Source organism: Rhinoderma darwinii, chromosome 2 (assembly GCF_050947455.1).
Source record: "Rhinoderma darwinii isolate aRhiDar2 chromosome 2, aRhiDar2.hap1, whole genome shotgun sequence".
Lineage (NCBI taxonomy): Eukaryota > Metazoa > Chordata > Amphibia > Anura > Rhinodermatidae > Rhinoderma > Rhinoderma darwinii.
The window spans coordinates 35276943-35349031 of record NC_134688.1 but is presented as its reverse complement, the minus strand read 5'-3'; the positions used below and the strand labels follow the sequence as shown (position 1 = coordinate 35349031).

Sequence of the window (72089 nt, the reverse complement as noted above, 5' to 3'; positions counted from 1 at the left end):
TTTGCTAGAATGATACCATTGAGGATACCTGCCTTGCTTCCTTGATGCCATTTGCTCCAAACAATCCAGTACACCCCATGTCCAGGTCCTTGTGCTGCATGACTTGTGGGGGCTCTATACGTGGCAATATCCTGGCACCTTCCATTGCTTTCCGCTTGAGTGCTGTAAATATAAAAACATTCTGCCAGTATCCATTATCACCTATGCCTGCAGATTATGACTGTGTAATGAAACTCACTTAAGTCCTTGTCTATTGCATCCAGGCCTTGACACATCGCAAATGTTCTTGGCAGACCAAAGCTGTCTAAAATCCCCCTACACTCCCTCACCCAATTACCTTACACCTACGTTCAGTCCCAAACCGAGCCATGTGGCCAGCATTTTGGACAAAGATACCCCTAACTTACATTATGCCTATTCCTACCAACTATCCAAGGTTCCCCACTGCTACGCCTTTCTTGGCATTTTGCCGCTCATTACTTTTTCAATGTACAGAGCTACTGGTGGATACTGTATATAGTAACTAATGATGGACATACCGCATATAGATGAAATATTACTTCAGAGAGTCCCCCTGGCAGCAGGCAGCCGATCTCAAGAAATTCTGGAACAAAAGTATAAACTGTGAAGATATTATGACGTGCGCTTAGTATGGTTCATCATATCAACAAATATATGTTCAGCCTATTGAAAACATCAGGGAGATTGTTCCCACAGTCTTGTCATGTGTCTCTATAGGAACATTCTGGATGACATCACATTATAGAATTTCTATAGGTTGTTATTTGCTATAATACTTACATATATACAGTGGATCTTCTAGCATGTCGGCTGTCACTGGTGCCACATATTCAGATGTTATAAATGTCTGTAAAATACATAATGGGTTTAATGCACATACATAAAATAACCCCATATCTATAATGAATAATAATATATTTACTTTCACACATTTCATTTTCTATCACAGGGCGAGTCCAATGCCCCTCTGCCACACAAATAACACCAGCAGTATAATGGCACATAATAGTTGGAGGACCCTGGTATAGATTTTGTATCAGGGACCAGGAGCTTATTGTTATTCTTCTATATAATCTTATCCTTAATGGAAAACTTCTAATTTGTCTTTTGTGGAGTCTTTTGGACTGGAGTAGAGAGAGTAGAAAATGGTAAATTGGATTTCTGGATTCAACAGACAAAATAATTATTAAAGGGGTTTTCTGACAGTTTCATAAACCTTAGTCTAAGCCGCATATGGCTAAAAATAACAAATTGTCCCTACTCATTTTTTAAATTCCCTGTGGCTCCTGCGCTGGTGGTTCTGTTGTCTTTAGTTGCTAGGCCACAGCGGTCATGTCCGTGTGGATGGCATGTCACGTGGCAGCTATTGTGTCACATCCAGGGCCGGCCTTAGGTTTATTGGTGACATGTGCAGTATCTGTGACGTCCTCCCCCTTATGATGCACCATGTAGTGTCCAAATAATTTAATCATACAGTGCCCAAATAACATCACCCAGTCAATAAACTAGGGATTGTATCTTTCTGTTTTTTTATATTATAGGTTTGGGCCCTAAATGCCGGATCGGCAGTGTAAGTTGAGGGTGCCCAGGCCATCTATGGTGGTAGTGCCCTCTTCAGTATTGACCAGTAATACACACTATGTGATCATTTAGAGATGCAGTTAATAAAATACACTGACCTTGGACTCTCCTACTGAATACATCCGACTGAATGTAGAACGTTATGTGATGTGAGGTGGAGGGCTCTGCTTAATCTTTGATCTGCCCTCCTGGGACGTGTGGTTATCATTAACTCTTATGAGGAATTAATTCTAAGAGAAAGAAAGACAATGTATTAGGACAAATCTCAATCAATGGCAACATTTCTATCTAGAACAGAGTCCAGTCCCCAACCAGTGTAAAATTACCAAAGGGGTAAATAGGATGGCCGGCTGGGGTCCAGGGATTTGGGGTGGCCCACAGCTCTGGGCCTCCATACGCCCCTGAAATTGGACAAACAATAACGGCGCAGGGAGGAAGCGAAATGTCTGACCCGGTTGGTCGTCTATTAGGTGAGTATAATTTTTTATTTTATAGGAGCAAAGGGGGAACTATTAATATGGGGGATAAAAGGACTGAGTGGGGGCTTAGAAAAGGGGGCTTCATTACTGTGGGGCCATACAAAAGGGGCATTCTGACCCAGGACATACGAAAAGTGTCATTCTAACTGTGGAGGGTATTGGTGGATACTGCATATAGTAACTAATAAGAGACGCACCTTGATTAGATGAAATATTGCTTCAGAGAGTCCCCCTGGCAGCAGGCAGCCGATCTTAAGATGTTCTGGAAAAAACAATAATTGTGTCGTTTTATTTCTCCAGGCAGACGTGTGCTCAGTATAGACCACCCAACAATGAAGGAAATGTACATTAGGGCTCATGTACACAGCAACTTCATGTGGACTGACCTGTATGGTGGCGCACAGACTGCAGTACTGGTAATGTAGACACTCTGTGTGCGCTGTGTGTTCCCCTATAAGCCAAATGTGTATTAGGAAATTACATAAATAACAAGTCCCTTATATATTACTAATACCATAATATCTTCTTTATGGAGCATTTCTATAATAATAATAATATAAAGCTGCAGCAAAATTCCCAGCGTTTACTTTTGCTACATGTGGATGAGTTTTTGAGACTGTAACTATTCACCTGTAACACTTGTGAATTTTGCCGCGCAGCAAATCTGCAGCGTCTGAATTCAGCTTTATGGCGTAGAATATAGTACTCAAATACTGCAATCATACAGTGCCCAAATAACACTGCCAGACAAGTATTGTCTGCCACACTGTAATGTAATCCATTATCAAGGAATTGTATCTGCATCCTGAGCAGTGCCCTTTACTTTTTTTACATGAAGAGTGGGATTGAGTGTTCAAGCAATGGGTGCCCCAGACATGAAGACCAGTGGCGCCCCATTCATTAGTGACAGGTGATGCACCCAGTGTAACCGCACAGGTCGCACACCCCTAAGACAGGCCCTGGATGAACAACATTGGGGAATTTGTTCCCACAGTCTTGTCATGTGTCTCTATAGGAACATTCTGGATGACATCAGATTATAGAATTTCTATAGGTTGTCATTTGCTATAATACTTACATATATACAGTGTATGTCCTAGCATGTCGGCTGTCACTGGTGCCACATATTCAGATGTCATAAATGTCTGTAAAATACATAATGGAATAAACATAAAATAACCCCATATCTAGAATGAATAATAATATATTTACTTTCACACCTTTCATTTTCTATCACAGGACGAGTCAGACATTGAAAACATTTTGTAATGTTAGTGTAAACCCAGGGAACATAACTATAGGGGTGAAGAGGTTGCAGTCACACCCAGGCCCAGGTGTCCATGACTGACATTAGGGGGGGTCACAATGTGGGCAATTTACAAATGCCAATCCCCAATGCCCCCATCTCCTAGAGGAATACCGATTTTCGCTGCTAGAAACGCGATGTCAGTGAGAGAAGCACCCAGGCGGAAAGGCAGCTGCTGAGTTGCCCGGCCGCTTCTAAAACACAAGCAGTGGAAGGGAGCCAGCGCAGCGCCCCGTTCCACCTGCTGGAGGGATGCGTCCCTATGTAATGGCACAGGTCGCACACCCCTAAGGCCGGCCCTGGCTACTGCTGAGCCTTATTAGGATAATATACGGTAGCTTTTTAAGACTATTTAATTAAATTAAATTAGACATCATATTGAAAACGACTGAGAAGTCACATTCCACATTACTGACAGCTGCAATTCTCAGACAATGGTAAGGGTATGTTCACACACTTAACTAAAAAACGTCTCTAAAATACAGAGCTCTTTTCAAGGGAAAACAGCCTCTGATTTTCAGCCATTTTTTAAACCACAAACATTTTTTTTGGCGTTTTTACCAACGTTCTTGGAGCTGTTTTTCTATTGAGACAATGAAAAACGGCTCCAAAAACGGCCGAAACTGTTTTTCCCATTGAAATCAATGGGCAGATGTTTGGAGGCGTCCAGCCTCCGTATTTTCGGCTGTTTTTCGGGGTGTTTACGGCCAGGAAAACGGCTGAAAATAGGCTGTGTGAACATACTCTGTTGTACTGAGTTGTAACTTTAATGAGAAAATATGAAACATTGAAATCTGAATGTAAAATGTTCAGTTGTTACTTGCATTAATAGAAACATTTTACTGGAACTTGAACGGTTTGTCTAAAAAAAAAATAACCCCAACTCCTGACAATCACCAGAAAAAAATCCTTCTACAGTCTTTTTAAATCGGCCATGTAAAAAACGCCTCATCGGAACAAACCCCCGTTTTTCCCATTGAAATCAAAGCGCAGATGTTTGGAGGCGTTCAGCCTCTGTAGTTTTAGATGTTTTTCGGGGCGTTTATGGCCATGAAAATAGGCCATGTGAACATACTCTGAGTTGTAACTTTAATGAGAAAATATGAAACCTTTAAATCTGAATGTAAAATGTTCAGTTGTTACTTGCATTAATAGAAACATTTTACAGGAACTTGAACTGTTTGTCTAAAAAAAAAAAAACAACCCCCGACAATCACCAGAAAAAAATCCTTCTACAATCATATAGTTGTGGTGAGGTGTTGGTGTGGTTAGAAATTGCTGCAGTAATGTCCAGTGTGAATCTGGCCTTATATGAGAATTCTAGAGCGTATATATTTCATGTGTCCAGTAACATGTAGAATTAATGATAAAATGCTGCATCTTACCTGTCAATCACACAGTCAATCACAGTCCCGGTCCAGACGTCATTGGCAGAAATTGTAAAAAATATGTAATCCAGCTGCACATAGAACCTAACGGCTAGTACTGTCTATGACATCATCAGTGACATCATAAGCGGCTGCAGTATCTGTTACATCATCTAATTATCTCCTACTGCCTGGATAGACTGTCTGTGCATACACTGGGTATAGGCGTTACATGGGACTGCTGTTTATAAACATGGAAGAAAGATACATGTGTGGTTATAGGGGCTACGACTAAGAACATGTAATGTATGAAACGTGTAATCTGTTACTAGATGGATTTTATACTGTAATACAGATGTAGCCATCTTTAACTTGACTCTGATAACTTGTTGCAGCGTGATACTTTCTTGATCCCGCAGCACTCCGTGTTTCAAGTGTGCGTGAGTAGGCTTCCACGCCAATGTGTAAAAATGGGAACTCAGCACTCCAAGGTATTATGCAATAAGTGATATTTGATTTCACATATAGCGAAAAGTAGTAATCCAAAAATAATGGCGCCATTACCCAACAGCGACCGAGGTCACAAGCGCCGCATATCCGTGTCTAAAGAAGGTTGAATGTATAGACCGAAACGTTAAAAACCTATTTTTGGATTACTACTTTTCGCTATATGTGAAATAAAATATCATTTGTTGCAGCGTGATATCACACAACAAAAGCCATTGAAAAAGTCAAGATAAGGGATTGTTTATTTAATGCGTTAAAAGTCAAGGTAAAGACGGCAACATCTGAACTAATAAAGGATACATTTTATTGAATTTCGTTTTAGGCTACATTCACACAACAGTAAAAAAAGTCCGCTTTCAGAACAATGATGTTCTATGGGTATATTCACACGCCCTTTTTTTAACCACCCGTGAATATTGGCCATCAAAAAATAGAACATGTCTTATTTTTGGCCGCTTTCACGACCAGACGGCCCCCATAGAAGTCAATGGATCAATTTTTAACGGCCGTCAATACATGTAACAGCCGTTAAAAACGGTTCTGTGATTTGGGGATTCAAGAGCCAAGGGAACTATTGGCTCCCTTGCTGGTAATCGGCGGCGCAATGACACATACTCACCGATGCAGCGCCGTCCTCTACAGGTGTGGTCTCTAGTCTCATGGGATCTGCGAAGGTGACGAGATGACGTCCTCGCGTCACCTTCGCAGAACCAGTGAGACTAGAGATCACTCGTGACGTAGACGGTCATGCATCGGTGAGTATGTAGGGCATTCAGGCGGACAAAAATTACGGATATTGTTGCGCTCACTACTATGGTAGCATGGCGCTAGTACAGGGGACATTGTTGTCTACTGTAGCAAATTTTTCGGCACGGTCCTGAATTTACAGAGAGAGTCCCGGAAGATTACCACAGGGAGGGGGGGTGTGGTGCTTTCTCCGGAGAGGTGTCTGTGTCATCATCTACAGGGGGGCTGTGTGCCATCGTCTACAGGGGGCTGTGTGCCATCGTCTACAAGGGGGCTGTGTGCCATCATCTACATGGGGCGGTGTGCCATCATCTACAGGGGGGCGGTGTGCCATCATCTACAGGGAGGCTGTGAGCCATCATCTACAGGGGGTCTGTGTGCCATCATCTACAGGGGGTCTGTGTGCCATCATCTACAGGGGGTCTGTGTTTCATCATCTACAGGGGGTCTTTGTGGCATCATATACAGGGGGTCCATGTGCCATCATCTACAGGGGGGCTGTGTGGCATCATCTACAGGGGGGCTGTGAAACAATCACGACAATGACCTTTGTTTGGGTGTTTTCAGGGGGTTGGGACAAAAGAAGCCAGACAAATGAAATTCATCAGTTTTTTTAATGGCCATGAAAAACGGATGCAAAATGGATGTCAAACGGCCATTAAAAACGGACAGACGGACTGGAAGTGTATAAAAAATTGCAGACACAATGATGCAAAACGGCCATGAAAAACTGCCAGTTGATCAGTTTTTAATGGCCATTTTTTTTCACTGTCGTGTGAATGTAGCCTAAGTTCTGGATCGTCTCCATTTTAATGGATAAAGTTACCGGACAATTATCCGCCCACCGAGAGTTTATTGGACACATGGACGGCCTCGTGAGCAGATGAACTTCTTGTTTCTTTGTTTGGAGTCATGTACAGATATAGCAATCCTTATCCTGACTCTGATAACTTGCTGCAGCGTGATAATTTATCACTTAAGTCACTGAAAACCATTTAAAAAGTGAAATTAAAGTTTCTTGACACTGTGTATTCAATGTATTTAACCCCTTCGAGCTCAGCAACGTAATATTCCGTCGCGCTGACCGCCCCGTTCGCGCTCAGCGACGGAATATTATGTCGCAGGGAAAATGCATCGCCATTTTCCACCGGCGCGTGCACGAGCTGTGACAGCTGCTGTTTCCGACAGCAGGCTATCACAGCTCAATACGCCGGGACCTATTGCGATGGTCCCGCCTCCACAATCGCCACTATTGGTCAGTCAGTGAGTAACTGTCCAATAGTGGCGATCGGTCTCTTCACTTCCTCTCCCTGACATCACATCCTGCCGCACCCGCCCTGAGATGGAGATAGCGAGGCGTTCAGAGCGGTTGTGAGTAGAGGGAGAGAAGAAAAAGAGTGAAATAAAGTGAAAAAAAGACAACTTTTTTCTGCTTCCCACCTCCCCAATCCACTACCCAGTCCTTTACCCTTCCTCCTTGTGTTCCCCCCACATTTTTGGTCAGTTATCTCCTATCACTGACCACTTCTTAGTCTTCAGGACCAATTTCTTGGTCCCTGGGGATTATTTTTTTCTTTATAAAACATATAAAATAAAAAAATATATAAAAAAAAACAAAACGAAAAAACCTGTTAATTTAGACAATTTATCTAGTTCGTTTAGTATTAGTGTTAGTTAGTGTCAGGGAACCGTCAAAAAGCATAGTTAGGTATAGCGTCAGGAATCCATCACCATAGTTAGATCTAGCGTTAGGGGTCCATCACAGTAGTTAGGTTTAGCGTCAGGGAAGCTCGGAATAATCTAGATAGGTTTAGTGTCAGGCACCCGTCACCGTAGTTAGGTTTAGTGTTAGGGAAGCTCAGAATAATCTAGTTAGGTTTAGTGTCAGAGAATAGTCGCCGTAGTTAGATTTAGTCTCAGGGAAGTTCAAATAAAATCTAGTTAGGTTTAGTGTTAGGAACCCTCGCACTTGTTAGGTTTAGTCTCAGGGAAGCCCACTCGTTCTATAAAAACACCAATTTTTTGAGCTGGTTTAGGTAGCAGCCTATTGCTCCTAGTTAGGAAAGCAATCAAACATGTCCCAACGGACATTTAGTGCCGAAGAGGCATATTCATTTCTTGCCTCCGACACAGAGTCGTCGGATGGTGAGACTCTGTTTTATTTATCCACCTCCTCATCCAGTGATGAAGAAGAGGAACCTCCTAGGAGATGCCCCTTGACCACCAGTGCAGTTGAAGCCCCGAGCGAAATGACCCCGCCGCAGTTCAAGCCCCCATTTGGACCCCCACACCAGACATTTATGAGCCCAAAATCCCAGAGTTAAAATTTAATACGGCAGGGCTCAGTGAAATGGGCTTTTTCAAGTTCTTCTTCACTGATGACTTTATAGATCTTATGGTCTCCCAGACAAATTTATATGTCCAACAGTATATTACTAAGAACCCTACATCATTTTATACCCAATCCTACAGGTGGACCCCTGTAGATGTAGCAGAATTGGGCAAGTTCTGGGGACTTCACTTGAACATGGGGCTTCTGAAAAAGCCATCCATTAGGACCTACTGGAGCATGGACATCTTATACCATACCCCCAATGTACCGTATGGCCCTGTCCAGGATGCATTATGAGGCAATATTTCGCTTCTTAAATTTTAAGGATAATGAGCAGTGCCCACCCCGAGATGACCCCAGTTTTGACCGTTTGCACAAACTGAGACCCCTATTAGACCATTTCAGTGCTCGGTTTGCCCAAGCATACACCCCCGAGAAGTGTATTTCTATTGATGAGTCCCTGGTATATTTTAAAGGGAGGCTTCAATTCCGCCAGTACCTGCCGAGTAAGAGGGCAAGGTATGGCGTAAAGATGTATAAGCTGTGCGAGAGTGCATCAGGGTATACCTACAAATTTAGGATGTATGAAGGGAAGGACAGCAGTATTCAGCCCCCAGAATGCCCCCCCTTACTGGGAATTAATGCAAAAATTGTGTGGGATTTGGTGCACCCACTGCTGGACCAGGGTTACCACCTCTACTTGGATAATTTTTATACCAGCGTCCCACTCTTCAAGTGCCTCGCTTCCAGAAGTCCTGCGGAATGCGGCACTGCTAGAAAAAATCAGAGAGGCCTCACTAAGACTCTGCTTGGGCAAACACTCAGAAGGGGTGAGAGCAGGGCACAATCTAGCAGCAACATATTGTGTGTCAAGTACAAGGACAAGAGAGATGTCCTTGTATTAACAACAATACATGGCCACACCAGTACCCATACGAAGTACCAGTATAGAGACCCCCAAACCAGACTGCATCCTGGACTACAATAGGTACATGGGAGGGGTTGGATTGTCAGATCAAGTCCAGTAAGCCCAGCGTAATGTAGGCGCAGCCGTAATGAAGGAAGCGCATGACTAGGTGTTTGGGAGTTTTAGGCTACTATGTTTTAGGCTACTATGTTTTAGGCTATGTTATAGGGATTGGAGGGCTAAGGGAAAGGGGCATGGGGCAAATGTATCTATATGTGGTGGGTGGAGAGTAAAGTATATAAGTCCATGCGGGGAAGAGGCAGCCCTCTTTCCCGCTGGACAACAGGAGAAATATTTGTCCTGTCATTATATTAAAAAAAAAAAAAATATAATAATAATTTACACTTACCTGTAATGGATGCGGCGATAGAGATGACGATGGCCAGGATCCGGGATGCAGCGATGCAGCACGGCGCAGGCTGGCTGGATTCGATGATTGCCTGGGCTCTTCCTCCGGTTCCAGCGGCTGGAGAGGAGAGCGAGGGACGCAGCAGTGGGCGTTCCAGGCCTCAGGAGAGGCCTTCATCTGCGGAAACGCCTCGGTCTGGTCGGCGCCGAGGGAGCCCCTCCAGGGACCCTCCTCCTCCTGCTGGTCCGGAGCTGCACCCTGGCGACGGGCCGCGGAGGTCAGGGAGGAATCCCATCAGGCGGGCGAGACCGGAGGTGACAGGAGGGGGGGGCGCGGCGGCCATCTTGCTCCCTCCTGTCTTCAACGACAAGACCGGAAGTGGAGGCGGGACCGGAAGTGCATGCGGGACCGGAAATGCACGCGGGACCGGAAGTGACGGCTTTCTCCGGCGCCGATGTTCCAGGTGCCGGAGGAGCTCTGCAGGCAGAGGTAAAGAGACCAGGCCCGACCCGCAGGAAGAGGCGGGCGGGCTCCAGATGGGGAGTGAGATCGCCTCCTGCTGGAGCAGGGAGGCGTGCGGCGGCGGCGGCAGCAACCGGAGGTACACGGGCAGCTTCAGGGAGTGACGCCGGGCCCCATCCGAACGAGGGGGGGCAGCGGTCTGCTATACAGGCAGCGACACGGAGAAGATTTATTTTCGTCAGCCCTGCAGAAGGACTGTCGGTCTGAATATGTCGCGCCACCAGCGGGTGGCAGGACCGTGGACGGGCCGCGTTCCGCTGGGCCTAGAACTTCAGCGACCGAAAGTGCGAGGAGCTACGGGGAGCGTGGGGTGCAGGAGCACCACTCCACAGGACCGTCAGGATCGATGCCGGGCTCATCCGGAGTGGTGGACGCGTCCGCTGGGAGGTCACCTCAGGGACGGCCGGGTGAGTTTACCACGGATGTGGTGCTGGGGATGTGTGGGGGGATGTTGTCACTGTCTCAAATGCATTTGATGTTTAGAGGGATGCAGGAATATTTTTTAAGAATTGTGCCAGGTGTAGAGCAGTCGCCAGCGAGAGTATGGGGCGCTGCTAGTGAGGCGCCTGCTAGTGCGGCGGGGAGTGCGGTTGCTAGCGAGGCGATTTCTAGTACAGCTGCGCCAGGGATTGCGGGTGTTAGTGAAGTAGTGCCGGTTGTGGGTGCCGTAGTAGCGGTGGAAAAAGCGGTGGATGCGGCGGCTAGTACAGCTAAGAAAGTGGTAGAAGATGTGCGTTTGGCTGACGCGGCTAAAGGCGAGGTTTATGTGTGCTTTGAGGGCCCGCTGGGGGCGCATTTGAAAGTGGAGATTAGGGAAAAGATCTGGAAAGATGAATATGTGGAGATTTTTCCTTTGCTGCCTTTAGAGAAGTTTAATTTGGACCGGTGGAAACCGGATGAAAGTAAGAAGGAGGAGGAGGAGCGGCGGCGTTATCGCTTGATTCCTCTGACTTTTGCGAATTGGCTGCAGGCCTTCGCTATCTTGGCTAGTGTGGTGGGAGAGAAGGCGCCGGAGAACTGTTCGGCGCTATTTTGTTATATGGATTCAGTAGGGGAGGCGTATCGCGTATACGGTGGTAATGCATGGCTGTGGTATGACGAACAGTTTCGTCAGCGGAAGTCGGTGCGCCCGTCGTTGCGATGGGACCATAAAGATATTAGTTTGTGGATGCATCTGATGTCTGCGCCGAAACAGGGGCAGCAGCCCTTTCGGGATGCGGCCGGCGGTCAGGGGTCAGCAGCGGGTCGGTCAGGATCCTCAGGAAAGGGGTGTTGCTGGCAGTATAATGAGGGGCATTGCAAGTTTGGCCCAGACTGCAGGTATAAGCACGAGTGCTCCGGTTGCGGAGGCGCCCATGGTTTGTCCAAATGCTTCAAGAAGCATAGGGGCAGGCAGGGAGATACTGAGCAGAAGAGGGGCGACGCCGGTGAGGGTGGAAAGGATGCTCCCGTTTTTAAGGGGCTATCCAAATAAGAAAGTGGCAGAGTTGTTGTTGTTAGGTTTTTCAGAAGGTTTTCGGATTCCTTGTACGTCGGCGGGACGTGACGGGGTGGTCCATAATTTGTCGTCTGCTTTGGCGCGGTCTGATCTGGTTACGGATAAGCTGCTGAAGGAGGTGGCTTTGGGCCGCATGGCGGGTCCGTTTTCCTTCCCGCATGTTCAGAGTTTGCGGGTTTCCCCGTTAGGTTTGGTTCCAAAAAAGGAGGTGAATAAATTCCGCCTTATTCATCACTTGTCTTATCCGGAAGGCGAGTCGGTGAATGACGGCATTGATCCGGCATTGTGCGCGGTCAGTTACACTTCCTTTGATGCGGCGGTTGTTTGGGTTCGCCAGTGTTTGTAAGGGCTCTCTGTTAGCGAAAACTGACATTGAGGCCGCTTTTCGTTTATTGCCGGTGCATCCGGATAGTTTTTGTTTGCTGGGATGTTATTGGCAGGAGGAATATTTTGTAGATTGTTGCCTCCCGATGGGCTGCTCCATTTCATGCGCTTATTTTGAGATGTTTAGCACGTTTTTGGAGTGGGTGGTCCGTCGGGAGGCGCAGGTGCAATCTGCACTACATTATCTGGATGATTTCCTGTTTATTGGGCCGCCGGGTACTTATGTGTGTGCAGGATTGCTACATACTATGGAGCGAGTGGCAAAGGATTTTGGGGTACCTCTGGCGCCCGAAAAAACTGAGGGACCCACGACGGTCATTACGTTTTTGGGAATCATGATTGATTCAGATAATATGGAGTGTCGCTTGCCTGATGATAAGTTGCTGGAGATGAGAGAGTTGGTGGCGAGTGCGCTGCGCAGGAAGAAGATCCAGTTGCGCGACTTGCAATCCTTGTTGGGGCATTTGAATTTTGCTTGTAGGATTATGCCCATGGGGCGGGTGTTTTGCAGGCGATTGGCAAGTGCTACCGCAGGGGTGCATTCCCCTCATCATTTTATTAGGTTGTCGGCGGAGTTGAAAGCTGATTTGTTGGTGTGGGGGGAGTTTTTGCAGAGCTATAATGGGCGGTCGTTGCTTATGTATCAGCCGGTGTCTAGTGTGGAAAATGCGCAGGCAGGTATTGCAGATCGGCCGGCGTGTTTGTTATATTATATAGGAAATGCGTACAGTGAAGGGGCGTCTGCAGCAACGGTTGCTCGGAGTTTGTCGGCCTTGGCTTTTTGGTTTAAGAAAAAAGGTGAGGAGGACTTGACTAAGTCCTTTCTGGTTCGGCAGGCAATGAAGGGTTTCAGGAGGGGTTCCGCAGTTAGGGACCACAGGAAGCCGGTGTCATTTGAGCTGTTGGTAGCGATTTGTGATTTGTTGAGGGATGTTTGTGTTTCGGCGTTTGAAGCGCGGCTATTTACACTGGCCTTTTCTTTGGCGTTCTTTGGGGCGTTCCGGATATCGGAGTTGGTGTCGGCCAGTAAGAGTGTGGCAGGGGGTTTATTGTACGCTGATGTGGATTTGGATGGCTCCTGCCTTTCTTGTTTGCTTCGTAGATCTAAGACAGATCAGGAGGGGAGAGGTTTTGTGGTGCGTTTGTATGAGTTACCTGGGTCGCAGGTGTGTCCGGTCCACTGTTTTCGGGAGTTTGTTGCAGTGAGGCCTGGGGGGCCGGCATCCTTGTTGGTTCATTCAGATGGGTTGTCATTGTCTAAATTCCAGTTTTCACAGGTGTTCAAGAAATGTATCCTGTTGTCTGGCAGAGGTGGAGCAGGTTTTAGCTCTCATTTTTTTTAGAATTGGCGCAGCTACGGAAGCAGCTCGGTGGGGTTTATCCCCGGCGATGGTTAAGAAGATCGGTAGGTGGGAGTCAGACCGATATAGGTTGTATGTGCGGCCTCACTTGCTTTGAGGAGGTGGTGATAAGATGTGCTGGAGGTGGATATGGTGTTGTTACATTGCTGTTTTGTGTTGTTTTAGGTGCAGGTCCCTGCTTGATTTGGATTATTGGGCACTCCTACGTGCACTGGGGAGGTGTGCGTGCAGATGTTCGTCCGGCCGGACGACAGTTGGGCCTGGATCACTCAGAGGTTCAGGTCAGATGGTTGGGTCTGCGGGGCATGCTGTGGTGTAGGTTGTTACCGGAGGTACATTTCTATGCAGGTTTGGACAGGGCGCCGGATATTTTGGTGGTGCACCTTGGCGGCAATGATTTGGGCATTCGGTCGTCCAGGGATTTGGTGAGGGATGTTACGATCGATCTGTTGCGGTTGTGGTCGTCTTTCCCAGGAGTGGTGATCGTCTGGTCGGATATTGTGGCTCGCAAGATGTGGCGGCAGGCCCGTTCCGTCCATAGTCTTAATAAAGCACGAGCGAAGGTGAATAAGTTGGTTGGCAGGTTTGTGGCACGCAATGGCGTGGTTGTGGTGCGGCATAAGGAGTTGGAGGGCAGAGAGGTAGGTTCCTTAGGGCGGATGGCGTTCATTTGAACGAGGTGGGTCTTGATATGTGGACCCTGGATATCAAGGAGGGCATGGAGAAAGCCCTGCAGTTGTGGAGGGACAATCATGTGTAAGGGCTCGCACATGATTGTCGTGGGGTAGGAGGAGGGGTCTTTGGAGGCACGTAATGGCAAGAAGGAGAAGCAACAATGGAGATTGTTGAAAGAGAACTCGGGGCGTTTAACCCTGGATAGTATTGGAAGGGCTGGGGAGTGGTTACCCAGCTGATATGGCATATATTCCTGTTGGGCAGGGTCCCCAGGAAGGGAGAGAGAGGTCTTGGATATGATTGGTGCCCTCGGGTCAGGTGCAGAACGGCTGTAGGGTAAGAAGTCCAGACCTAGTAAGGAAACGATGGAGTTGTTATTTAATGATTGAAGTGCCTTCAAGGATCCTTTATCTGGAGAATGTGGGAAATAGAGCAGGATGTTATTATGGAGTGTTATGATGTGTTTTATGGTTATGCTCTTTTATCACATAAAAAGGTGTGTGTTTAATAAATGGCTGCTGTGGCCTTTACACCAAAATTAATGTGTGGTCTCTTATTGGGGTTTGGGGTGTAAGATCGTAGATAGCGAAAGTCATCAAACATACCTTAAGTCATGAAGCCCTACAGCGCCATGCGGAAATCGAGGGTGTGGTATAAGAAGCTGGCCGTGCACATCATACAGATGGCATTGTACAATGCGTATGTGCTACGTCGATGTGCAGGCCAGAGGGGAACTTTCCTGGAATTTCAAGAGGTGATTATCAAGAACCTAATCTTTAGGACCAAGAATAGGGAGCATCCAGTACTTCCGGAAGCGAGGCCACACGCATCGTACCAGGGCAACACTTTCCAGGAGAAGTTCCCCAAACTGGCAAGAAGGGAAAAAGTCAAAAGAGGTGCAGAGTCTGCTCAAAGAGGGGGATAAGGAGGTAAACAATATACGAATGCGACACGTGTCCCGAAAAACCAGGGCTCTGTATGAAAGATTGTTTTCGAATTTATCATACATCCCTTAATTTTTAATTTACCCTGATACACTCCGCACAGCTTATGCCCCTCATCTTTCCCTTCTGAGCCCTGCCGTGTGCCCAGGCAGCTAATAACAGCCACATGTAGGGTATTGCCGTACCCGGGAGAACCCACATTACATCTTATGGTGTGTATATCTCCAGTGGCACATGCTGGGCACACTATATCGGGCACGGACATGCCATATATATATAGAAAATTGCAAATCTCAATCTGCTGCGCATTATCTTTTACACAGTACCTGTGGGGTCAAAAGGCTCACTACACCTCTAGATGAATGTCTTAAGGGGTATAGTTTTTAAAATGGGGTCACTTCTCAGGGGTTTCAACTGTACTGGTACCTCAGGGGCTTCTGCATACATGACATAGCACCAGAAAAACTCCAGTAGGCCAAATGGTGGTCCTTTCCTTCTGAGCCCTCCCATGGGCCCAAACGGCAGTTTATCACCACAAATGGGGTATTGCCGCACCAAGGACAAATTGGGCAACAAAATGGGGTATTTTGTTTCCTGTGAAAATAAGAAATTTTGATAAAAAATGACATCTTATTGTTCTACACACAGGTATCCAGGCTACCAGGACTACTATTATGGGTAAGGCTATCTGAGTTATTAATGTTGGGAGTATTTTACTCTAGAAAACACCCTTTGGACACTTCTGTCCTTAACAAAACAGCTCACACTCAAACAACTAACGTTATATGCGATAGCACACTGCCCTATTCATATGTCCTTAATATAAGGACTTTAAACACACCATACACTTGGTTTTCCTACTTACCTGTGTTCATATCATATAGAGTCTCTCCACTCATGTACCTTTTTAACATGTATGTTTTTATATGTATTTAATAAAATTTTTTATTCTTTTCATATATACTTGGCTCTATACTCTGTTTCTTGTGTGTGTATAGGGTTTAAGTAGAGTATAACAGAGAGAGTTCCCAGCATTATCATTCCCTTACCCCCCTACAACATTACGAATTATATTCACTTGGGACTGGTGTTGTTTTATTAAATTTCTTTTGATTCTCTTGATTTTTTTTGCTGTTTTTGACATTCCACTATGTTCTGCATAAAGCTTAGTGTCAGCTGTACTGTGACTTCTTTATCATAACGGAGCCATACCAGGCCCTTATACACCCTATATGCTTCCCCAATAGAATCCATAAAACATAAAAGGGCCGAGCAGTTCTCCGGGGTCTTTTCGCAAATCACTCTAGCTAGAATCGCAAATGAAAACGTTCACCATATTAACCAATTGGTAAACATTTGCGGAATCAGGAGATAACGCCTTTTCTCCTCCTCCTTCTTTTATGCTCTAGCCCCTCTTCCCCTGATCCAGATAGAACTTCTCCAAGGGGAGGAGGGAGAACATCTCCTCATACTCATCCTTCCCTATTTGTTTCCTGACCTCCTGCTTAAGATGGGCACCGATCCCTCGAAGCAGACATACACAGCCAAGTTATCCCTGTTTACCTAATTAGGTGTCTCAGTCTGGACTGAGACCGCAACCGCCTCATAACTCACCGGAAGAGGGTTAACAAGGGAAAATGTTTTACAGGACCGCCCACACGAAAACCTGGGATGGACCCGCACCCTTCACCAGGGAACCGCCCACCATGTTCAGCAGGCACACCACTGAGTCCCTCATGCATCTGCACACGCCTCCTGCTGTGTTATCCCACAGCCCCTAGTGGCAGGGGGCAAACCTGACCTAAACAATAATGGCACCAAGCACAAATAGTGATGCTTTTGAAAAGTATCAAAAAACTTTATTAAATATAGAGGACAAATGAATAAAAAGTGTCACACAATAGATATAGCAACATCTCCAGAGTGAAATACACAGGGTGAACACATGCCCATAACAATACGGATACATCTTATTTATAAAGTGTATAGTGCTAAGCAATATATATGAAATAAGGATATATATACCATATATAATATAAATTGTCTTTAAAATACTGCAGGATGGACAAGGACATGGACAAGAAGCTAAATACAAGTAGTGATGGTCCTAGGATAGGTGCAACACATGTTCAAAAGAGTACAGCATATGAAATAACATGCCTCAATATATACCCATCTATATGACACAACCGGGATGGCGCCAACCACGACGCACGTTTCGGCACAGCCTTCATCTGGGGGTGACATCATCTCCTAACAGGTAAAATATAATAATATATATATTATATAAGATATTATTATATTATATATTATAATATAAATTTCGGTATAATAATGATACAACAGTAAACTGGAGATGACCGTCCAACACTGCGAATTTAACCCCTTAATGACAATACGCCTTTTCACGGTGGTCATTAAAGGGGTTCTCTGGAAAAAACTTTATGGTCTCATGTTTACTTGATAAAGTGGTTCTGTTTCCACTAAACGCGTTGTACCTCAAGAGACCCTCTATCTCTCTTTTTTATGTATGTTTTATTATGATCTATTGTTTTAGACAATTAATTATATATATTTTTTTTCTCAAAAAAGTATTGCGCCTGGATGGTGTCTCTTTTTTACAGTGGATCCCACCTGGTTCCCACTGTTTTTATCTACCTGCTCTTACTGAAGATGTCCTCAAAACTGGCTTAATGAGATGGTAGATCGGAGAGTGACTGAGGCAGTGGAGGCAAAACAGGGCGGACCTGTTGCAGGCAGCGGCTAAGGCATCTTGGCCCTCATTGGGGGACCTCTCCAGAACTCCAGTGAAGGACCTGGGCATGTAGACGAAGCCAAGGCAGACCCAGCAGAACCGGGTTGATGGCTTTAGGCAGGACGAGGAAGTTGATCTGTTCTGAGTGAAGGACTCCGATTTGTAACGTAAGTGGTTTCATGATAGCCACAATAGGATCGGGCAATGGTAGTCCATTTACAGAAGCAACAGCAAGGGATCTCTCTAGAAGAACTGTGGGTAGATGTAGTCGGTCTACTAAATCCTGCTGGATGAAATCTGCAGCTGCCCTGGAGTCAAAATAGGCAGAGGAGAAGTGTGATGTCTCTCCCGAGATGATGGTCACAGGAATAGATCATTTGGAAGAGGTTTTGATGTTTGGCATCATCCCACCTAGAGTTGCCTCTCTAGGAGCTGGAGTTTCCCGGCTTTTGTGGACATTGGCGCACGAAAGGGCCTTTAAGGCCGCAATACAAACACAGACCTGAAGAGAATCAGCGCTGTTTCTCCTGCTCGGACAACTTGACTCTGTCTACCTGCATTGGTTCCTCAGGTAGAGCAACAAGAGGGGGCAGTAGTGGTCTCTGGAACGAGGGTGCTAATCTGTGAAAACGTCTCTCCACCGAACCTCCTCATCGCGTTCTTGGATCCTCATGTTGACCCGGGTAGCCAACAGGATATGGGCATCCAAGGTAGGTGGGAGGTCGCGGGCTGCCAGCTCGTCCATGGTGTGTGAGGACAGTCCATGCCATAGGTCGCCACCAATGCTTCATTGTTCCATGCCAACTCTGCTGCCAGGGTACGGAAGGAGATGGCATACTCTCCTGCTGTGGACCCCCTTGCTTGAGGGTTAGCAGAGTGGCTGCTGCTAAGGATGTTCGACCCGGCTTCTTGAACACGTCACAAAAAGTCTGTAAGAACAGGGCTAAGTCCGAAAATTTGGGCCCCTGTCATTCCAGGATGGGGTTCGCCCATGCGAGGGACTTGCCAGCGAGGAGGGAAATAATGAACGCTACCTTGGCCTCATCAGAGGAGAAATGGTGAGCACGCAGTCATAGCGAGGAAAAAGAGGCAGTGCAACTGTGGATCCGGAAAACAGACAGTAGGAGTATTAGGCAGTGGAACGGCAGCAGTCTCTGGGGAAGGAACAGGGAGTTTATCCAGTCGGGCGATGATGGAGTTTACAGCCACGAGGAGTTGATCCTGACGTGCATATAGATACAATATATACTATTGGGGTCCACCCCTTAGTAATTGCTGACGTGCATATAGGTCACGCATATCCGTCTGTATGACCTGAACTGTGGTCTTAGGCTGGCCAGCGGGTTCCATGGCCTGAGCGTACTGTCACAATCTAGGGAACATATGTAGCTGACTTTAGCTTGACTAATAACGCATTAAATACACAGTGGAAAGATCCCTTATCTTGACCTTTTCAATGACTTCTCAATGGTTATTTTTGTGTGATATCACGCTAGAACAAGTTATCAGAGTCAAGTTAAAGATGGCTACATCCGTATGTGGAAACACTGGGCCGTGGGCTCCGGCTCAGATAGGGCTAGGTGTGGCAGGTTGCGCCAGACGAAGCGGATGGCACCAGGAATGGTAGATGACACACAGACGTGGCATATCCAGCCGGCGGTACCACACGACTCTGATAAAAGGCAGGCACAGTTAGGAAACAGCAAGGGATACAGGAAATAGGATGCAGGGAACGGGAACTCTGGGATCAAGAAGGAAAATACTAAGGGATCCTTTGCAATACAAACATGGGAAAAGTACAAACAACGCTCAAGCAAGGAGTGGAAGGGCAGAGACCTTTTTATAATCCAGGGTGCACTGGGGTAGGATAGAAAACTTTTAGGAAGTGCGCACGCTGGCCCTTTAAGGCACTCCTCGCACACTCCAGGAAGGGAAGGCCGCGCCAGCCGTGGTCTCTGGGGAGGTGGCCAGGAAGTTGCGTTCATCACAGGGTGAGCGACAGAGGTCCGCAGTCATAACACTTAGATTTTTTTTGGTGTTGTATATATGTACTGAGCAGTGGCGTAACTACCGCCGTAGCACGGCACGGGCCCCCACCATGGCCGGAGGCTCCGCTGGCAGCCGCTATGGCTGCTACAGCGGGACGCCACTGAACACTACGGCAGAGCAGTGAGGTATCTCCCCACTCTGCCATTAACTGGTTCCCGACCGCTGGCTATATTTTTACGGCCAGCGGTAAGGGTCCTTAAAACCCGAGCCATAGACTTTTTACGACTCCGGTTTTAACTTACTGCCCGCGCGATCGGGCTGCTGAATGTCGGGTCTCCGGCTGTCAGTGACTGCCGGGGACACTGAGGAGAGGATAGAAGCAGCTTTCGCTGCCAGCGATCACACATGTATCCCCTATCCTGTGGATAGGGGATACATGTATTTTGTAGGACACACTGTAGGTCGCATTTTTTTGGGAGGGGGGACGCTGTATGGCGTTCCCTACAGGGGGGAACACTGTATGGCGTTCCCTACAGGGGGGGCTGTATGGCGTTCCCTACAGGGGGGGCTGTATGGCGTTCCCTACAGGGGGGGGCTCTATGGCGTTCTCTACAGGGGGGGGATGTATGGCGTTCCCTACAGGGGGGGCTGTATGGCGTTCTCTACAGGGGGGGCTGTATGGTGTTCTCTACAGGGGGGGCTGTATGGCGTTCTCTACAGGAGGGCTGTATGGCGTTCTCTACAGGGGGGGGCTGTATAGCGTTCTCTGCAGGGGGACTGTATGGCGTTCTCTACAGGAGGGCTGTATGGCGTTCTCTACAGGGAGGGCTGTATGGCGTTAGCACTGTCCAATAAATATACAGTAAACAGAAGAAAATACGGTCCAGCGATCCTCATGACAATGTGATGACTTTATTAGAAAAACATTTTATAAACCACACGACATGTTGAAGTGATGATACAAGACTGCTTACGCTCTTCGAAAGCCAACTACATTCTTCGCAAATGTACGCCATCTCCTCCAAACAGTCAATTACATCAGAAGTCCAGTTCCTTGTGCTGCATGACTCGTGGACGCCCTATCCGTGGCGATATCCGTGTCCTTTCCACTGCTTCTCATTTGAGTCCTGTAGGCACAAAAAACATTCTGCAAGTATCCATTGTCATCCGTGCCTGCAGATTCTGCTTTAATGATGCAACTCACTCAACTCCTTGTCTATTTCATCATTTACTGATGCCTCTTTTAGATGCGACAGATGTATTTTTTTTATACTATCCCCAACATCAGACCACTTATTATCATCTGACAGATCAGAATCAGACTCAACCAGCTACTGTTGCCTTCTTCTGCTTCTCTTTACATCCAGATGCGCTGCTCCTGTAATTACAAACATTGTGCCAGTACCCCGTGTTCTAAACATTTTAGCAACCCCAAGGTGTCCCTCTCCCATGTTGAGATTATAAGGCCCTACTGGGATATTGCTGCCTTCATCGACCCTGGATCCCTGCGCAAGGATCCTGGCACTTGGCCCATCATCGTGCCATGTTCCCTCAAATTTTTGCTAGAATGATACCATTGAGGATACCTGCCTTGCTTCCTTGATGCCATTTGCTCCAAACAATCCAGTACACCCCAAGTCCAGGTCCTTGTGCTGCATGACTTGTGGGGGCTCTATACGTGACAATATCCTGGCACCTTCCATTGCTTTCCGCTTGAGTGCTGTAAATATAAAAACATTCTGCCAGTATCCATTATCACCTATGCCTGCAGATTATGACTGTGTAATGAAACTCACTTAAGTCCTTGTCTATTGCATCCAGGCCTTGACACATCGCAAATGTTCTTGGCAGACCAAAGCTGTCTAAAATCCCCCTACACTCCCTCACCCAATTACCTTACACCTACGTTCAGTTCCAAACCGAGCCATGTGGCCAGCATTTTGGACAAAGATACCACTAACTTACATTATGCCTATTCCTACCAACTATCCAAGGTTCCCCACTGCTACGCCTTTCTTGGCATTTTGCCCGCTCATTACTTTTTCAATGTACAGAGCTACTGGTGGATACTGTATATAGTAACTAATGATGGACATACCGCATATAGATGAAATATTACTTCAGAGAGTCCCCCTGGCAGCAGGCAGCCGATCTCAAGAAATTCTGGAACAAAAAGTATAAACTGTGAAGATATTATGACGTGCGCTTAGTATGGTTCATCATATCAACAAATATATGTTCAGCCTATTGAAAACATCAGGGAGATTGTTCCCACAGTCTTGTCATGTGTCTCTATAGGAACATTCTGGATGACATCACATTATAGAATTTCTATAGGTTGTTATTTGCTATAATACTTACATATATACAGTGGATCTCCTAGCATGTCGGCTGTCACTGGTGCCACATATTCAGATGTTATAAATGTCTGTAAAATACATAATGGGTTTAATGCACATACATAAAATAACCCCATATCTATAATGAATAATAATATATTTACTTTCACACATTTCATTTTCTATCACAGGGCGAGTCCAATGCCCCTCTGCCACACAAATAACACCAGCAGTATAATGGCACATAATAGTTGGAGGACCCTGGTATAGATTTTGTATCAGGGACCAGGAGCTTATTGTTATTCTTCTATATAATCTTATCCTTAATGGAAAACTTCTAATTTGTCTTATGTGGAGTCTTTTGGACTGGAGTAGAGAGAGTAGAAAATGGTAAATTGGATTTCTGGATTCAACAGACAAAATAATTATTAAAGGGGTTTTCTGACAGTTTCATAAACCTTAGTCTAAGCCGCATATGGCTAAAACTAACAAATTGTCCCTACTCATTTTTTAAATTCCCTGTGGCTCCTGCGCTGGTGGTTCTGTTGTGTTTAGTTGCTAGGCCACAGTGGTCATGTCCGTGTGGATGGCATGTCACGTGGCAGCTATTGTGTCACATCCAGGGCCGGCCTTAGGTTTATTGGTGACATGTGCAGTATCTGTGACGTCCTCCCCCTTATGATGCACCATGTAGTGTCCAAATAATTTAATCATACAGTGCCCAAATAACATCACCCAGTCAATAAACTAGGGATTGTATCTTTCTGTTTTTTTATATTATAGGTTTGGGCCCTAAATGCCGGATCGGCAGTGTAAGTTGAGGGTGCCCAGGCCATCTATGGTGGTAGTGCCCTCTTCAGTATTGACCAGTAATACACACTATGTGATCATTTAGAGATGCAGTTAATAAAATACACTGACCTTGGACTCTCCTACTGAATACATCCGACTGAATGTAGAACGTTATGTGATGTGAGGTGGAGGGCTCTGCTTAATCTTTGATCTGCCCTCCTGGGACGTGTGGTTATCATTAACTCTTATGAGGAATTAATTCTAGGAGAAAGAAAGACAATGTATTAGGACAAATCTCAATCAATGGCAACATTTCTATCTAGAACAGAGTCCAGTCCCCAACCAGTGTAAAATTACCAAAGGGGTAAATAGGATGACCGGCTGGGGTCCAGGGATTTGGGGTGGCCCACAGCTCTGGGGCTCCATACACCCCTGAAATTGGACAAACAATAACGGCGCAGGGAGGAAGCGAAATGTCTGACCCGGTTGGTCGTCTATTAGGTGAGTATAATTTTTTATTTTATAGGAGCAAAGGGGGCACTATTAATATGGGGGATAAAAGGACTGAGTCGGGGCTTAGAAAAGGGGGCTTCATTACAGTGGGGCCATACAAAAGGGGCATTCTGACCTAGGACATACAAAAAGTGTCATTCTAACTGTGGAGGGTATTGGTGGATACTGCATATAGTAACTAATAAGAGACGCACCTTGCATAGATGAAATATTGCTTCAGAGAGTCCCCCTGGCAGCAGGCAGCCGATCTTAAGATGTTCTGGAAAAAACAATAATTGTGTAGTTTTATTTCTCCAGACAGACGTGTGCTCAGTATAGACCACCCAACAATGAAGGAAATGTACATTAGGGCTCATGTACACAGCAACTTCATGTGGACGGACCTGTATGGTGGCGCACAGACTGCAGTACTGGTAATGTAGACACTCTGTGTGCGCTGTGTGCTCCCCCATAAGCCAAATGTGGATTAGGAAATGACATAAATAACAAGTCCCTTATATATTACTAATACCATAATATCTTCTTTATGGAGCATTTCTATAATAATAATAATATAAAGCTGCAGCAAAATTCCCAGCGTTTACTTTTGCTACATGTGGATGAGTTTTTGAGACTGTAACTATTCACCTGTAACACTTGTGAATTTTGCCGCGCAGCAAATCTGCAGCGTCTGAATTCAGCTTTATGGCGTAGAATATAGTACTCAAATACTGCAATCATACAGTGCCCAAATAACACTGCCAGACAAGTATTGTCTGCCACACTGTAATGTAATCCATTATCAAGGAATTGTATCTGCATCCTGAGCAGTGCCCTTTACTTTTTTTTACATGAAGAGTGGGATTGAGTGTTCAAGCAATGGGTGCCCCAGACATCAAGACCAGTGGCGCCCCATTCATTAGTGACAGGTGATGCACCCAGTGTAACCGCACAGGTCGCACACCCCCAAAACAGGCCCTGGATGAACAACATTGGGGAATTTGTTCCCACAGTCTTGTCATGTGTCTCTATAGGAACATTCTGGATGACATCAGATTATAGAATTTCTATAGGTTGTCATTTGCTATAATACTTACATATATACAGTGTATGTCCTAGCATGTCGGCTGTCACTGGTGCCACATATTCAGATGTCATAAATGTCTGTAAAATACATAATGGAATAAACATAAAATAACCCCATATCTAGAATGAATAATAATATATTTACTTTCACACCTTTCATTTTCTATCACAGGACGAGTCAGACATTGAAAACATTTTGTAATGTTAGTGTAAACCCAGGGAACATAACTATAGGGGTGAAGAGGTTGCAGTCACACCCAGGTCCAGGTGTCCATGACTGACATTAGGGGGGGTCACAATGTGGGCAATTTACAAATGCCAATCCCCAATGCCCCCATCTCCTAGAGGAATCCCGATTTTCGCTGCTAGAAACGCGATGTCAGTGAGAGAAGCACCCAGGCGGAAAGGCAGCTGCTGAGTTGCCCGGCCGCTTCTAAAACAAAAGCAGTGGAAGGGAGCCAGCGCAGCGCCCCGTTCCACCTGCTGGAGGGATGCGCCCTATGTAATGGCACAGGTCGCACACCCCTAAGGCCGGCCCTGGCTACTGCTGAGCCTTATTAGGATAATATACGGTAGCTTTTTAAGACTATTTAATGAAATTAAATTAGACATCATATTGAAAACGACTGAGAAGTCACATTCCACATTACTGACAGCTGCAATTCTCAGACAATGGTAAGGGTATGTTCACACACTTAACTAAAAAACGTCTCTAAAATACAGAGCTCTTTTCAAGGGAAAACAGCCTCTGATTTTCATCCATTTTTTAAACCACAAACATTTTTTGAGGCGTTTTTACCAACGTTCTTGGAGCTGTTTTTCTATTGAGACAATGAAAAACGGCTCCAAAAACGGCCGAAGGAGTGAAATGCACTTCATTTTACAGGGTGTTTTTTATGCGCCGCTTTATAAAACGCCCACGTAAAATGCACCATCGGAAAAAAAAAACTGTTTTTCCCATTGAAATCAATGGGCAGATGTTTGGAGGCGTCCAGCCTCCGTATTTTCGGCAGTTTTTCGGGGTGTTTACGGCCAGGAAAACGGCTGAAAATAGGCTGTGTGAGCATACTCTGTTGTACTGAGTTGTAACTTTAATGAGAAAATATGAAACATTGAAATCTGAATGTAAAATGTTCAGTTGTTACTTGCATTAATAGAAACATTTTACTGGAACTTGAACTGTTTGTCTAAAAAAAAAAAAACAACCCCCGACAATCACCAGAAAAAAATCCTTCTACAATCATATATTTTTGGTGAGGTGTTGGTGTGGTTAGAAATTGCTGCAGTAATGTCCAGTGTGAATCTGGCCTTATATGAGAATTCTAGAGCGTATATATTTCATGTGTCCAGTAACATGTAGAATTAATGATAAAATGCTGCATCTTACCTGTCAATCACACAGTCAATCACAGTCCCGGTCCAGACGTCATTGGCAGAAATTGTAAAAAATATGTAATCCAGCTGCACATAGAACCTAACGGCTAGTACTGTCTATGACATCATCAGTGACATCATAAGCGGCTGCAGTATCTGTTACATCATCTAATTATCTCCTACTGCCTGGATAGACTGTCTGTGCATACACTGGATATAGGCGTTACATGGGACTGCTGTTTATAAACATGGAAGAAAGATACATGTGTGGTTATAGGGGCTACGACTAAGAACATGTAATGTATGAAACGTGTAATCTGTTACTAGATGGATTTTATACTGTAATACAGATGTAGCCATCTTTAACTTGACTCTGATAACTTGTTGCAGCGTGATACTTTCTTGATCCCGCAGCACTCCGTGTTTCAAGTGTGCGTGAGTAGGCTTCCACGCCAATATGTAAAAAATGGGAAATCAGCACTCCAAGGTATTATGCAATAAGTGATATTTGATTTCACATATAGCGAAAAGTAGTAATCCAAAAATAATGGCGCCATTACCCAACAGCGACCGAGGTCACAAGCGCCGCATATCCGTGTCTAAAGAAGGTTGAATGTATAGACCGAAACGTTAAAAACCTATTTTTGGATTACTACTTTTCGCTATATGTGAAATAAAATATCATTTGTTGCAGCGTGATATCACACAACAAAAGCCATTGAAAAAGTCAAGATAAGGGATTGTTTATTTAATGCGTTAAAAGTCAAGGTAAAGACGGCAACATCTGAACTAATAAAGGATACATTTTATTGAATTTCGTTTTAGGCTACATTCACACAACAGTAAAAAACGTCCGCTTTCAGAACAATGATGTTCTATGGGTATATTCACACGCCCTTTTTTTAACCACCCGTGAATATTGGCCGTCAAAAAATAGAACATGTCCTATTTTTGGCCGCTTTCACGGCCAGACGGCCCCCATAGAAGTCAATGGATCAATTTTTAACGGCCGTCAATACATGTAACAGCCGTTAAAAACGGTTCTGTGATTTGGGGATTCAAGAGCCAAGGGAACTATTGGCTCCCTTGCTGGTAATCGGCGGCGCAATGACACATACTCACCGTTGCAGCGCCGTCCTCTACAGATGTGGTCTCTAGTCTCATGGGTTCTGCGAAGGTGACGAGATGACGTCCTCTCGTCGCCTTCGCAGAACCAGTGAGACTAGAGATCACTCGTGACGTAGATGGTCATGCATCGGTGAGTATGTAGGGCATTCAGGCGGACAAAAATTACGGATATTGTTGCGCTCACTACTATGGTAGCATGGCGCTAGTACAGGGGACATTGTTGTCTACTGTAGCAAATTTTTCAGCACGGTCCTGAATTTACAGAGAGTGTCCCGGAAGATTACCACAGGGAGGGGGGGGGGGTGTGGTGCTTTCTCCGGAGAGGTGTCTGTGTCATCATCTACATTGGGGCTGTGTGCCATCGTCTACAGGGGGCTGTGTGCCATCATCTACAGGGGGGCTGTGTGCCATCGTCTACAAGGGGGCTGTGTGACATCATCTACAGGGAGGCTGTGTGACATCATCTACAGGGAGGCTGTGAGCCATCATCTACAGGGGGTCTGTGTGCCATCATCTACAGGGGGTCTGTGTGCCATCATCTACATGGGGTCTGTGTTTCATCATCTACAGGGGGTCTGTGTGGCATCATATACAGGGAGTCCGTGTGCCATCATCTACAGGGGGGCTGTGTGGCATCATCTACAGGGGGGCTGTGAAACAATCATGACAATGACCTTTGTTTGGGTGTTTTCAGGGGGTTGGGACAAAAGAAGCCAGACAAATGAAATTCATCAGTTTTTTTAACGGCCATGAAAAACGGATGCAAAATGGATGTCAAACGGCCATTAAAAATGGACAGACGGACTGGAAGTGTATAAAAATTTGCAGACAGAATGATGCAAAACGGCCATGAAAAACTGACAGTTGATCAATTTTTATTTTTTTTTTGTCAAACTTTGTTTATTGTTTTTTTCCAAATTTTTTAACATACATGTTATAAAATACAATTCGGATGAATCATTTGTACTAGAGATACATATAATTACATTGTTAATTACATAACACTTTAATACCTTTCGTGACAACATCATACAAGATTCCCCTATTCCATTTAAATTTGCATCCAATATTTCTCTTTTACTTCTCTACTTCTTAACTTGCCATCAACCGATCCACATATTGTCTCTGTATTGGTGTTATGACTCCTTACCATTGGTAGACACATCATTCGATCTCGTTACTACTTTGTATGGCGATGAGACCTACAGATACCCACTGTTTAATTCCTCTAAGCATTCCATATATCCCTTTGTGTCATTTAGGAAGTTCAACCAAGGTTGCCAAATACTATAGTATTTACCTACGTTTCTTAAGGCCAGATAGCTTAGTTCCTCTAGTCTCGACATTTGAGCTATTTTGTTTAATATTGGGTAATTGATGGGGAGGTTGTCTTCCTCCAATTTAGCGGTATCAAAGCCTTTGCTGCTAAAACTAATTGTGGCCACAGTTTCTCCCGTGAATGACCTGAGGGGTTGACAGAGTGAAGGTTCAGCAGTAAATAGGTAAGTGTTAAAGTCTGTGCTGTGGGGCAAATAATTGTCAGAATTTGTTGTACTTTTCTCCAAAAGGATTGAATATTTGTACACTCCCACCAGATGTGCGTATATGTTCCTACCTGTTGGTTATATCTCCAGCAAAGGGGAGATATCGTTGGGTCTATACAATGCAATAGTTCCGGCGTTTTGTACCATCTAGTGACTAATTTATAGGAGGTTTCTTGTAGGTTTATGCATCTAGAGGGCCCGCTGCTGGATTTATAGATATATTGTATTTCCGCCTTTGTAAATTGAACCTTCAGCTCTTTCTCCCATGATAAGATATGTGGTAAATCGCTCTTTCCCTTCATGGAAGCTAGCTTCTTATATAGTAAGGAGAGGGATTTCGGTATTGGTGTTGCTGAGGACAGCAGTGACTCAAACCATGTCAGTGGTCTGATAACAAAGCCATGTTTTACCAGAAATTTATAGTTTGAGAGCAGTTGTAAGTACTCCAGATAATGTATTCTCATTTGAGGGTATTTACCTCTAATGTACTCTAATGAGGGAAATTTATCCATGTGTACAATGTTTCCTAAGGCCACTTCTCTCAATTCTGATCCCATGCAGATATGAGCCCCTTCCCTCTTCTCTTTAAGCCCTAATAGATCACCTAGTGTTGTCAGTAATGTAGGAGTGTGACAAACATCTTCTTCTAGTGACAACTTTTTCCATACAGCTAATACCGCTTTTGTGAGGATATTAGTGGTTGTATCATTCATGCCAGGCAACACTGACCGTAATAACCTCTGAGTTAAAGGCCTACCACTCACCTCTTCTTCTATATATACATATAGTTTGTGTCGTGTTACCCCATACCAGTCTAGTATTCTGTTCATCTGAGTAGCTTGGTAGAAGGTTTGGAGGTCTGTGAAATTTATTCCCTCTAGTGCTTTTGGTCTAATCAAGGTTTTGAACGCCAGCCGATGTCCCCTTCCGCCCCATATGTATCTTAGCAGTTTCTTGTTAATGTTATGAAAGTATTTTTGTGGTAGGTAAATTGGCATTGTCTGTATCAGGTAGGTTATTTTGGGAATTATCAACATTTTTATTAGGTTACATCTGCCTAGCCAGGATATATATGGTAATTTCCAATTCGTCAGTATACTCTCAATTTGTGAGATCAAGGGTTTATAGTTCATTGAAAACCATGAGTCCGGGGAAGGTGCAATCTGTATGCCCAAATACTTAATCGAGTTTAATGACCATTTAAATGGGGACGAAAGCTGGGTCTCCGCTACCACCTCTTCAGAGCACGTGATGTTCAATGCAACCGACTTATCTGGGTTAATTTTAAAGTTAGAGATTCCTTCAAATTTGACAAACATGTCGGCCAGTATGGGGAATGAGATTTGTGGGTTTGAGGTTAATATCAAGAGATCATCAGCGAAGGATGCCGTCAGGTGTACTCTGCCCCCAATCTCCACCCCTTGAATCTGTTTGCATTGACGAACTTGTTGAATCATCTTTTCAATAGCTAAGACAAATAAAAGAGGCGATAGCGGACAACCCTGTCTCGTTCCATTCATAATCCGAAAAGGGGGGATAGGATACCATTCACTCTAACCTTTGCTGAAGGACAGGCGTATAAGGCCATAATTTGCTTAATCATGAGTTCCGGTAAGCCAAATTTGTGAAGTGTTTTGACCATAAAAGTACAATCTACGCGGTCAAATGCCTTTTCGGCGTCGGTAGATAACAGTGCCAAGGGAATTTTACGTCTACGAGCCAGCTGTATCAGATGTAGTACTCTCAGTGTGTTGTCTCTTCCCTCCCTCCCCGCTACAAACCCCACTTGCTCCATATTGACCAAATTCGGTATCAGCAACCTCAGTCTATTCGCGATGATTTTAGCATACATTTTTATATCTACATTTAGTAATGATATCGGTCTGTAACTACTACAAAGAGCCGGGTCTTTTTCAGCTTTGGGGATTATAGAGATGTGTGCCTCTAAAGTCTGACAGGTAAACCCACTACCCTCAGACATTGAGTTATATGTCGAAACCATATGTGGCAAAAGCAATTCTTGAAAGGTTTTGTAGTATACCGCTGGGAGCCCATCAGGTCCCGGGCTCTTCCCCAGAGGCATACCTTTCAAGGCCTCTTCTACTTCCGTGGGAGAGAAGGGTCGAGACAACACTTCTCTCTGAGTGTCGTCTAGCCTAGGAAGATTTATATTCTCCAAAAAATTATCTATTTCTTCGCTTCGCTGTGCAAATTGTTCCCCGGATTCCTGTGCTCTTATCCCATATAAAGCCTCTTAGTAGGTTTTAAATTGTTGTGCAATATTTTCTGTTGTGTGTATTTTCCCATTTTCTGTCTTGATTGTTCTAATATAGGCTTGGTCCTGTCGTTTTTTAGCCATTAGGGCCATGAGTTTTGACCCCCTATTCCCGTGAAGGTACACTGCATGTTTGGAGTTTAAATATGCTTTGGAGGCTCTTAAGTTAAGTATCTGCTTGAGGTGTTCTCGTTGTGTAACTAACTCTCTTTGGGTCTTTGCTGCCAAGGATAATTTATGTTGTCCTTCTAACTCTAAAATTTTCCTCATAGTCTCATCTATTTCCTGCATATGAATCTTTTTAGCACGAGAGCCAATAGAAATGAACTCACCCCTAATTACTGTCTTGTGTGCCTCCCATGTGTTAGCCAGTGATATATCTTCATTTATATTTTCTTTAAAATAGTGACTAAGGCTATCTGAAATCCTCTGTGTGTGTACCGAGGACCTCAGTAGTGTTTCATTTAATCTCCAGACATTTGACGATTTGGGTAGAGACATTACCTTAAAGCCCATAACCACCGGGGCATGATCTGATACTACAATTTGTTTAATTGTTATTGCGGACACCTTAGTGAGCTGTGGGGCTTGAACAAATATATAGTCCAGCCGTTGATAGGACTGATGGGGCGCAGAAAAGTGTGTATAGTCTTTAACCGTTGGGTGAAACGACCTCCATGTGTCTCTCAATTGTAGGTCTGCTAGTGTTTTTTGTAGCAATCTAAGACTCCTATACGATTGCTGTGAGCTACCTTTGGACGAATCTAGCAATGGCTCTAGAGTGACATTTAAATCACCTCCTAAAATACATATCCCATGTTGGAACAGCTTCAGTTGTTTCAAAGTGGTTACCAACCATTTGACTTGTTGAGTGTTTGGCGCATAAATGTTCGCAAACGTGATTGGTGTATTCGCAATCAAGCCTTTAACAAAGAGGAATCTCCCTTCTGCATCAGAAAGCTGTGATATATATGTAAAGGGCACTGATTTTTTGATAGCTATTGATACACCACATTTTTTTAAATCAGGGTGTTGTGAATGAAACCACTTGTTGAAGTATGTTGTGGATAGCTGGGGCATTTTCCTCTTTGTCAAGTGCGTTTCTTGCAACATCGCCACGTCTGTGTTCTGAGATCTCAGGATCTGGAAAAGTCTAGATCGCTTTGTTGGTGAATTCATCCCTTTTACATTCCATGTTGTTACGTGTATGTCGGACATATTTGGTGTAAGTTTAGCAATGTGTTGTACAAGATCAATAACAATATCCTATACAAGTACAGTGGATTACTTAAATAGGTATTTCACAATACGTGATGAACCAGGAGAGGAGAACATAGAATAAACTGAGCTAAATACACAAAACCTTCAAAAGTGCAGATATTGACCATATATGGCGTAACTCCTCGCGTCTAACTCAAATTTAAAAATTAAACATTAAACATTCCTGCGTAATATTTTAGAAACATTTCGAAAACACGCATTCCAGGTAAGGATACGAGTATCTCTTCAAGGAGTCTTCTCTGTGTCAACTTCTGTTTGGGTGGAAAGTCTCTTCCTACTGTTATGTCCCCGCGCCGTTATTCCTGATGCAGTGATGGTAGGGATCGGGGGTCTCGGAAGCGATGCGACATCCACGATTTGAAGCCAGGACAACGGTCGTTGCGAGTCCATGCCAAGCTCATTGTATAAAGGTGTTAAGTCATCCGGACATCTTATGGTTTTCATAGCCCCATTTATTCTGAAGGCGATCCCAAAAGGAAATAACCATCTGTACTGGCTACCTTTGGCTCTTAAAGCTTCCGTCAACGGTTTTAGTTGTCGTCTTTTGTTCATAGTAACTGGAGAGATGTCTTGAAATATTGTGTAATTATAGCCATTGTACATTAACGTATGAGCTTCTCTGGCTGCTCGGAGAATTTTATCTCTGTGTGATGAGTTTAAAAGTCGGCAGATAACATCTCTTGGAGGGTCTCCATCCTTTGGCTTTGGCCTCAGCGCCCTGTGCGCTCTTTCTACTACTAGAGTGCCGCCTTGGTCGTCTGGTATTAACACTTGTAACATTTTGCTTACTGTCGACGGGATTTCAGTTGGCATGACCGTCTCTGGAATACCTTTTATTCGCAAGTTGTTTCTCCGCCCCCTATTATCTTGATCCTCTACATAGGAGAGAATACTATTAAAATGAATTTGGCAGTTCTCCATTGCGGTAGTTGTTGCTGCACTGTGCGTTATCAATTTGCTTTGGGTTTCCTCTAGTACTTCGACCCTCTTGTGCATTTGTCGCACCTCTTGCTTGAAGTCTACAAGTTCTTTCAGAACCGGTTTCAAAGCGTTTTCAATTATCTTTTGCATTGCCGCTGTGGATATATTTATTGAACCAGCACCTCTTGGAGCTTCCTCATCTGAACTCTCATCTGAAGATTCTAACTGATCTACTTGTTGGGAGGGCACTTGCTCACTTTTGCGGCCATCTTTTTTCGATGTAGGAGATTTTTTATGTAGGAATTTATCCATATCTGTCTGTCCTTTTTTCTTCTGTTTGGGGGTGTCCCAGCTATCCATTTTATGTCCTCTGACCATTTTTGAACGCTATGTTTGGTAAGACTCAAAGTATACGTCTTGTGCTTGTCCACCAGTTTCTCCTCTCCTAGTTTCACTTCTCAGACTGGTTCCATTATATAAATAGTTCCAATTTGGGAAAAAATTGGGCCTATGACCCTAATAGGTGTTTTATATCAGTGTTCGTATTAGAGGCTTGAGTAGTCCTCAAGAAAAATTTGAGCTATGCCCATATACCCAGGTGTATACACAGTCCCGCTTGTGTCAATCACTGCTGCTTTGTAGCCTCTCTCACCCGTTCACTCCTGTGTGCGCCTGTGTTGCTAATTGAGGTCCTGGTCTAACAGTACCAACAGGCCTCCGTCGCAGGGTTACAGTCTTGTGATATATAGGTATAGTAGTGAGTGAGTAGGTAAACCCCACCAAGTCTGTTTACTCACGGCTCAGCAGAGATCTCCTTCCGTCCAACTTATGCTGATATCTTAAGTTGTTGCAGTAGCGGTGTAATGGCGGCGTAATGGCGTCGTAATGGCGTCGTACTGGCGATGATAACGCCGTCTCCTTCCCACCTCAAGTGCTGCTGTGTGAGAGCAATGCAGCAGGCTTTCATTCCCACTGCCTGGCAGTAGTAATCTGTCTCCTTGTTCCGGTATTCTCCGGTAACACTCTCCGATGTGCTATCCGGAGGGGGAGAGATCTGGGGGAGAGGGTTGCTAGCAGGAGAGTTCTCCTCGTGTCGGCTACTCTTATCGCAGGCCTGTGGCTGGTCTCGTGTTACCACGCCAGCTTCTCCAGCCGTCTGATTTTTACCTCTTATCACTCCTGATGTCCTCACCGTAAGTGTCAGATGAATCAGGGTGAGATCTATTCTGCTAAGTCGGTATAATCTGGTATTTGTCCTCAGTCACCGGGAGAGCTCTCCTTTCACACGTCCATCTTGTTCAGCGCGCTAGCAGTTGATCAGTTTTTAATGGCCATTTTTCTTCACTGTCGTGTGAATGTAGGCTAAGTTCTGGATCGTCTCCATTTTAATGGATAAAGTTACTGGACAATTATCCGCCCACCGAGAGTTTATTGGACACATGGACGGCCTGGTGAGCAGATGAACTTCTTGTTTCTTTGTTTGGAGTCGTGTACAGATATAGCAATCCTTATCCTGACTCTGATAACTTGCTGCAGCGTGATAATTAATCACTTAAGTCACTGAAAACCATTGAAAAAGTGAAATTAAAGTTTCTTGACACTGTGTATTCAATGTAGTTAACCCTTTCGAGCTCAGCAACGTAATATTCCGTCGCGCTGACCGCCCCGTTCGCGCTCAGCGACGGAATATTATGTCGCAGGGAAAATGCATCGCCATTTTCCACCGGCGCGTGCACGAGCTGTGACAGCTGCTGTTTCCGACAGCAGGCTATCACAGCTCAATACGCCGGGACCTATTGCGATGGTCCCGCCTCCACAATCGCCACTATTGGTCAGTCAGTGAGTAACTGTCCAATAGTGGCGATCGGTCTCTTCACTTCCTCTCCCTAACATCACATCCTGCCGCACCCGCCCTGAGATGGAGATAGCGAGGCGTTCAGAGCGGTTGTGAGTAGAGGGAGAGAAGAAAAAGAGTGAACAAAAGTGAAAAAAAGACAACTTTTTTCTGCTTCCCACCTCCCCAATCCACTACCCAGTCCTTTACCCTTCCTCCTTGTGTTCCCCCCACATTTTTGGTCAGTGATCTCCTATTACTGACCACTTCTTAGTCTTCAAGACCAATTTCTTGGTCCCTGGGGATTATTTTTTTCTTTATAAAACATATAAAATAAAAAAATATATAAAAAAAAACAAAACGAAAAAACCTGTTAATTTAGACAATTTATCTAGTTTGTTTAGTATTAGTGTTAGTTAGTGTCAGGGAACCGTCAAAAAGCATAGTTAGGTATAGCGTCAGGAATCCATCACCATAGTTAGATCTAGCGTTAGGGGTCCATCACAGTAGTTAGGTTTAGCGTCAGGGAAGCTCGGAATAATCTAGATAGGTTTAGTGTCAGGCACCCGTCACCGTAGTTAGGTTTAGTGTTAGGGAAGCTCAGAATAATCTAGTTAGGTTTAGTGTCAGAGAATAGTCGCCGTAGTTAGATTTAGTCTCAGGGAAGTTCAAATAAAATCTAGTTAGGTTTAGTGTTAGGAACCCTCGCCCTTGTTAGGTTTAGTCTCAGGGAAGCCCACTCGTTCTATAAAAACACCAATTTTTTGAGCTGGTTTAGGTAGCAGCCTATTGCTCCTAGTTAGGAAAGCAATCAAACATGTCCCAACGGACATTTAGTGCCGATGAGGCATATTCATTTCTTGCCTCCGACACAGAGTCGTCGGATGGTGAGACTCTTTTATTTATCCACCTCCTCATCCAGTGATGAAGAAGAGGAACCTCCTAGGAGATGCCCCTTGACCACAAGTGCAGTTGAAGCCCCCGAGCGAAATGACCCCGCCGCAGTTCAAGCCCCCATTTGGACCCCCACACCAGACATTTATGAGCCCAAAATCCCAGAGTTTAATACGGCAGGGCTCAGTGAAATGGGCTTTTTCAAGTTCTTCTTCACTGATGACTTTATAGATCTTATGGTCTCCCAGACAAATTTATATGTCCAACAGTATATTACTAAGAACCCTACATCATTTTATGCCCAATCCTACAGGTGGACCCCTGTAGATGTAGCAGAGTTGGGCAAGTTCTGGGGACTTCACTTGAACATGGGGCTTCTGAAAAAGCCATCCATTAGGACCTACTGGAGCATGGACATCTTATACCATACCCCCAATGTACCGTATGGCCATGTCCAGGATGCATTATGAGGCAATATTTTGCTTCTTAAATTATAAGGATAATGAGCAGTGCCCACCCCGAGATGACCCCAGTTTTGACCGTTTGTACAAACTGAGACCCCTATTAGACCATTTCAGTGCTCGGTTTGCCCAAGCATACACCCCCGAGAAGTGTATTTCTATTGATGAGTCCCTGGTACATTTTAAAGGGAGGCTTCAATTCCGCCAGTACCTGCCGAGTAAGAGGGCAAGGTATGGCGTAAAGATGTATAAGCTGTGCGAGAGTGCATCAGGGTATACCTAGAAATTTAGGATGTATGAAGGGAAGGACAGCAGTATTCAGCCCCCAGAATGCCCCCCCTTACTGGGAATTAACGCAAAAATTGTGTGGGATTTGGTGCACCCACTGCTGGACCAGGGTTACCACCTCTACTTGGATAATTTTTATACCAGCGTCCCACTCTTCAAGTGCCTCGCTTCCAGAAGTCCTGCGGCATGCGGCACTGCTAGAAAAAATCTGAGAGGCCTCCCTAAGACTCTGCTTGGGCAAACACTCAGAAGGGGTGAGAGCAGGGCACAATCTAGCAGCAACATATTGTGTGTCAAGTACAAGGACAAGAGAGATGTCCTTGTATTAACAACAATACATGGCCACACCAGTACCCATGTACCTGTACGCAGGGCCGCCATCAGGAATTTCAGGGCCCCCTACAGCTAAATTTTCTGGGCCCCCCTACCGTGGCACCGCCTGTTAACGGTACTCCGTCCAGCACTATATCATGGTACCCAGGGCCGCCATCAGGGGGGGTATTATGGGTACTGATGTGAGAGGCCCGGCCAAACCTAATTGAAAGGGGGGCCCGGCAACTTCCGCGACTTGCCTTTGTTAGAAAAAAAACAGGCCCCTGCAATGGGGCCGTTTTTTTCACCAAAAGAATGTCGTGAGCTGCGGGCCCCCCTTTCAATTAGGTTTGGCCGGGCCTCTCACATCAGTACCCATAATACCCCCCCTGATGGCGGCCCTGGGTAGCATGGGGGTCGTCATGGGGGCCGTCAAACACTGCCGCCCGTACGACCGCTTGCGCGCATCCGCAAACTCCCACGCATGCGCACCCGCGACCGCCTGGAACCACGCACCGAATTTTGAGGCAGATTTTGACCTGCCCACACTATCTTGCCGCGTTTTTTGCCCGCGGCGATAGAGGACAGCAGACAAAAAACGCAGCGAAAAATGTATTTTCTGCCTCCCATTGATTTCGATGGGAGGTCAGAGGCAGAACTGCGGCAAGAAAGGACGTGCTGCTTTTTCTTTTTTCCGCGACTGGCTCCCATTGATTCCAGATTAAATCAATGGGAGGCGGTTTTGGAAGTTTTTTGGTGCTGATTCTGACGCAGTGTCCGAGTCAATATCAAGGCTCAAAAACTCTGTGAACTGGGCCTTATTGTTAGGGCTTATTCAGACGAACGTGTAATACATCCGTGCAACGCGCGTGATTTTCACGCGCCTCGCACGGACCTAAGTTACTCTATGGGGCCGTTCAGACTGTCAGTGATTTTCATGCAGCGTGTGTCCGTGTGTCCGCTGCGTAAAACTCACGACATGTCTGATATTTGTGCATTGTTCGCGCATCACGCACCCATTGAAGTCAATGGGTGCGTGAAAATCACGCCCAGCACTTCCGCAGCCGTATAAACTATGAATGAAAACAGAAAAGCACCATGTGCTACAAACATGCAAACAGAGTGTCATAATAATGGCGGCTGCGCGAAAATCACGCAGCCGCGCATCATACGCTGCTGCCACACGGAGCTGTTATGGACCTTTTGCATGCGCAAAACGCCACGTTTTTGCGCACACAAAAAGCACACGCTAGTGTGAATCCGGCCTTAGGGTAGGAACACGCTAGGCATGAACACTGCGGATTTTATGCAACACATTTTATTGTGGAAAATCCGCAGCGTATCACAGTCGCAGCAGAGGGGATGAGATGTGAACAAATCTCATTCACACGCTGCAAAAAAAATGGACCTGCAGTGTGGCTTTTTAAGCCGCAGCGTGTCAATGTATTCTGTGGAATCGCCGCTCCTCTGTTGCGGAAATGCTGCGGTTCTGCCGCAAAAAGCACACATGAGAAAAAAAAAAAAGGCACTTTTTCAAATTTATAAAAAAGTTTAGACTTGCCCCAGCCGTAGTCCTGGTGACGCGATCCTCTATTCTTAGCGCAGCTCGGCCTCCTGTCATGACGTTTCATCCCATGTGACTGCTGCAGCAGTCACATGGTCTACAGCGTCATCCCAGGAGGCGGGGCTACGTTCAGAAGAGAGAGACGCGTCACCAGGACTACGGCCGTGGCAAGTCTAAACTTTTTTTTTCCTGCAGGATTCCCGCAGCGGACATGCCTCACGAAACCTGCGCCACTATTTGGTGCGGTTTTGCTGGCGGAATTCCCTGCGGCTACCGGGGCGGATAAGCTGTGGAGTTTTACTCAGCATATCCGCCTAGTGTGTCCCTTATGATGTCGCTCCTGGAGCTGCTGCCGGTCTCTAAATAGGCAGTTGGTCCAGTAGAATTTGGAATTATTTTTTTTTGTGAACCAGCTTAAAAAAATACAAAACTTTTGTGTTAGGGCCTGTTCACATCACCGTTCGCTTCCGTTCCGGGGTTCCGTCTGAGGTTTCCGTTGGGTGAACCCCGCAACGGAAAGTGAAAGTGACAGCTTCCGTTTCCGTCACCATTAGCGCAGTCGACTACGCTATTGATTCCGTCCGAAAACCAGCCGGAATGGTGACGAACGGAAACCATTAGCGATGTTTCCGTCACCATTGAGATCAATGGTGACTGAAACGGAAGCTGTGCTGTCACTTTCACTTTCCGTTGCGGGGTTCACCCGACAGAAACCTCAGACGGAACCCCGGAGCGGAAGCGAACGGTGATGTGAACAGGCCCTAACACAAAAGTTTTGTGTTTTTTTAAGCTGGTTCACGAAAAAAATTATTCCAAATTCTACTGGACCAATTGCCTATTTAGAGACCAGCAGCAGCTCCAGGAGTGACATCATAAGGAACACACTAGGCGGATATGCTGAGTAAAACTACACAGCTTATCCGCCCCGGTAGCCGCAGGGAATTCTGCCAGCAAAACCGCACCAAATAGTGGCGCAGGTTTCGTGAGGCGCGTCCGCTGCGGGAATCCTGCAGGGAAAAAAAAGTTTAGACTTGCCCCGGCCGTAGTCCTGGTGACGCATCTCTCTCTTCTGAACGTAGCCCCGCCTCCTGGGATGACGCTGTAGACCATGTGACCACTGCAGCAGTCAAATGGGATGAAACGTCATGACAGGAGGCGGGGCTGCGCTAAGAATAGAGGATCGCGTCACCAGGACTACGGCCGGGGCAAGTCTAAACTTTTTTATAAATGTGAAAAAGTACCTTTTTTTTTTCTCATGTGTGATTTTTGTGGCAGAACCGCAGCATTTCCGCAACAGAGGAGCGGCGATTCTGCAGCATAAATTGACATGCTGCGGCTTAAAAAGCCAAAAGCCACACTGCAGGTCCATTTTTTTTGCAGCGTGTGGATGAGATTTGTTCAAATCTCATCCACTCTGCTGCGACTGTAATACGCTGCGGATTTTCCACAATAAAATGTGTTGCATAAAATCCGCAGTGTTCATATCTAGTGTGTTCCTACCCTAAGGCCGGATTCACACAAGCGTGTGCTTTTTGTGTGCGCAAAAACGTGGCGTTTTGCGCATGCAAAAGGTCCATAACCGCTCCGTGTGGCAGCAGCGTATGATGCGTGGCTGCGTGAGTTTCGCGCAGCCGCCATCATTATGACACTCTGTTTGTATGTTTGTAGCACGTGGTGCTTTTCTGTTTTCATTCATAGTTTATACTGCTGCGGAAGCGCTGGGCGTGATTTTCACCCACCCATTGACTTCAATGGGTGCGTGATGCGCCAACAATGCACAAATATAGGACATGTCGTGAGTTTTACGCAGCGGACACACGGACACACGCTGCGTGAAAATCACTGACAGTCTGCACGACCCCATTGAGTAACATAGGTCCGTGCGAGGCGCGTGAAAATCACGCGCGTTGCACGGATGTATTACATGTTCGTCTGAATAAGCCCTAACAACAAGGCCCAGTTCACAGAGTTTTTGGGCCTTGATATTGACTCGGACACTGCGTCAGAATCAGCACCAAACAACTTCCAAAACCGCCTCCCATTGATTTAATCTGAAATCAATGGGAGCCATTCGAGGAAAAAAGAAAAAGCAGCACGTCCTTTCTTGCCGCGGTTCCGCCTCTGACCTCCCATCGAAATAAATGGGAGGCAGAAAATGCATTTTTCGCTGCGTTTTTTGTCTGCTGTCCTCAATCGCAGCGGGCAAAAAACGCAGCAAAAAACGCGGCAAGATAGTGTGGGCAGGTCAAAATCTGCCTCAAAATTCTTTAAGGAATTTTGAGGCAGATTTTTTCGGCCTGCAAAATTCTCTTTGTGAACAGGGCCATACATAAACAGCACTTTGAGACACTTTACTCACCGTGTCAGAAGAGCTGCTCCCACTCCAGTCCTCTTCAGGCGATGTCTTCGGTCCAGATGTCGTCCTTCACCTTCAGGCTCCAGGCTCCAGAAAATGGCGGGGATCGTAGAACTGCCGCCGCGCAACTACTAGACTCCTCCCCCTCTCCTTACGCAGCCACGCTCTGGAGAAGGAGGAGGCGGAGTCGAACGAGGAGGCGGAGTCGGACGAGGAGGAAGAGGAGGCGGAGTCGGAGGCGGACGAGTCGGAGGCGGGCCAGCAGGTAAGTAGACTGCGCCGCTGTCCAGTGTGGCTGTCATTCCCACTAGATCTTGTGTTGCGGGCGCACCGCCTCCCTCTCGGCGGCGCGCCTGGTCGTTCGCGCGTGTGCGCGCGCTTGGGGTCGTACGCGCTCAAGCGGGCGGTGTTTCACGGCGGTGATGAGAGGGGGGCCCGCAGCTCACGGCGGTGTTTCACGAGAGGGGGGGGCCTGCAGCTCCCGACATTGTTTTGGTGAAAAAAACAGGCCCCATTACAGGGGCCTGTTTTTTTCTACCAAAGGCAAGTCGCGGCAGTTGCCGGGCCCCCCTTTCAATTAAGTTTGGCCGGGCCCCCTACAGTAGTAGCCCTAATACCCCCCTGATGGCGGCCCTGCCTGTACGAGGTACCAGTATAGAGACCCCCAAACCAGACTGCAACCTGGACTACAATAGGTACATGGGAGGGGTTGACTTGTCAGATCAAGTCCTGAAGCCCTACAGCGCCATGCGGAAATCGAGGGTGTGGTATAAGAAGCTGGCAGTGCACATCATACAGATGGCATTGTACAATGCGTATGTGCTACGTCGATGTGCAGGCCAGAGGGGAACTTTCCTGGAATTTCAAGAGGTGACTATCAAGAACCTAATCTTTAGGACCAAGAATAGGGAGCATCCAGTACTTCCGGAAGCGAGGCTACACGCATCGTACCAGGGCAACACTTTCCAGGAGAAGTTCCCCAAACTGGCAAGAAGGGAAAAAGTCAAAAGAGGTGCAGAGTCTGCTCAAAGAGGGGGATAAGGAGGTAAACAATATACGAATGCGACACGTGTCCCGAAAAACCAGGGCTCTGTATGAAAGATTGTTTTCGAATTTATCATACATCCCTTAATTTTTAATTTACCCTGATACACTCCGCACAGCTTATGCCCCTCATCTTTCCCTTCTGAGCCCTGCAGTGTGCCTAGGCAGCTAATAACAGCCACATGTAGGGTATTGCCATACCCGGGAGAACCCACATTACATCTTATGGTGTGTATATCTCCAGTGGCACATGCTGGGCACACTATATCGGGCACGGACATGCCATATATATATATATATATATATAAAATTGCAAATCTCACTCTGCCCCATCTGCTGCGCATTATCTTTTACACAGTACCTGTGGGGTCAAAAGGCTCACTACACCTCTAGATGAATGTCTTAAGGGGTGTAGTTTTTAAAATGGGGTCACTTCTCAGTGGTTTCAACTGTACTGGTACCTCAGGGGCTTCTGCATACATGACTTAGCACCAGAAAAACTCCAGTAGGCCAAATGGTGGTCCTTTCCTTCTGAGCCCTCCCATGGGCCCAAACGGCAGTTTATCACCACAAATGGGGTATTGCCGCACCAAGGACAAATTGGGCAACAAAATGGGGTATTTAGTTTCCTTCGAAAATAAGAAATTTTGATAACAAAATGATATCTTATTGTTCTACACACAGGTATCCAGGCTACCAGGACTACTATTATGGGTAAGGCTATCTGAGTTATTAATGTTGGGAGTATTTTACTCTAGAAAACACCCTTTGGACACTTCTGTCCTTAACAAAACAGCTCACACTCAAACAACTAACGTTATATACGATAGCACACTGCCCTATTCATATGTCCTTAATATAAGGACTTTAAACACACCATACACTTGGTTTTCCTACTTACCTGTGTTCATATCATATAGAGTCTCTCCACTCATGTACCTTTTTAACATGTATGTTTTTATATGTATTTAATAAAATTTGTTATTCTTTTCATATATACTTGGCTCTATACTCTGTTTCTTGTGTGTGTATAGGGTTTAAGTAGAGTATAACAGAGAGAGTTCCCAGCATTATCATTCCCTTACCCCCCTACAACATTACGAATTATATTCACTTGGGACTGGTGTTGTTTTATTAAATTTCTTTTGATTCTCTTGATTTTTTTTGCTGTTTTTGACATTCCACTATGTTCTGCATAAAGCTTAGTGTCAGCTGTACTGTGACTTCTTTATCATAACGGAGCCATACCAGGCCCTTATACACCCTATATGCTTCCCCAATAGAATCCATAAAACATAAAAGGGCCGAGCAGTGCTCCGGGGTCTTTTCGCAAATCACTCTAGCTAGAATCACAAATGAAAACGTTCACCATATTAACCAATTGGTAAACATTTGCGGAATCAGGAGATAACGCCTTTTCTCCTCCTCCTTCTTTTATGCTCCAGCCCCTCTTCCCCTGATCCAGATAGAACTTCTCCAAGGGGAGGAGGGAGAACATCTCCACATACTCATCCTTCCCTATTTGTTTCCTGACCTCCTGCTTAAGATGGGCACCGATCCCTCGAAGCAGACATACACAGCCAAGTTATCCCTGTTTACCTAATTAGGTGTCTCAGTCTGGACTGAGACCGCAACCGCCTCATAACTCACCGGAAGAGGGTTAACAAGGGAAAATGTTTTACAGGACCGCCCACGCGAAAACCTGGGATGGACCCGCACCCTTCACCAGGGAACCGCCCACCATGTTCAGCAGGCACACCACTGAGTCCCTCAGGCATCTGCACACGCCTCCTGCTGTGTTACCCCACAGCCCCTAGCGGCAGGGGGCAAACCTGACCTAAACAATAATGGCACCAAGCACAAATAGTGATGCTTTTGAAAAGTATCAAAAAACTTTATTAAATATAGAGGACAAATGAATAAAAAGTGTCACACAATAGATATAGCAACATCTCCAGAGTGAAATACACAGGGTGAACACATGCCCATAACAATACGGATACATCTTATTTATAAAGTGTATAGTGCTAAGCAATATATATGAAATAAGGATATATATACCATATATAATATAAATTGTCTTTACAATACTGCAGTATGGACAGGGACATGGACAAGAAGCTAAATACAAGTAGTGATGGTCCTAGGATAGGTGCAACACATGTTCAAAAGAGTACAGCATATGAAATAACATGCCTCAATATATACCCATCTATATGACACAACCGGGATGGCGCCAACCACGACGCACGACTACTTCAGTGAATTTGCAATATATTATTATATTATATTATATAATATAAATTTCGGTATAATAATGATACAACAGTAAACTGGAGATGACCGTCCAACACTGCGAATTTAACCCCTTAATGACAATACGCCTTTTCACGGTGGTCATTAAAGGGGTTCTCTGGAAAAAACTTTATGGTCTCATGTTTACTTGATAAAGTGGTTCTGTTTACACTAAACGCGTTGTACCTCAAGAGACCCTCTATCTCTCTTTTTTATGTATGTTTTATTATGATCTATTGTTTTAGACAATTAATTATATATATATTTTTTCTCAAAAAAGTATTGCGCCTGGATGGTGTCTCTTTTTTACAGTGGATCCCACCAGGTTCCCACTGTTTTTATCTACCTGCTCTTACTGAAGATGTCCTCAAAACTGGCTTAATGAGATGGTAGATCGGAGAGTGACTGAGGCAGTGGAGGCAAAACAGGGCGGACCTGTTGCAGGCAGCGGCTAAGGCATCTTGGCCCCCATTGGGGGACCTCTCCAGAACTCCAGTGAAGGACCTGGGCGTGTAGACGAAGCCAAGGCAGACCCAGCAGAACCGGGTTGATGGCTTTAGGCAGGACGAGGAAGTTGATCTGTTCTGAGTGAAGGACTCCGATTTGTAACGTAAGTGGTTTCATGATAGCCACAATAGGATCGGGCAATGGTAGTCCATTTACAGAAGCAACAGCAAGGGATCTCTCCAGAAGAACTGTGGGTAGATGTAGTCGGTCTTCTAAATCCTGCTGGATGAAATCTGCAGCTGCCCTGGAGTCAAAATAGGCAGAGGAGAAGTGTGATGTCTCTCCCGAGATGATGGTCACAGGAATAGATAATTTGGAAGAGGTTTTGATGTTTGGCATCATCCCACCTAGAGTTGCCTCTCTAGGAGCTGGAGTTTCCCGGCTTTTGTGGACATTGGCGCACGAAAGGGCCTTTAAGGCCGCAATACAAACACAGACCTGAAGAGCGTCAGCGCTGTTTCTCCTGCTCGGACAACTTGACTCTGTCTACCTGCATTGGTTCCTCAGGTAGAGCAACAAGAGGGGGCAGTAGTGGTCTCTGGAACGAGGGTGCTAATCTGTGAAAACGTCTCTCCACTGAACCTCCTCATCGCGTTCCTGGATCCTCATGTTGACCCGGGTAGCCAACAGGATATGGGTATCCAAGGTAGGTGGGAGGTCGCGGGCTGCCAGCTCGTCCATGGTGTGTGAGGACAGTCCATGCCATAGGTCGCCACCAATGCTTTATTGTTCCATGCCAACGCTGCTGCCAGGGTACGGAAGGAGATGGCATACTCTCCTGCTGTGGACCCCCTTGCTTGAGGGTTAGCAGAGTGGCTGCTGCTAAGGATGTTCGACCCGGCTTCTTGAACACGTCACAAAAAGTCTGTAAGAACAGGGCTAAGTCCGAAAATTTGGGCCCCTGTCATTCCAGGATGGGGTTCGCCCATGCGAGGGACTTGCCAGCGAGGAGGGAAATAATGAACGCTACCTTGGCCTCATCAGAGGAGAAATGGTGAGCACGCAGTCATAGCGAGGAAAAAGAGGCAGTGCAACTGTGGATCCGGAAAACAGACAGTAGGAGTATTAGACAGTGGAACGGCAGCAGTCTCTGGGGAAGGAACAGGGAGTTGATCCAGTCAGGCGATGATGGAGTTTACAGCCACGAGGAGTTGATCCTGACGTGCATATAGATACAATATATACTATTGGGGTCCACCCCTTAGTAATTGCTGACGTGCATATAGGTCACGCATATCCGTCTGTATGACCTGAACTGTGGTCTTAGGCTGGCCAGCGGGTTCCATGGCCTGAGCGTACTGTCACAATCTAGGGAACATATGTAGCTGACTTTAACTGGACTAATAACGCATTAAATACACAGTGGAAAGATCCCTAATCTTGACCTTTTCAATTATTTTTGTGTGATATCATGCTGCAACAAGTAATCAGAGTCAAGTTAAAGATGGCTACATCCGTATGTGGACCCACTAGGCCGTGGGCTCCGGCTCAGATAGGGCTAGGTGTGGCAAGTTGCGCCAGACGAAGCGGATGGCAGCAGGAATGGTAGATGACACACAGACGTGGCATATCCAGCCGGCGGTACCACACGACTCTGATAAAAGGCAGGCACAGTTAGGAAACAGCAAGGGATACAGGAAATAGGATGCAGGGAACGGGAACTCTGGGATCAAGCAGGAAAATACTAAGGGACTCTTTGCAATACAAACATGGGAAAAGTACAAACAACGCTCAAGCAAGGAGTGGAAGGGCAGAGACCTTTTTATAATCCAGGGTGCACTGGGGTAGGATAGAAAACTTTTAGGAAGTGCGCACGCTGGCCCTTTAAGGCACTCCTCGCACACTCCAGGAAGGGAAGGCCGCGCCAGCCGTGGTCTCTGGGGAGGTGGCCAGGAAGCTGCGGTCGTGGCCGTTCATCACAGGGTGAGCGACAGAGGTCCGCAGTCATAACACTGAGATTTTTTTTGGTGTTGTATATATGTACTGAGCAGTGGCGTAACTACTGCGGCATGAGGGAGCCCATGTCGCCCGCCGGCACGGGCCCCCACCATGGCCGGAGGCTCCGCTGGCAGCCGCTATGGCTACTACAGCGGGACGCCACTGAACACTACGGCAGAGCAGGGAGGTATCTCCCCGCTCTGCCATTAACTGGTTCCCGACCGCTGGCTGTATTTTTACGGCCAGCGGTCAGGGTCCTTAAAACCCGAGCCATAGACTTTTTACGACTCCGGTTTTAACTTACTGCCCGCGCGATCGGGCTGCTGAATGTCGGGTCTCCGGCTGTCAGTGACTGCCGGGGACCCTGAGGAGAGGATAGAAGCAGCTTTCGCTGCCAGCGATCACACATGTATCCCCTATCCTGTGGATAGGGGATACATGTATTTTGTAGGACACACTGTAGGTCACATTTTTTTGGGAGGGGGGACGCTGTATTGTGTTCCCTACAGGGGGGGCTGTATGGCGTTCCATACAGGGGGGCTGTATGGCGTTCCCTACAGGCGGGGGCTCTATGGCGTTCTCTACAGGGGCGGGATGTATGGCGTTCCCTACAGGGGGGGCTGTATGGCGTTCTCTACAGAGGGGGCTGTATGGCGTTCTCTACAGGGGGGGGCTGTATGGCGTTCTCTGCAGGGGGACTGTATGGCGTTCTCTACAGGAGGGCTGTATGGCGTTCTCTACAGGGAGGGCTGTATGGCGTTAGCACTGTCCAATAAATATACAGTAAACAGAAGAAAATACGGTCCAGCAATCCTTATGACAATGTGATGACTTTATTAGAAAAACATTTTATAAACCACAAGGCATGTTGAAGTGATGATCCAAGACTGCTTACGCGCTTCGAAAGCCAACTACATTCTTCGCAAATGTACGCCATCTCCTCCAAACAGTCAATTACATCAGAAGTCCAGTTCCTTGTGCTGCATGACTCGTGGACGCCCTATCCGTGGCGATATCCGTGTCCTTTCCACTGCTTCTCACTTGAGTCCTGTAGGCACAAAAAAATTCTGCAAGTATCCATTGTCATCCGTGCCTGCAGATTCTGCTTTAATGATGCAACTCACTCAAATCCTTGTCTATTTCATCGTTTACTGATGCCTCTTTTAGATGCGACAGATGTATTTTTTTTATACTTACCAGCCTGCTTCACAGGCACCATCCCTTTTTATTGGCACCTGATCAATAAGGGGGTCCTTGCTCCACCACCATAACACTGCAATACTAAACAAAATCTTCCATAGACATCACAAAAACTAGACAAGCCTTTCCTCCCTTATGTTTCCCAACATTTCCTGGGACAAGTGTGTGTAGGTAGAAATCAACAAACATGTTTCCTGGCCCCAAACTTTACCCCCTCTTTCCAGTAAAGGATTGGCTTTCGGTATCACGCCTCCTCGCTTTTACCTTTTTACTTTATCCTGCGTAAACATTTTTTTCAGCATCTTAAACGTCTTGCCCATTAGCCCATCTATCCCCAACATCAGACCACTTATTATCATCTGACAGATCAGAATCAGACTCAACCAGCTACTGTTGCCTTCTTCTGCTTCTCTTTACATCCAGATGCGCTGCTCCTGTAATTCCAAACATTGTGCCAGTACCCCGTGTTCTAAACATTTTGGCAACCCCAAGGTGTCCCTCTCCCATGTTGAGATTATGAGGCCCTACTGGTATATTGCTGCCTTCATCGACCCTGGATCCCTGCGCAAGGATCCTGGCACTTGGCCCATCATCGTGCCATGTTCCCTCAAATTTTTGCTAGAATGATACCATTGAGGATACCTGCCTTGCTTCCTTGATGCCATTTGCTCCAAACAATCCAGTACACCCCAAGTCCAGGTCCTTGTGCTGCATGATTTGTGGGGGCTCTATACGTGGCAATATCCTGGCACCTTCCATTGCTTTCCGCTTGAGTGCTGTAAATATAAAAACATTCTGCCAGTGTCCATTATCACCTATGCCTGCAGATTATGACTGTGTAATGAAACTCACTTAAGTCCTTGTCTATTGCATCCAGGCCTTGACACATCGCAAATGTTCTTGGCAGACCAAAGCTGTCTAAAATCCCCCTACACTCCCTCACCCAATTACCTTACACCTACGTTCAGTCCCAAACCGAGCCATGTGGCCAGCATTTTGGACAAAGATACCCCTAACTTACATTATGCCTATTCCTACCAACTATCCAAGGTTCCCCACTACTACGCCTTTCTTGGCATTTTGCCCGCTTATTACTTTTTCAATGTACAGAGCTACTGGTGGATACTGTATATAGTAACTAATGATGGACATACCGCATATAGATGAAATATTACTTCAGAGAGTCCCCCTGGCAGCAGGCAGCCGATCTCAAGAAATTCTGGAACAAAAAGTATAAACTGTGAAGATATTATGACGTGCGCTTAGTATGGTTCATCATATCAACAAATATATGTTCAGCCTATTGAAAACATCAGGGAGATTGTTCCCACAGACTTGTCATGTGTCTCTATAGGAACATTCTGGATGACATCACATTATAGAATTTCTATAGGTTGTTATTTGCTATAATACTTACATATATACAGTGGATCTTCTAGCATGTCGGCTGTCACTGGTGCCACATATTCAGATGTTATAAATGTCTGTAAAATACATAATGGGTTTAATGCACATACATAAAATAACCCCATATCTATAATGAATAATAATATATTTACTTTCACACATTTCATTTTCTATCACAGGGCGAGTCCAATGCCCCTCTGCCACACAAATAACACCAGCAGTATAATGGCATATAATAGTTGGAGGACCCTGGTATAGATTATGTATCAGGGACCAGGGGCTTATTGTTATTCTTCTATATAATCTTATCCTTAATGGAAAACTTCTAATTTGTCTTTTGTGGAGTCTTTTGGACTGGAGTAGAGAGAGTAGAAAATGGTAAATTGGATTTCTGGATTCAACAGACAAAATAATTATTAAAGGGGTTTTCTGACAGTTTCATAAACCTTAGTCTAAGCCGCATATGGCTAAAAATAACAAATTGTCCCTACTCATTTTTTAAATTCCCTGTGGCTCCTGCGCTGGTGGTTCTGTTGTCTTTAGTTGCTAGGCCACAGCGGTCATGTCCGTGTGGTTGGCATGTCACGTGGCAGCTATTGTGTCACATCCAGGGCCGGCCTTAGGTTTATTGGTGACATGTGCAGTATCTGTGACGTCCTCCCCCTTATGATGCACCATGTAGTGTCCAAATAATTTAATCATACAGTGCCCAAATAACATCACCCAGTCAATAAACTAGGGATTGTATCTTTCTGTTTTTTTATATTATAGGTTTTGGCCCTAAATGCCGGATCGGCAGTGTAAGTTGAGGGTGCCCAGGCCATCTATGGTGGTAGTGCCCTCTTCAGTATTGACCAGTAATACACACTATGTGATCATTTAGAGATGCAGTTAATAAAATACACTGACCTTGGACTCTCCTACTGAATACATCCGACTGAATGTAGAACGTTATGTGATGTGAGGTGGAGGGCTCTGCTTAATCTTTGATCTGCCCTCCTGGGACGTGTGGTTATCATTAACTCTTATGAGGAATTAATTCTAGGAGAAAGAAAGACAATGTATTAGGACAAATCTCAATCAATGGCAACATTTCTATCTAGAACAGAGTCCAGTCCCCAACCAGTGTAAAATTACCAAAGGGGTAAATAGGATGGCCGGCTGGGGTCCAGGGATTTGGGGTGGCCCACAGCTCTGGGGCTCCATACGCCCCTGAAATTGGACAAACAATAACGGCGCAGGGAGGAAGCGAAATGTCTGACCCGGTTGGTCGTCTATTAGGTGAGTATAATTTTTTATTTTATAGGAGCAAAGGGGGCACTATTAATATGGGGGATAAAAGGACTGAGTCGGGGCTTAGAAAAGGGGGCTTCATTACTGTGGGGCCATACAAAAGGGGCATTCTGACCCAGGACATACAAAAAGTGTCATTCTAACTGTGGAGGGTATTGGTGGATACTGCATATAGTAACTAATAAGAGATGCACCTTGCATAGATGAAATATTGCTTCAGAGAGTCCTCCTGGCAGCAGGCAGCTGATCTTAAGGTGTTCTGGAAAAAACAATAATTGTGTAGTTTTATTTCTCCAGACAGACGTGTGCTCAGTATAGACCACCCAACAATGAAGGAAATGTACATTAGGGCTCATGTACACAGCAACTTCATGTGGACGGACCTGTATGGTGGCGCACAGACTGCAGTACTGGTAATGTAGACACTCTGTGTGCGCTGTGTGCTCCCCCATAAGCCAAATGTGTATTAGGAAATTACATAAATAACAAGTCCCTTATATATTACTAATACCATAATATCTTCTTTATGGAGCATTTCTATAATAATAATAATATAAAGCTGCAGCAAAATTCCCAGCGTTTACTTTTGCTACATGTGGATGAGTTTTTGAGACTGTAACTATTCACCTGTAACACTTGTGAATTTTGCCGTGCAGCAAATCTGCAGCGTCTGAATTCAGCTTTATGGCGTAGAATATAGTACTCAAATACTGCAATCATACAGTGCCCAAATAACACTGCCAGACAAGTATTGTCTGCCACACTGTAATGTAATCCATTATCAAGGAATTGTATCTGCATCCTGAGCAGTGCCCTTTACTTTTTTTACATGAAGAGTGGGATTGAGTGTTCAAGCAATGGGTGCCCCAGACATCAAGACCATTGGCGCCCCATTCATTAGTGACAGGTGATGCACCCAGTGTAACCGCACAGGTCGCACACCCCTAAGACAGGCCCTGGATGAACAACATTGGGGAATTTGTTCCCACAGTCTTGTCTTGTGTCTCTATAGGAACATTCTGGATGACATCAGATTATAGAATTTCTATAGGTTGTCATTTGCTATAATACTTACATATATACAGTGTATGTCCTAGCATGTCGGCTGTCACTGGTGCCACATATTCAGATGTCATAAATGTCTGTAAAATATATAATGGAATAAACATAAAATAACCCCATATCTAGAATGAATAATAATATATTTACTTTCACACCTTTCATTTTCTATCACAGGACGAGTCAGACATTGAAAACATTTTGTAATGTTAGTGTAAACCCAGGGAACATAACTATAGGGGTGAAGAGGTTGCAGTCACACCCAGGCCCAGGTGTCCATGACTGACATTAGGGGGGGTCACAATGTGGGCAATTTACAAATGCCAATCGCCAATGCCCCCATCTCCTAGAGGAATCCCGATTTTCGCTGCTAGAAACGCGATGTCAGTGAGAGAAGCACCCAGGCGGAAAGGCAGCTGCTGAGTTGCCCGGCCGCTTCTAAAACACAAGGAGTGGAAGGGAGCCAGCGCAGCGCCCCGTTCCACCTGCTGGAGGGATGCGCCCTATGTAATGGCACAGGTCGCACACCCCTAAGGCCGGCCCTGGCTACTGCTGAGCCTTATTAGGATAATATACGGTAGCTTTTTAAGACTATTTAATTAAATTAAATTAGACATCATATTGAAAACGACTGAGAAGTCACATTCCACATTACTGACAGCTGCAATTCTCAGACAATGGTAAGGGTATGTTCACACACTTAACTAAAAAACGTCTCTAAAATACAGAGCTCTTTTCAAGGGAAAACAGCCTCTGATTTTCAGCAATTTTTTAAACCACAAACATTTTTTGAGGCGTTTTTGCCAACGTTCTTGGAGCTGTTTTTCTATTGAGACAATGAAAAACGGCTCCAAAAACGGCCGAAGGAGTGAAATGCACTTCTTTTTACAGGGTGTTTTTTATGCGCCGCTTTATCAAACGCCCACGTAAAATGCACCATCGGAAAAAAAAACAGTTTTTCCCATTGAAATCAATGGGCAGAAGTTTGGAGGCGTCCAGCCTCCGTATTTTCGGCTGTTTTTCGGGGTGTTTACGGCCAGGAAAACGGCTGAAAATAGGCTGTGTGAACATACTCTGTTGTACTGAGTTGTAACTTTAATGAGAAAATATGAAACCTTGAAATCTGAATGTAAAATGTTCGGTTGTTACTTGCATTAATAGAAACATTTTACTGGAACTTGAACTGTTTGTCTAAAAAAAAAACAACCCCCGACAATCACCAGAAAAAAATCCTTCTACAGTTTTTTTTAAACGGCCACGTAAAAAATGCCTCATCGGAACAAACCCCCGTTTTTCCCATTGAAATCAAAGCGCAGATGTTTGGAGGCGTTCAGCCTCTGTAGTTTTAGATGTTTATGGCCATGAAAATAGGCCATGTGAACATACTCTGAGTTGTAACTTTAATGAGAAAATATGAAACCTTGAAATCTGAATGTAAAATGTTCGGTTGTTACTTGCATTAATAGAAACATTTTACAGGAACTTGAACTGTTTGTCTAAAAAAAAAAACAACCCCCGACAATCACCAGAAAAAAATCCTTCTACAATCATATCGTTGTGGTGAGGTGTTGGTGTGGTTAGAAATTGCTGCAGTAATGTCCAGTGTGAATCTGGCCTTATATGAGAATTCTAGAGCGTATATATTTCATGTGTCCAGTAACATGTAGAATTAATGATAAAATGCTGCATCTTACCTGTCAATCACACAGTCAATCACAGTCCCGGTCCAGACGTCATTGGCAGAAATTGTAAAAAATATGTAATCCAGCTGCACATAGAACCTAACGGCTAGTACTGTCTATGACATCATCAGTGACATCATAAGCGGCTGCAGTATCTGTTACATCATCTAATTATCTCCTACTGCCTGGATAGACTGTCTGTGCATACACTGGATATAGGCGTTACATGGGACTGCTGTTTATAAACATGGAAGAAAGATACATGTGTGGTTATAGGGGCTACGACTAAGAACATGTAATGTATGAAACGTGTAATCTGTTACTAGATGGATTTTATACTGTAATACAGATGTAGCCATCTTTAACTTGACTCTGATAACTTGTTGCAGCGTGATACTTTCTTGATCCCGCAGCACTCCGTGTTTCAAGTGTGCGTGAGTAGGCTTCCACGCCAATGTGTAAAAATGGGAACTCAGCACTCCAAGGTATTATGCAATAAGTGATATTTGATTTCACATATAGCGAAAAGTAGTAATCCAAAAATAATGGAGCCATTACCCAACAGCGACCGAGGTCACAAGCGCCGCATATCCGTGTCTAAAGAAGGTTGAATGTATAGACCGAAACGTTAAAAACCTATTTTTGGATTACTACTTTTCGCTATATGTGAAATAAAATATCATTTGTTGCAGCGTGATATCACACAACAAAAGCCATTGAAAAAGTCAAGATAAGGGATTGTTTATTTAATGCGTTAAAAGTCAACGTAAAGACGGCAACATCTGAACTAATAAAGGATACATTTTATTGAATTTCGTTTTAGGCTACATTCACACAACAGTAAAAAACGTCCGCTTTCAGAACAATGAGGTTCTATGGGTATATTCACACGGCCTTTTTTTAACCACCCGTGAATACTGGCCGTCAAAAAATAGAACATGTCCTATTTTTGGCCGCTTTCACGGCCAGACAGCCCCCATAGAAGTCAATGGATCAATTTTTAACGGCCGTCAATACATGTAACAGCCGTTAAAAACGGTTCTGTGATTTGGGGATTCAAGAGCCAAGGGAACTATTGGCTCCCTTGCTGGTAATCGGCGGCGCAATGACACATACTCACCGATGCAGCGCCGTCCTCTACAGGTGTGGTCTCTAGTCTCATGGGTTCTGCGAAGGTGACGAGATGACGTCCTCGCGTCGCCTTCGCAGAACCAGTGAGACTAGAGATCACTCGTGACGTAGACGGTCATGCATCGGTGAGTATGTAGGGCATTCAGGCGGACAAAAATTACGGATATTGTTGCGCTCACTACTATGGTAGCATGGCGCTAGTACAGGGGACATTGTTGTCTACTGTAGCAAATTTTTCGGCACGGTCCTGAATTTACAGAGAGAGTCCTGGAAGATTACCACAGGGAGGGGGGGTGTGGTGCTTTCTCCGGAGAGGTGTCTGTGTCATCATCTACAGGGGGGCTGTGTGCCATCGTCTACAGGGGGCTGTGTGCCATCGTCTACAAGGGGGCTGTGTGCCATCATCTACAGGGGGGCTGTGTGCCATCATCTACAGGGGGGCTGTGTGCCATCATCTACAGGGGGGATGTGTGCCATCATCTACAGGGGGGCTGTGTGCCATCATCTACAGGGGGGCTGTGTGACATCATCTACAGGGAGGCTAAGAGCCATCATCTACAGGGGGTCTTTGTGCCATCATCTACAGGGGGTCTGTGTGCCATCATCTACAGGGGGTCTGTGTGCCATCATCTAAAGGGGGTCTGTGTGCCATCATCTACAGGGGGTCTGTGTGCCATCATCTACAGGGGGTCTGTTTCATCATCTACAGGGGGTCTGTGTGGCATCATATACAGGGGGTCTGTGTGGCATCATATACAGGGGGTCCGTGTGCCATCATCTACAGGGGGGCTGTGTGGCATCATCTACAGGGGGGCTGTGAAACAATCATGACAATGACCTTTGTTTGTGTGTTTTCAGGGGGTTGGGACAAAAGAAGCCAGACAAATGAAATTCATCAGTTTTTTTTAACGGCCATGAAAAACGGATGCAAAATGGATGTCAAACGGCCATTAAAAACGGACAGACGGACTGGAAGTGTATAAAAATGTGCAGACACAATGATGCAAAACGGCCATGAAAAACTGACAGTTGATCAGTTTTTAATGGCCATTTTTTTTCACTGTCATGTGAATGTAGCCTAAGTTCTGGATCGTCTCCATTTTAATGGATAAAGTTACCGGACAATTATCCGCCCACCGAGAGTTTATTGGACACATGGACGGCCTGGTGAGCAGATGAACTTCTTGTTTCTTTGTTTGGAGTCATGCACAGATATAGCAATCCTTATCCTGACTCTGATAACTTGCTGCAGCGTTATAATTTATCACTTAAGTCACTGAAAACCATTGAAAAAGTGAAATTAAAGTTTCTTGACACTGTGTATTCAATGTATTTAACCCCTTCGAGCTCAGCAACGTAATATTCCGTCGCGCTGACCGCCCCGTTCGCGCTCAGCGACGGAATATTATGTCGCAGGGAAAATGCATCGCCATTTTCCACCGGCGCGTGCACGAGCTGTGACAGCTGCTGTTTCCGACAGCAGGCTATCACAGCTCAATACGCCGTGACCTATTGCGATGGTTTTGCCTCCACAATCGCCACTATTGGTCAGTCAGTGAGTAACTAGTTGTCCAATAGTGGCGATCGGTCTCTTCACTTCCTCTCCCTGACATGGAGATAGCGAGGCGTTCAGAGCGGTTGTGAGTAGAGGGAGAGAAGAAAAAGAGTGAAAAAAAGTGAAAAAAATACAACTTTTTTCTGCTTCCCACCTCCCCAATCCACTACCCAGTCCAGTCCTTTACCCTTCCTCCTTGTGTTCCCCCCACATTTTTGGTCAGTGATCTCCTAGCACTGACCACTTCTTAGTCTTCAGGACCAATTTCTTGGTCTCTGGGGATTATTTTTTTCTTTATAAAACATATAAAATAAAAAAATATATGAAAAAAAAAAGAAAAAAAAACCTGTTAATTTAGACAATTTATCTAGTTAGTTTAGTATTAGTGTTAGTTAGTGTCAGGGAACCGTCAAAAAGCATAGTTAGGTATAGCATCAGGAATCCATCACCATAGTTAGATCTAGCGTTAGGGGTCCATCACAGTAGTTAGGTTTAGCGTCAGGGAAGCTCGGAATAATCTAGATAGGTTTAGTGTCAGGCACCCGTCACCGTAGTTAGGTTCAGTGTTAGGGAAGCTCAGAATAATCTAGTTAGGTTTAGTGTCAGAGAATAGTCGCCGTAGTTAGATTTAGTCTCAGGGAAGTTCAAATAAAATCTAGTTAGGTTTAGTGTTAGGAACCCTTGCCCTTGTTAGGTTTAGTCTCAGGGAAGCCCACTCGTTCTATAAAAACACCAATTTTTTGAGCTGGTTTAGGTAGCAGCCTATTGCTCCTAGTTAGGAAAGCAATCAAACATGTCCCAACGGACATTTAGTGCCGAAGAGGCATATTCATTTCTTGCCTCCGACACAGAGTCGTCGGATGGTGAGACTCTGTTTTATTTATCCACCTCCTCATCCAGTGATGAAGAAGAGGAACCTCCTAGGAGATGCCCCTTGACCACCAGTGCAGTTGAAGCCCCCGAGCGAAATGACCCCGCCGCAGTTCAAGCCCCCATTTGGACCCCCACACCAGACATTTATGAGCCCAAAAACCCAGAGTTAAAATTTAATACGGCAGGGCTCAGTGAAATGGGCTTTTTCAAGTTCTTCTTCACTGATGACTTTATAGATCTTATGGTCTCCCAGACAAATTTATATGTCCAACAGTATATTACTAAGAACCCTACATCATTTTATGCCCAATCCTACAGGTGGACCCCTGTAGATGTAGCAGAGTTGGGCAAGTTCTGGGGACTTCACTTGAACATGGGGCTTCTGGAAAAGCCATCCATTAGGACCTACTGGAGCATGGACATCTTATACCATACCCCCAATGTACCGTATGGCCATGTCCAGGATGCATTATGAGGCAATATTTTGCTTCTTAAATTATAAGGATAATGAGCAGTGCCCACCCCGAGATGACCCCAGTTTTGACCTTTTGTACAAACTGAGACCCCTATTAGACCATTTCAGTGCTCGGTTTGCCCAAGCATACACCCCCGAGAAGTGTATTTCTATTGATGAGTCCCTGGTACATTTTAAAGGGAGGCTTCAATTCTGCCAGTACCTGCCGAGTAAGAGTGCAAGGTATGGCGTAAAGATGTATAAGCTGTGTGAGAGTGCATCAGGGTATACCTACAGGTTTAGGATATATGAATGGAAGGACACCAGTATTCAGCCCCCAGAATGCCACCCCTTACTGGGAATTAATGCAAAAATTGTGTGGGATTTGGTGCACCCACTGCTGGACCAGGGTTACCACCTCTACTTGGATAATTTTTATACCAGCGTCCCACTCTTCAAGTGCCTCGCTTCCAGAAGTCCTGCGGCATGCGGCACCACTAGAAAAAATCTGAGAGGCCTCCCTAAGACTCTGCTTGGGCAAACACTCATAAGGGGTGAGAGCAGGGCACAATCTAGCAGCAACATATTGTGTGTCAAGTACAAGGACAAGAGAGATGTCCTTGTATTAACAACAATACATGGCCACACCAGTACCCATGTACCTGTACGAGGTACCAGTATAGAGACCCCCAAACCAGACTGCATCCTGGACTACAATAGGTACATGGGAAGGGTTGACTTGTCAGATCAAGTCCTGAAGCCCTACAGCGCCATGCGGAAATCGAGGGTGTGGTATAAGAAGCTGGCCGTGCACATCATACAGATGGCATTGTACAATGCGTATGTGCTACGTCGATGTGCAGGCCAGAGGGGAACTTTCCTGGAATTTCAAGAGGTGATCATCAAGAACCTAATCTTTAGGACCAAGAATAGGGAGCATCCAGTACTTCCGGAAGCGAGGCCACACGCATTGTACCAGGGCAACACTTTCCAGGAGAAGTTCCCCAAACTGGCAAGAAGGGAAAAAGTCAACAGAGGTGCAGAGTCTGCTATAAGAGGGGGATAAGGAGGTAAACAATATACGAATGCGACACATGTCCCGAAAAACCAGGGCTCTGTATGAAAGATTGTTTTCGAATTTATCATACATCCCTTAATTTTAAATTTACCCTGATACACTCCGCACAGCTTATGCCCCTCATCTTTCCCTTCTGAGCCCTGCCGTGTGCCCAGGAAGCTAATAACAGCCACATATAGGGTATTGCCGTACCCGGGAGAACCCACATTACATCTTATGGTGTGTATATCTCCAGTGGCACATGCTGGGCACACTATATCGGGCACGGACATGCCATATATATATAGAAAATTGCAAATCTCACTCTGCCCCATCTGCTGCACATTATCTTTTACACAGTACCTGTGGGGTCAAAAGGCTCACTACACCTCTAGATGAATGTCTTAAGGGGTGTAGTTTTTAAAATGGGGTCACTTCTCAGGGGTTTCAACTGTACTGGTACCTCAGGGGTTTCTGCATACATGACTTAGCACCAGAAAAACTCCAGTAGGCCAAATGGTGGTCCTTTCCTTCTGAGCCCTCCCATGGGCCCAAACGGCAGTTTATCACCACAAATGGGGTATTGCCGCACCAAGGACAAATTGGGCAACAAAATGGGGTATTTTGTTTCCTGTGAAAATAAGAAATTTAGATAAAAAATGACATCTTATTGTTCTACACACAGGTATCCAGGCTACCAGGACTACTATTATGGGCAAGGCTATCTGAGTTATTAATGTTGGGAGTATTTTACTCTAGAAAACACCCTTTGGACACTTCTGTCCTTAACAAAACAGCTCACACTCAAACAACTAACGTTATATACGATAGCACACTGCCCTATTCATATGTCCTTAATATAAGGACTTTAAACACACCATACACTTGGTTTTCCTACTTACCTGTGTTCATATCATATAGAGTCTCTCCACTCATGTACCTTTTTAACATGTATGTTTTTATATGTATTTAATAAAATTTGTTATTCTTTTCATATATACTTGGCTCTATACTCTGTTTCTTGTGTGTGTATAGGGTTTAAGTAGAGTATAACAGAGAGAGTTCCCAGCATTATCATTCCCTTACCCCCCTACAACATTACGAATTATATTCACTTGGGACTGGTGTTGTTTTATTAAATTTCTTTTGATTCTCTTGATTTTTTTTGCTGTTTTTGACATTCCACTATGTTCTGCATAAAGCTTAGTGTCAGCTGTACTGTGACTTCTTTATCATAACGGAGCCATACCAGGCCCTTATACACCCTATATGCTTCCCCAATAGAATCCATAAAACATAAAAGGGCCGAGCAGTGCTCCGCAAATCACTCTAGCTAGAATCGCAAATGAAAACGTTCACCATATTAACCAATTGGTAAACATTTGCGGAATCAGGAGATAACGCCTTTTCTCCTCCTCCTCCTTCTTTTATGCTCTAGCCCCTCTTCCCCTGATCCAAATAGAACTTCTCCAAGGGGAGGAGGGAGAACATCTCCACATACTCATCCTTCCCTATTTGTTTCCTGACCTCCTGCTTAAGATGGGCACCGATCCCTCGAAGCAGACATACACAGCCAAGTTATCCCTGTTTACCTAGTTAGGTGTCTCAGTCTGGACTGAGACCGCAACCGCCTCATAACTCACCGGAAGAGGGTTAACAAGGGAAAATGTTTTACAGGACCGGCCACGCGAAAACCTGGGATGGACCCGCACCCTTCACCAGGGAACCGCCCACCATTGTTACGATACTGGCGAACACTGCTGGAATCCTATGGTCAGAAGTAGCGAGCGGAGCACAGTGCAGAACCCGGTGAGACGTCCCCAGGGACAGTGCTTGGAGGGTGGAACACGAGTAGTAGTAAATAGCAAGGAAGTAGGAACCGTCTGGCAAAGACAGTTCTCAGGAGCAGGAGACTGGAACAAGACACAATACTCAAGCACTGTTTGGTATTCCATGTGGTCTGAAGTAGGCCCAACAGGAAACAAGATGGTTCCACACGATGCAACATTTGCCATCTTGGTTAAGGGCAAGTTTAAGGGCAAAACAGCAGCCTCCGGTGGTAAGGAGTAAAAGTGCAACAAGAGAATCCTAACATTACTCCCTCCTTTCGACAGCGGCCTCAGCACGATGTTTGACTTGGTTTATCTGGATATCTTTGGTGAAAATCCCTAACCAGTCGAGGAGCATTGAGATTGCCTACGGGTTCCCACAAATTATCCTCAGGGCCATATCCTTGCCTTTTTATTAGATATTACAACCGAATTCTGAATATCCTGGAGTCCAGGATGTTTTCAACAGTATAATGTTCTTGTCCATCAACTTCGATAGGATCAGGGGGAGGCAGGTGGCGTCCTGGAAATGGATTTGAAACAACAGGTTTCAGTAGGGATACATGGAACACTAGATGTATTCTCATTGGTCTGGGAAGTTTGAGACGAAAAGCCACTGAGTTTTCTTGTCCAATAATCTTGAAAGGACCAATACATTTTTGGCCCAATCTTGCTGAAGGTAAGTGAAGTTTCAGATTCTTGGTGGAAAGCCATACTTCATCTCCCACTTTGAAGGTTGGAGAAGGTCTACGAGATTTATCTGCTGTTTCCTTATATTTCTCCTGGGCAATTGATAATGTAATTTTTAGCATTTCCAGATTCTGTTGAAGTGATTGTATTCTGTCAGTCACTGCAGGAATAAAAATTTCTCTGGGAAGATTAGGAAGAATACTGGGATGGTAACCCAAATTTGCAAAAAACGGTGTTTGTTTAGTGGAGACATTCTGAGAATTATTGTAGGAGAACTCCGCCATCGGAAGCAAATCGACCCAGTCATCCTGTAAATGGCAGATGTAGCATCGGAGATACTGTTCTAACGTTTGATTTGTGCGCTCAGTCTGACCATTAGACTGGGGATGAAAAGCAGAAGACAAACTGACATTTATGTCGAGTGCTGTGCAAAAACTCAGCCAGAATCTTGATGTGAATTGTACTCCGCGATCCGAAACCACTTCATCTGGTATTCCATGAAGACAAAACACATTCTGAATTATAAGATCAGCAGTCTCTTTAGCAGAAGGTAGTCCAGGGCAAGGAATAAAATGGGCTGCTTTAGTGAGCCGATCAACCACTACTAAGGAATTCTTCCCTTTGGAGACTGGTAAGTCGACAATAAAGTCCATAGAAATAGATCCCCAAGGACGAGATGGAATTGACAGAGGCTGCAATAATCCCATGCGTGAGGTACGAGGAGTTTTGTACATGGCACAGGTGTTGCAAGAAGAAACATATTTCTTCACATCTTTTTGATAATTGGGCCACCAAAAGAAGCGGGAAATAAATTATTGTGTTTTTTTAATCCCCTTGTGACCTGCTAGTTTAGAGTCATGCATTAATTTTAGCACGTTTAATCTTACAGTTTCTGGAACGTAAATGCAGTGCTTGTTAGTCCATACTTGATTTTTGAAAGTTAGGGACACTTCATCTGGTGGGTGCAAAAGAATTGGGTCGGTCTCATAGGCTTCCTTTATCTCATCAAGCAAGTCCTTGCTATGGATCACCCCCAGGAAATTGGACTCGGAAAGAATAGTTGTTGGTGGTACTGTCGAGGAGGAATCATTGGAGAACAACCTAGATAAGGCATCGGACTTACCATTTCAAGTAACCAGGTGTAAAGGATCTGCCAGGCACAGCTTCGGGGTTAACTCCCTTAATTAATCAGTCAGCACCTGAATCTACATCCCTGAGACTGACTCCAGCTTCCACCACTCAGGCTGGCAGGCTTAGGAGTGGGAGAGCCTATCGCAGCCTGGCCAGACTCAGCTAGCTCCCGCCCTCTGTCTATTTATACCTGCATTTCCTGTTCCTCCTTGCTTGTTATTCTTTTTCTTGTGGTTGGGTACCCGCCCGGGATGTTCACGCTGGGGTATTGGTCAGGAGGTTCCACCTGCGTTTCCCCAGTAAGCCAGGTCCACTTAGAAAGGGTCCGGTGGCCCCTCATAAAAGGGGGGGTACTGTAAAGGATCTGCCAGGCACAGCTTCGGGGTTAACTCCCTTAATTAATCAGTCAGCACCTGAATCTACATCCCTGAGACTGACTCCAGCTTCCACCACTCAGGCTGGCAGGCTTAGGAGTGGGAGAGCCTATCGCAGCCTGGCCAGACTCAGCTAGCTCCCGCCCTCTGTCTATTTATACCTGCATTTCCTGTTCCTCCTTGCTTGTTATTCTTTTTCGTGTGGTTTCCTGGCCCAGCTACAGCTCCTTCTATTTTGTTCCTGCTCCATACAGACCCTGGCTTACTGACTACTCTTCTGCTCTTCGTTTGGTACCTCGCACACTCCTGGCTTGACTCGGCTCGTTCACCTCTCTGGTTGCTCACGGTATTGCCGTGGGCAACTGCCCCTTTCCCTTGCTTGTATTCCCTTGTATGTTTGTCGTGTTTGTCGTGCACTTACTGAGTGCAGGGACCGCCGCCCAGTTGTACCCCGTCGCCTAGGGCGGGTCGTTGCAAGTAGGCAGGGACAGAGTGGCGGGTAGATTAGGGCTCACTTGTCCGTTTCCCTACCCCCCAGTCATTACACCAGGCCTGTAAGTGATCACAAAGTTGAAACGATTTTGAAACAGACTCCACCGGGCTTGGCGGGGAGACAAACATTTGGCAGATCTAACAAATTCAAGGTTACGATGATCAGTTAGAACCACTATTTGTTGAGCTGTGCCTTCTAAATGATGTCTCCATTCTTTGAAAGCAGCAATGATGGCTAGGAGTTCCTTGTTCCCCACGTCATAATTCTTTTCAGCAGAAGTCAAACTTCGAGAAAAGTAAGCACAAGGGTGCAGCAAATCTTTCTCTCCAGTTCTCTGTGATAGAATAGCCCCTATTGCACAGTCTGAAGCATCCACTTCAACAATAAACGCTTTTTCAGGGTTAGGATGAACCAGTATTGGGGCTGTTGTGAATTTTGTTTTCAAATAGAAAAAAGCATCTTGTGTCTGAGGAGACCACACAAAAGGTATCCCTTTCTTTGTTAATTGGGTAATTGGTGTAATAATGCCCGAAAAACTCTTGATAAAACGCCTGTAGAAATTAGCAAATCCTACAAATCGTTGGACCTCTTTCACATTTTTTGGAGTTGGCCAGTCTCTAATTGCTTGAATCTTGCTAGAATCCATGTGTAACCCTAGGGGAGAAATGATATAACCCAAGAACTGTATTTCCGTTTGATGGAATTCACATTTCTCCAACTTGATATAGAGTTGATATGCTTTCAGATGCTCCAACACCATTCTCACATGATTCTGATGTTCTTCTGCAGAATTAGAAAAGAGCAAACCGAACAATACCCCGAATGATACTAGTGGTCCTAGTGACTAATTTAAGCTGAACCAGAAAAAGAAACAAGTCACGACCAGGTGTTTGAAAAAATACAAATAATCTTTATTAAAGTCAATTAGACACATGGAGACAACGTATAACACTTAGACATAATAAAATGCCATGGACCCTCGAACACAAACGGAATCCGAACGTAAAAGCAGAGTAGCCCCCCAGATGTAAAAATGGTCTGACACAACCTATATATGGCTAAAGTGCATAAGTACATATTAATGAGCAGGTACTAGGCATGGTACGCTTTGCACAGATGAACACATAAATAAGTAAAGAGAATATATATAAAGTACAATCTAAGTAAAAACAACACGCAAAGTAGTATACCTACACCTGCGTATAAGAAGATAAATAGGAGATCAGGACCAGGAGGGGGACCTCTGCTTAACCCAATGCGCGTTTCGCTGGTGCTTCGTCAGGGGTTGATGTCCAAATGCCCCAGTTACCCCTAGATATACCTTCCTCAATGATGTTTTACCGGTAAAATCACAGCTGTTTCTTATCGGGTGGTTAGGTGTTCAGCGTCGGTCACCCATGACAGACGCCGATACATCCCGCCCACCCACGATAGCGTCCTATCGTGCAGTCCTATATCAAATCAATCCTCCTCCCAGAACCGCCTCCATCGGCATAACCACACCAGGCGGGCGGGGGAATTAACTCCACCCGCCTGCTCGATGCGGAATCGCAAAAGGTCAGAAACAGGGAGACGAAGATAAATTAAACTAAAAGTTTAGTGGCAATCCAGTTTTGGCCCAAGGTAAAAACATCTATCCTGAACACTAAGGTGAAAAATAGGTTGAAAAGCCCAGCCGATCTCATTAAACAACAGCAGCGGGACGAAGCGTCCCGTTGCTAGGTGACAGTCCAGCGTGAAAACAGCGATTGCTGTTAGACACGCTGGAGAGCATAGCACAGCATTAGAAGCCAAGGTCGCTGTCCAACGTGCTGAAATACTCAGCACAGCCGTCAAACCTAAATAACAGGGAGAGTCAGGGCAGTCACTGTCCAAGGTGCTGAAGCTGACTATCCAAGTCCATATAGCGCTTCAGAGCTGAAACACAGTACCGGAACTGACCAGTAATGCTGTGAAGAGTGAAAAATGAAAAAAGGAGGAAGGAAAATAAAGGAGACCAAGGATATACATATATATATATGAATCTATATATATATATATATATATATATATATATATATATATATATATATATATATATATATATCAAAGTGAATGGTTGTGAATGTGAGAGAGGTGAGGAAACGTGAAAAAATAGCAACAAAAATGATAATAAAATGATAATAAAATAAAACAACAAGTGTTAATTGATTGATGCTGAAGAGGAAAAAAGAGAGAACAATATAATTAGTATTGATGCAATACAAAACCATACATATGACCCGAAGATTGTGAATATGCGGTGAATGAAACAAAAGGTGAATAAACACCAAAAATGACAATCAAAACGATGACCAAAAGAAATATATATCAAAAATTAATGTACATAAAAATATACATAAATCTAATTAATTTTAATCCAGTATGTGCAAGGATATGTGCAAAGTGCACAAGTATGTGCTAAGACTATAGCTGCAGTTCTCAGGAGCAGGAGACTGGAACAAGACACAATACTCAAGCACTGTTTGGTATTCCATGTGGTCTGAAGTAGGCCCAACAGGAAACAAGATGGTTCCACACGATGCAACATTTGCCATCTTGGTTAAGGGCAAGTTTAAGGGCAAAACAGCGGGCTCCAGTGGTAAGGAGTAAAAGTGCAACAAGAGAATCCTAACAACAATGTTCAGCAGGCACATCACTGAGTCTCTCAGGCATCTGCACACGCCTCCTGCTGTGTTACCCCACAGCCCCTAGCGGCAGGGGGCAAACCTGACCTAAACAATAATGGCACCAAGCACCAATAGTGATGCTTTTGAAAAGTATCAAAAAACTTTATTAAATATAGAGGACAAATGAATAAAAAGTGTCACACAATAGATATAGCAACATCTCCAGAGTGAAATACACAGGGTGAACACATGCCCATAACAATACGGATACATCTTATTTATAAAGTGTATAGTGCTAAGCAATATATATGCAATAAGGATATATATACCATATATAATATAAATTGTCTTTACAATACTGCAGGATAGACAAGGACATGGACAAGAAGCTAAATACAAGTAGTGATGGTCCTAGGATAGGTGCAACACATGTTCAAAAGAGTACAGCATATGAAATAACATGCCTCAATATATACCCATCTATATGACACAACCGGGATGGCGCCAACCACGACGCACGTTTCGGCACAGCCTTCATCTGGGGGTGACATCATCTCCTAACAGGTATAATATAATAATATATATATTATATAATATATTATTATATTATATAATATAATATAAATTTCGGTATAATAATGATACAACAGTAAACTGGAGATGACCGTCCAACACTGCGAATTTAACCCCTTAATGACAATACGCCTTTTCACGGTGGTCATTAAAGGGGTTCTCTGGAAAAAACTTTATGGTCTCATGTTTACTTGATAAAGTGGTTCTGTTTCCACTAAACGCGTTGTACCTCAAGAGACCATCTATCTCTCTTTTTTATGTATGTTTTATTATGATCTATTGTTTTAGACAATTAATTATATATATTTTTTTTCTCCAAAAAGTATTGCGCCTGGATGGTGTCTCTTTTTTACAGTGGATCCCACCTGGTTCCCACTGTTTTTATCTACCTGCTCTTACTGAAGATGTCCTCAAAACTGGCTTAATGAGATGGTAGATCGGAGAGTGACTGAGGCAGTGGAGGCAAAACAGGGCGGACCTGTTGCAGGCAGCGGCTAAGGCATCTTGGCCCCCATTGGGGGACCTCTCCAGAACTCCAGTGAAGGACCTGGGCGTGTAGACGAAGCCAAGGCAGACCCAGCAGAACCGGGTTGATGGCTTTAGGCAGGATGAGGAAGTTGATCTGTTCTGAGTGAAGGACTCCGATTTGTAATGTAAGTGGTTTCTTGATAACCACAATAGGATAAGGCAATGGTAGTCCATTTACAGAAGCAACAGCAAGGGATCTCTCTAGAAGAACTGTGGGTAGATGTAGTCGGTCTACTAAATCCTGCTTGATGAAATTTGCAGCTGCCCTGGAGTTAAAATAGGCAGAGGAGAAGTGTGATGTCTCTCCCGAGATGATGGTCACAGGAATAGATAATTTGGAAGATGTTTTGATGTTTGGCATCATCCCACCTAGAGTTGCCTCTCTAGGAGCTGGATTTTCCCAGCTTTTGTGGACATTGGCGCACGAAAGGGCCTTTAAGGCCGCAATACAAACACAGACCTGAAGAGCGTCAGCGCTGTTTCTCCTGCTCAGACAACTTGACTCTGTCTACCTGCATTGGTACCTCAGGTAGAGCAACAAGAGGGGGCAGTAGTGGTCTCTGGAACGAGGGTGCTAATCTGTGAAAACGTCTCTCCACCGAACCTCCTCATCGCGTTCCTGGATCCTCATGTTGACCCGGGTAGCCAACAGGATATGGGCATCCAAGGTAGGTGGGAGGTCGCGGGCTGCCAGCTCGTCCATGGTGTGTGAGGACAGTCCATGCCATAGGTCGCCACCAATGCTTCATTGTTCCATGCCAACTCTGCTGCCAGGGTACGGAAGGAGATGGCATACTCTCCTGCTGTGGACCCCCTTGCTTGAGGGTTAGCAGAGTGGCTGCTGCTAAGGATGTTCGACCCGGCTTGTTGAACACGTCACAAAAAGTCTGTAAGAACAGGGCTAAGTCCGAAAATTTGGGCCCCTGTCATTCCAGGATGGGGTTCGCCCATGCGAGGGACTTGCCAGCGAGGAGGGAATTAATGAACGCTACCTTGGCCTCATCAGAGGAGAAATGGTGAGCACGCAGTCATAGCGAGGAAAAAGAGGCAGTGCAACTGTGGATCCGGAAAACAGACAGTAGGAGTATTAGGCAGTGGAACGGCAGCAGTCTCTGGGGAAGGAACAGGGAGTTGATCCAGTCGGGCGATGATGGAGTTTACAGCCACGAGGAGTTGATCCTGACGTGCATATAGATACAATATATACTATTGGGGTCCACCCCTTAGTAATTGCTGACGTGCATATAGGTCACGCATATCCATCTGTATGACCTGAACTGTGGTCTTAGGCTGGCCAGCGGGTTCCATGGCCTGAGCGTACTGTCAGAATCTAGGGAACATATGTAGCTGACTTTAGCTTGACTAATAACGCATTAAATACACAGTGGAAAGATCCCTTATCTTGACCTTTTCAATGACTTCTCAATGGTTATTTTTGTGTGATATCACGCTGCAACAAGTTATCAGAGTCAAGTTAAAGATGGCTACATCTGTATGTGGACCCACTAGGCCGTGGGCTCCGGCTCAGATAGGGCTAGGTGTGGCAGGTTGTGCCAGACGAAGCGGATGGCACCAGGAATGGTAGATGACACACAGACGTGGCATATCCAGCCGGCGGTACCACACGACTCTGATAAAAGGCAGGCACAGTTAGGAAACAGCAAGGGATACAGGAAATAGGATGCAGGGAACGGGAACTCTGGGATCAAGCAGGAAAATACTAAGGGACCCTTTGCAATACAAACATTGGAAAAGTACAAACAACGCTCAAGCAAGGAGTGGAAGGGCAGAGACCTTTTTATAATCCAGGGTGCACTGGGGTAGGATAGAAAACTTTTAGGAAGTGCGCACGCTGGCCCTTTAAGGCACTCCTCGCACACTCCAGGAAGGGAAGGCCGCGCCAGCCGTGGTCTCTGGGGAGGTGGCCAGGAAGTTGCGGTCGCGGCCGTTCATCACAGGGTGAGCGACAGAAGTCCGCAGTCATAACACTGAGATTTTTTTTGGTGTTGTATATATGTACTGAGCAGTGGTGTAACTACCGCCGTAGCAGCCGTAGCGGCTGCTACGGGGCCCGCGGCATGAGGGGGCCCGTGTCGCCCGCCGGCACGGGCCCCCACCATGGCCGGAGGCTCCGCTGGCTGCCGCTATGGCTGCTACAGCGGGACGCCACTGAACTCTACGGCAGAGCAGGGAGGTATCTCCCCGCTATGCCATTAACTGGTTCCCGACCGCTGGCTGTATTTTTACGGCCAGCGGTCAGGGTCCTTAAAACCCGAGCCATAGACTTTTTACGACTCCGGTTTTAACTTACTGCCCGCGCAATCGGGCTGCTGAATGTCGGGTCTCCGGCTGTCAGTGACTGCCGGGGACCCTGAGGAGAGGATAGAAGCAGCTTTCGCTGCCAGCGATCACGCATGTATCCCCTATCCTGTGGATAGGGGATACATGTATTTTGTAGGACACACTGTAGGTCGCATTTTTTTGGGAGGGGGACGCTGTATGGTGTTCCCTACAGGGGGGGGAACGCTGTATGGCGTTCCCTACAGGGGGGCTGTATGGCGTTCCCTACAGGGGGGGCTATATGGCGTTCCCTACAGGGGGGGGCTCTATGGCATTCTCTACAGGGGGGGGATGTATGGCGTTCCCTACAGGGGGGGCTGTATGGCGTTCTCTACAGGGGGGGGGGCTGTATGGCGTTCTCTACAGGGGGGGCTGTATGGCGTTCTCTGCAGGGGGAATGTATGGCGTTCTCTACAGGAGGGCTGTATGGCGTTCTCTACAGGGAGGGCTGTATGGCGTTAGCACTGTCCAATAAATATACAGTAAACAGAAGAAAATACGGTCCAGCAATCCTCATGACAATGTGATGACTTTATTAGAAATTTTTTTTATAAACCACACGGCATGTTGAAGTGATGATACAAGACTGCTTACGCGCTTCGAAAGCCAACTACATTCTTCGCAAATGTACGCCATCTCCTCCAAACAGTCAATTACATCAGAAGTCCAGTTCCTTGTGCTGCATGACTCGTGGACACCCTATCCGTGGCGATATCCGTGTCCTTTCCACTGCTTCTCACTTGAGTCCTGTAGGCACAAAAAACATTCTGCAAGTATCCATTGTCATCCGTGCCTGCAGATTCTGCTTTAATGATGCAACTCACTCAACTCCTTGTCTATTTCATCGTTTACTGATGCCTCTTTTAGATGTGACAGATGTATTTTTTTTATACTTACCAGCCTGCTTCGCAGGCACCATCCCTTTTTATTGGCACCTGATCAATAAGGGGGTCCTTGCTCCACCACCATAACACTGCAATACTAAACAAAATCTTCCATAGACATCACAAAAACTAGACAAGCCTTTCCTCCCTTATGTTTCCCAACAGTTCCTGGCACAAGTGTGTGTAGGTAGAAGTCAACAAACATGTTTCCTGGCCCCAAACTTTACCCCCTCTTTCCAGTAAAGGATTGGCTTTCGGTATCACGCCTCCTCGCTTTTACCTTTTTACTTTATCCTGCGTAAACATTTTTTTCAGCATCTTAAACGTCTTGCCCATTAGCCCATCTATCCCCAACATCAGACCACTTATTATCATCTGACAGATCAGAATCAGACTCAACCAGCTACTGTTGCCTTCTTCTGCTTCTCTTTACATCCAGATGTGCTGCTCCTGTAATTCCAAACATTGTGCCAGTACCCCGTGTTCTAAACATTTTGGCAACCCCAAGGTGTCCCTCTCCCATGTTGAGATTATGAGGCCCTACTGGGATATTGCTGCCTTCATCGACCCTGGATCCCTGCGCAAGGATCCTGGCCCTTGGCCCATCATCGTGCCATGTTCCCTCAAATTTTTTCTGGAATGATACCATTGAGGATACCTGCCTTTATTCCTTGATGCCATTTGCTCCAAACAATCCAGTACACCCCAAGTCCAGGTCCTTGTGCTGCATTACTTGTGGGGTCTCTATACGTGGCAATATCCTGGCACCTTCCATTGCTTTCCGCTTGAGTGCTGTAAATATAAAAACATTCTGCCAGTGTCCATTATCACCTATGCCTGCAGATTATGACTGTGTAATGAAACTCACTTAAGTCCTTGTCTATTGCATCCTGGCCTTGACACATCGCAAATGTTCTTGGCAGACCAAAGCTGTCTAAAATCCCCCTACACTCCCTCACCCAATTACCTTACACCTACGTTCAGTCCCAAACCGAGCCATGTGGCCAGCATTTTAGACAAAGATACCCCTAACTTACATTATGCCTATTCCTACCAACTATCCAAGGTTCCCCACTGCTACGCCTTTCTTGGCATTTTGCCCGCTCATTACTTTTTCAATGTACAGAGCTACTGGTGGATACTGTATATAGTAACTAATGATGGAAATACCGCATATAGATGAAATATTACTTCAGAGAGTCCCCCTGGCAGCAGGCAGCCGATCTCAAGAAATTCTGGAACAAAAAGTATAAACTGTGAAGATATTATGACGTGCGCTTAGTATGGTTCATCATATCAACAAATATATGTTCAGCCTATTGAAAACATGTGGGAGATTGTTCCCACAGTCTTGTCATGTGTCTCTATAGGAACATTCTGGATGACATCACATTATAGAATTTCTATAGGTTGTTATTTGCTATAATTCTTACATATATACAGTGGATCTTCTAGCATGTCGGCTGTCACTGGTGCCACATATTCAGATGTTATAAATGTCTGTAAAATACATAATGGGTTTAATGCACATACATAAAATAACCCCATATCTATAATGAATAATAATATATTTACTTTCACACATTTCATTTTCTATCACAGGGCGAGTCCAATGACCCTCTGCCACACAAATAACACCAGCAGTATAATGGCACATAATAGTTGGAGGACCCTGGTATAGATTTTGTATCAGGGACCAGGAGCTTATTGTTATTCTTCTATATAATCTTATCCTTAATGGAAAACTTCTAATTTGTCTTTTGTGGAGTCTTTTGGACTGGAGTAGAGAGAGTAGAAAATGGTAAATTGGATTTCTGGATTCAACAGACAAAATAATTATTAAAGGGGTTTTCTGACAGTTTCATAAACCTTAGTCTAAGGCTATGGCTAAAAATAACAAATTTTCCCTACTCATTTGTTAAAATCCCTGTGGCTCCTGCGCTGGTGGTTCTGTTGTTTTTTAGTTGCTAGGCCACAGCGGTCATGTCCGTGTGGATGGCATGTCACGTGGTAGCTATTGTGTCACATCCAGGGCCGGCCTTAGGTTTATTGGTGACATGTGCAGTATCTGTGACGTCCTCCCCCTTATGATGCACCATGTAGTATCCAAATAATTTAAACATACAGTGCCCAAATAACATCACCCAGTCAATAAACTAGGGATTGTATCTTTCTGTTTTTTTATATTATAGGTTTGGGCCCTAAATGCCGGATCGGCAGTGTAAGTTGAGGGTGCCCAGGCCATCTATGGTGGTAGTGCCCTCTTCAGTATTGACCAGTAATACACACTATGTGATCATTTAGAGATGCAGTTAATAAAATACACTGACCTTGGACTTTCCTACTGAATACATCCGACTGAATGTAGAACGTTATGTG

At 45.2% G+C, this 72089-nt stretch overlaps 4 long non-coding RNA genes across 7 annotated transcripts in view; all 4 read right to left on the bottom strand.

Moving 5' to 3' along the window:
• LOC142740452 (uncharacterized) overlaps positions 1-1828 on the bottom strand; it is a 2041-nt gene extending 213 nt beyond the window's left edge. Inside the window, exons 1-4 of one of the 3 annotated variants that reach the window (XR_012880688.1) lie at positions 1701-1828; positions 802-868; positions 540-622; positions 1-162 (exon numbers count right to left, since the gene is read on the bottom strand). The exon at positions 1-162 is cut by the window's left edge and continues 213 nt beyond it. This is a non-coding gene — a long non-coding RNA (uncharacterized LOC142740452). Of the gene's footprint in view, positions 623-801; positions 869-1700 lie in introns of all 3 variants that reach the window. The other 2 variants (XR_012880686.1, XR_012880687.1) reach the window with 2 other exon arrangements.
• Positions 1829-22145: 20317 nt separating this feature from the next.
• LOC142740451 (uncharacterized) lies at positions 22146-23683 on the bottom strand. The gene is made up of 3 exons (XR_012880685.1): positions 23623-23683; positions 23045-23176; positions 22146-22212 (listed from the first exon to the last, which is right to left on the bottom strand). It is a non-coding gene; the product is annotated as an uncharacterized LOC142740451 (long non-coding RNA).
• Positions 23684-47323: 23640 nt separating this feature from the next.
• On the bottom strand, positions 47324-53225 carry LOC142740450 (uncharacterized). The gene is made up of 6 exons (XR_012880684.1): positions 53163-53225; positions 51485-51551; positions 50604-50668; positions 50026-50157; positions 49127-49193; positions 47324-48928 (listed from the first exon to the last, which is right to left on the bottom strand). It is a non-coding gene; the product is annotated as an uncharacterized LOC142740450 (long non-coding RNA).
• A 17115-nt stretch (positions 53226-70340) lies between these two features.
• Positions 70341-72089, bottom strand: part of LOC142740449 (uncharacterized) — a 3357-nt gene continuing 1608 nt past the window's right edge. Inside the window, exons 3-6 of one of the 2 annotated variants that reach the window (XR_012880682.1) lie at positions 72041-72089; positions 71144-71210; positions 70881-70945; positions 70341-70502 (exon numbers count right to left, since the gene is read on the bottom strand). The exon at positions 72041-72089 is cut by the window's right edge and continues 83 nt beyond it. This is a non-coding gene — a long non-coding RNA (uncharacterized LOC142740449). Of the gene's footprint in view, positions 70503-70744; positions 70946-71143; positions 71211-72040 lie in introns of those variants that run through there. The other variant, XR_012880681.1, reaches the window with a different exon arrangement.